We start from the raw sequence: 72,089 nt of genomic DNA on the forward strand, positions 1-72,089 counted from the left end.
CTATATCTAATTTTAATGAAACTCTTTCTACAATTAATAAAAATGAAGAAAGACTTAACGACGCCATAGAAAATCTATCATCTAGCTTAACAAGTATGACAATAAATACTGATTCTCTTCTATTTCGGGCAAAGATACAGGAAGTGTTTAATGTGCTTCAATCAAGTCTCCTAAACTTATCCTATAAATTAGAAGATACTGTTAACTCTATATTATTTGCTAAGACAAATACTCTGCATCCTTCTATTATTACTCCTGTAGATTTATATAATGAACTCGTTTCTAATGTTAAGTATCTTTCTAGATTTACTGAATTTCCTGTACCGTTAGAACTTGAAAACATAAATATTGTATTAAAATTATCTGAAATTATTTCTTGTATTATAGACAATAAGCTATTGTTTACTATTAAGATTCCATTAGTTTTAATTAGTGAATTTAAGTTGTTTAAATGTATTCCAATTCCTTTGCCTCATGATAATAATATACCTAATTCTTTTGCCTTAATTGTTCCATCCGCAAAATATGTAGCGGTTAATAATGATAAAACCAGTTATTGTGTCCTTGATGATCTATACAATTGTAAAATTACCCTCAATGACAATTTTATTTGTAATAATTTAAAAGAATTCAATATTATCGAGAACCCAATCTGTGAAACAGAAATTATGTCTAAAGTTCTATATTCACTTCCTAAAGAGTGTAAAACAAAATTTATTTCGGGAGATGTACACTTTTGGCAATCGTTAGGAAATAATAAATGGATTTTTACTCATTCCTCCCCCACAAAACTACATCTCAATTGTGAAAACGATAACTTTGATGTAACGATACTAGGTACTGGTATTGTCAATTTGAAACCAAAATGTAACGGCTATTGCAAAGATGTAAAACTTATAAGTTCAATTAATCCTAAAATCTATTCAAATTCAATTCATTCTGATTTTAATCTTATTAATGATTCATGTTGCAACTTCAATGCTTTTAAGAAATTTAATGATACGATTAATTATAAATCTGTAAAATTAAATACTAAATTAGATTTAGATAAATTTATTAAATTAAATTCGGAAACTGATAGTCTACTAGATCTTGTAAACAATTTAAATCTAGATGATAATTTTGAATTTACTAATCCACATTCAATAATGTTCTATGTTTCTATATCTCTGTTTTTAGTGTTTATAATTTACTATTTCTGTAAAGAAAGATGTCTGACCTTTCAAAAGAAAATAAAGCTCACTAGATCCGCTACAAAATCCGATGACAGATTAGAAAGTTCACCAGATCCTCAACCTCGTTTGAGGATTGTTTAAAATTATCTTACCCTTTTTCTACTTCCTATGAGAAACTTCACGCTCTGACCGTGTAAGTTTCATCTTAAGCGGGGGGTTGTTATAGCCTAGCACATGCACCCCTTTGCGCTGTGGTGCAAGCCTTAGATGCTGCATCAGCATTTTGTCTCTAAAGAAGCAGTAGGGACGGGACCTCGCAGTCAGTCTGCTCGGATCCCTCATATCGGTCACACATCTTTTTCTATACCAGTTCCGTGTGTTTTATTTTATTATTTTAAAAGTAATATTATTCAATTCAAATAAATAATTTCTGTAATTTTTAAAAATCTTTTTTTTAAAAACTGTTTATTCGGAACCCGTGTAACAGATCGCTATCAAATATGAATAAGGATTTATCCCAAAAACAGCTTTGCAAATAATACATTATTTTAAAAGACACTTGATTTATACCATAACAAACTTTATAATGACTTAATCTTATAAGATAGACATAATTATGCTCAATCGCAACGTACTTTTAATTCAAATAATGAAAAATAATATTTCAATTTTTTTTTATGACACCGCGTAGGCGCAACGGTCACAGCCATGGATTGTGGCTGTTGTTCTGGCGGTTGCGGGTTCGGTCCCCGCACATGACAAACATTTGTATTGGCCAACATGTGTTTGCCGTGGTCTGGGTGTTTGTGCAGTCCTTGTGGGTCTGCCCACCATGCCTCGGAGAGCAAGTTAAGCCGTCGGTCCCGGCTGTTATCATGTACACCTGATAGCGATCGTTACTCATAGTAGGGAATATATCCGCCAACCCGCATTGGAGCAGCGTGGTTGATTAAGCTCTGATCCTTCTCCTACATGATGAAAGAGGCCTATGCCCAATAGTGGGATATTACAAGGCCGAAGCAAGCGAGAATAATTATTTTCTTTATATCTTAAATAGAACTTGAAATTAATATTTTATAATAAGGAACTTCGTTCTTATCTGGTGTCCCACGACACCACACGGTTTTCTTCCTTTTTTTAAAATATTATTCATTTTACAGCAATGTAGGTAGAAAATTTGAAAAGCCAAGGGTGCTGTTGCCCACTCCATACCCCATCGTGTAATAATAATAACCATTCTAAAAATTAGTCAAAAACTCAGAATTGATAGCTGTGTTTTGATGTGATTTTATGGATCTCATTTTTTAGTCCTTCTTTAATAATCTACTTATTAGTAATTTTGTTACTTGTTTGAATTGTCATTATTGTTTTTGCTGATTTTCGTTTTCAAGGTTTTATAAGTCGTTGTATCTCTGAATGCAGCGTTCTGTTATCAGAACAGTTTATACAAATAAATAAAATTGGAGTGTGTGTTTGTAATCTTAAGATAACCGCTTTTTACCAAATCCATATCGATGTGTATATACATATACCAAAATATTTTTTTCAGAATTTTTGTCTATCTGCTTGTCTGTCTGTTTGTTCCGGCTAATCTTTGAAATGGCTGGACCGATTTTCACGGGACTTTCACTGGCAGATAGCTGATGTAGTAAGGAGTAACTGAGGCTACTTATTAACCGATTTTCAAAAAAGGAAGAGGTTCTCGATTCGACTGTATTTTTTTATGTATGTTACTTTAGAACTTTTGACTGGGTGGACCGATTTGGACAAAAAAAAATTGAATTGAAAGACAGAAGAAAGAAAGTGTTTCATTTGGTCCCATTTAAATGTATTTGAGATCTAACGACTGCTTTTCGAGTTATATCTAATAATGCGTTTTTACTTAACTATTTTTTCGTCGACCTACGTTGTATGTATTATACCGTATAGCTTTTTAGTGGCTGTGCCGATTTTGATGATTTTTAATTTAATCAAAAGCTAAGTGTGGTACCATGATAAGGAAACCAGGGTCTGATGATGGGATCCCAGAGAAATCGAAGGAAACCCTCGAAAATCCGCATAACTTTTTACTGGGTGAACCGATTTTGATGATTTTTAATTTAATCGAAAGCTGATATTTATGATGTAGTCATATTTTAATTTCATCGAGATCTGATAACAAGTTTTTGAGTAATCTTTGATAACGCGTATTAACTTGACTATTTTTTCATCTACGTACGTTGTTGTTACTTGTCGCTGTAATTGAAGTCGGTTTTTTTTCGTTTGCGAGCAAATATCGGTCACCAACCCGCCTGCCCAGCGTGGTGACTATGGGCAAAACACATGAGTTCACGTTATTTTTGGCGTAAATTTGTGGAAGCCTACGTCCAGCAGTGGACTGTATAGGCTGTAATGATGATGATAATGAAGAGCAAATATAATTATATTTTAGACATTTATTTATTTTATGACTCTGTGAACTTAACAATAACTTTTTGTTAAACTCCACACGGACAAAGTCACGGGCACACTTATATATAACAATATAATAAAATAATATAATAGAACACGTGAATTTTAAAACTAATAAAATGCTAATTAATAAAATTATTGTCAACCTGCTGGTGTAGTAGCGGAATAAACTCTATCAAGCAGAGCAATCAATATATCAAGGATCAGAGGCTTAGTGCTTATAATTAGACAGAGATATATTATTCCCATTCAAATTAGTACAAACAGTAGTACATGAAGCCCCGTTTTAAACACATTATGCCTGTATTAGTAGACTTCGCTCTTTCAATGATATGTATAGAAAAGAAATGTGAAAAAATAATTATTAAAAAGCGTGTGTGTCAGCTCAATCAGATCGACTGTCTATTCGCATCGTGAGCCAGAGATGACAGACAGATGTTATTAAATAAATATATTGCAAGACGAGTGACCTAGTATTTTATATTAATATTGTCGTCCGAACGTGATGACGATAAATACTCCTTGCTTGTCCTATTTATTTTATCTTATATATAAAATTCTCGTGTCACAATGTTAGTCACCATACTCTTCCGTAACGGCTGGACCGATTTTTATAACATTTTGTATATAATATTGGGTAGGTCTGAGAATCGTCTATTTTTCATACCCCTAAAGGGGCCTACTCAAAGCACTGCCTGCAGGGCCTGCTTGCAGTTACTGCCGCAGAGGATGTTGCTCCACAAAGCACTGCAAATCATTTACGCGGCATACGTTGTCGTGTTCAGTTGTGTTCTCTTTGTCCTTGCCTAAATTCGTCAGTTTTTATAAATGGCTCCTACATTATTCAAACACCAAAAAATAGCATTGGGTTTGACTGTATTGAGTACTTGTAGCGTTCAAAAAAAAAAAAGGAAGCACTGGTGTAAAAAAGTTTAATATTTTTCATGTAAAAGCGACATAGCCTGCGACCGCATATCTTTGTTATGATAATGATCGTGGTTAGTTTTCCAAAGACATGGCAAATCCCTATACAATTAGATTACGTCCCTCCACACCTCTTTTTCTCGCTGGCTCATTTTTCTTGAAGAAAACAGAGCCAAACAAATCTTTAATATAAAAATGAGTCGCTGAATGTGTTGCTAAGCGCAAAACTCGAGAACGGTTGGACCGATTTCGCTAATTCTTTTTTTTTAAATATTCCTTGAAGTACGAGGATGGTTCTTACGGAGAGAAAAATTCAAAAAAAAAAAATTTAAATTTCCTGAAAAAGTCTAAAAACAACACTTTTCTATACTCCCATACAAAAGATTTGTGATAATACTTAAAAGTCAATTTGAACTTTAATACCATACGATAAAGTTTATGTTAGGCGATACGAAGTTCGCCGGGTCAGCTAGTAATATAATAAAACCAAACCAACTAACCACCAACTAACTGATTAATTGCTAAATGACAACCACTGACAAGACAAACCCCAGGTCAAATAGAGTAGACAAACGTCGCAATGTACCGACGTAAACAAAATGGTGGTCTAAATCGGCCCGACCGAGCTACACATGTCCCTGATTGCAGTTTACGGAGTGGGGAGATCGTGTGTCGGGCTGGCAGAACGACACTGCGGCCCTGCGACAGGGTGAACAATTAAAATATCGGCCCTGCATGCATACATACAATACGATCGGCAGTGGCACTGCAAGCAGGGCCCTGCAGGCAGTGCTTTGAGTAGGCCCCTTAAGTCATAAGGGATGGGGTATTAAAGGGGTTTATAAAATATATAGCAAAATAACGTTTGCGGGGTCAGCTACTTAATCTATATTTAAACGCTTATCTAATCAACCTATATATAAATAAAAATGAAAGGCCACAATGGCTCGCAAACAGCAATTCACTAAAAAAATGGTTTTGTGGTGGAGAAAAATAAGATGTATATACCTAGTCACTTCTTCACTTCAGCCTATCGCAGTCCACTGCTGGACATAGGCCTCTTCATGTTCGCGCCAAACATTATGGCGCGAAGTCATGTGTTTTGCCCATAGTGACCACGCTGAGCAGGCGAGTTGTGACCGCAGGCCTAACTTTGTCACACCGAAGACGCTGCTGCCCGTCTTCGGCCTGTGTATTTAAAAGCCAACTGTTACGTATTCTCTTGACTATTTTTTCGTCTACCTACGTTGTATTACTTGTCAATTAAATTGAAGTTGTTTTTTTTTCGTTTGCGAACAAACACAATTATTCCCGTGATTCGTAACATTTATTTCCATTTTACATGAAACTACACAAAATCCAAATTATATGACCACCATGGAATTATTATGTACTACATACAATGACCACAGAAAGCCTAAAATGATTTTGTTGTCACTGTCAGATCAGCTGTCGTTTTCTCTTGTCATTTTAGTTACCAAGGCTGTCAAAAATGGGAAAATTTTATCGAAAAGTCGTCTAAACAAATACACAAACATAATTCTGTTATTACGCCAATAAATCAGTTCTCATTGGCCACGCTTCCTCAATTCATGTAGCGAATATTGAGATTGCGTCTTTGCGTTCAAGTGGGCGACAAAATTTACATCGACCGGCGATCTTGTGTTATGTTCGAGAAACAATTTTAGTTATGGCTTCTGGTTCTAAGAATGATATTTTGAATCGAGTATTGAACGTACGGCTCGATGAGGCAGCGGGTGGGGACGAGCAGCCTCCGCAAAACATGCTGCCGTCAAACCAGCAATCGAGACAAGGCAGTCACGTCGATGAAGAGAACGGTCATGCGAACGAACCTATGCCATCTTCATCAGCCATCGAGAACCTCCAGCCGACGAACAACACAGGATGTCGTTTGCACAACTGGCAGGCGACGAAAACGACAGTAAAAGAACGATTATCATTTCTATTCAACAACGAAATACTTTCCGATGTACATTTCATTGTAGGAAAAGACGCTAATCAACAAGTTATACCCGCGCACAAGTTCGTGCTATCAGTGGGCAGTGCGGTATTCGATGCCATGTTCAACGGAGTGCTGGCTACAAAATCTGAGGAAGTTGAATTACCAGATGTGGAACCGGCGGCGTTTTTACACTTGCTGAAGTTTCTCTACTCGGACGAAGTAAGGATTGGACCAGAAAGTGTCATGACAACTTTGTACACAGCTAAGAAATATGCTGTGGCGGCTTTGGAGGAGCACTGTGTAGATTTCCTTAAAAGCAATCTTGGGACGGACAATGCATTCTTGCTATTGACACAAGCGAGATTGTTCGATGAGCCACAGTTGGCTGCTCTCTGCTTGGAAATGATAGACAAGAACACAACTGATGCTTTGAACGCTGAAGGCTTTACTGATATTGATCAAGACACTTTGAATGCAGTTTTGGAAAGGTAAAATAATGATAATTCATGTTTTTAATTTTTATTGTAACTAGCGATGCACTCCAGCTTCGCACGGTTGCTAAAACTATCAGTGTTCCTCTATTATATTATGCATGTATTAAAAATAAAAACCTTCCTCTTCAATCGCTCTATCTATTATAAAAAAAACTGCATCAAAATCTGTTGCGTAGTTTTAAAGATTTAAGCATACATAGGGACAGATAAAGCAACTTTGTTTTATACTTTTGTAGTGATCAGAATTACGTCAGCTAACTGCTATCAAAACTATAGGCATTAAGTCGCAAGAACTAGAAGCAGACTGTTTGTATGTTAAAGATATTTACTTAATTTGATTGTATTTTTTATTTATTTTTTTATTTATATTACCCCAGAAATGTTTAACAAGAGAGACTGATTTTGATGATTTTTTTTTTTATTGAAAGGTGATGTGTGTCATGTTGTCCCATTTAAATTGAAATGAGATCTAACAAGTACTTTACGAGCCCTTGAATTAAGAGACTAGGAATTTGTAATAAGTGAAATAATATTATAAGAAAGACAAAAGTTATTATTGATAAACATGTTACTGAACTAAAGAGTCATTGCTTAAGTATTGCACTCTGAATATTGTATCAAGCTATTTTATTTTTATAACATTTTCATCGCTTTCTGTCTTATATTTTATTTAGTCAAAAAAAAAATAATACAGAAAATTATTTTACAAAAAACAATTATCGTTAGAACTACTTTTTTCCACTTTATTTTCTTCATAAGCTTTGTCCAAAAGTTCTCTGGAAGAGATTTCTCTTTAGTGATAAGATCCTTTTTTGTTTGTTTATATATTTTTATCATTCCATCCTATTTTTGTTAATTTCTGATATCCAATAACTAATTTTTGATAAGGTGGTGCTTGGAAATTATATGGTATTTTATAATATTGTATTTTAATACTATCTTTACAGGGACACTCTACGTATACGGGAAGCAAAAATATTCGCAGCAGTACTACGCTGGTCAGAAGCTGAATGTATACGAAGACAACTACCCGTCACACCAAACAACCAAAGAATGGTACTCGGAAGAGCGTTCCATGCCATACGTTTCCCATTGATGTCAGTGGAAGAATTCGCTATGGGACCGGCACAGAGTGGCTTACTAGACGACAGAGAAATAGTTCAGCTTTTCCTTTATTTTACCGTTAATCCTAAACCAAATGTAGGTTTCCTAGATACACCTAGATGTTGTATGACTGGAAAGGAATTGACAGTCAATAGGTTTTCCCAAACTGAATCTCGATGGGGTTACAGCGGTACGACTGATAGGATAAGGTTCACCGTTGATCAGAGAATCTTTGTCGTTGGTTTTGGATTGTATGGATCTTACTTTGGACCCACCGAATATGAAGTTCATTTGCAAGTAAGTTGTAAAAAGTTTAATCTTTTCAGTGTCAGTATTTTTAACAGATATTAGACCCTGGGTGTCAAATGAATATCTGCTGATTTTAATGATCTATTTGTAATTTGCTTACCCGTACAGTTACGAGTCAGTCGTACTTAATTCTCATTATATTGATTTTGATTGAATAGTCATAATGAAATATAATTGGTAATGCTTTCCCAGGTCTTGTCATAAATACTATAATAGGGAAATTATCAGCCATCTTAGTGAGACAAGAGGCCTCGAGAGGCTAATTTAAGAAATCTACATAATTATTTCATTCAAGTTAGCTCATTAAATTAATCTAGAAATAATCTCAATTTCCAGATAATTCACTTGGCAACGAAAAAAGTATGCGGTTCGAACACAACAACGTTCTGTTGTGACGGTAGTGACGACACATTCAGAGCAATGTTCAAAGAACCAGTGGAGATCCTGCCGAACACTTCTTATATTGCCAGCGCTAAATTAAAGGTAGGCAGTACTAGGACTGTTCATTGATGTATTATAAAATGCATACAAATAATCAAATATTTATGATATATAAAAAGAGCAGCAATTAACTAACTATGCATGATCTGATATGCTGGACGTCTCTAAAATATTTTTTAAAGAGTTCTCATTCATTGCAAGTATGTTCTTAACAATCTACTTTATTTTACGTCTTTCTTTACAATATTATTTTAACTAATACTGTCCATTTATACATAATTTGAATTGGACTTACAAACGTTCTATTTTTATTATCTACTAAACATTTAATTTAACGTCATAACGTTGATTATGTGTTCCCACAGCAACTGGATTTTGTGCAGGTCTAATAACAACAAATTTTTGTGGAAATGTTGTTTTTTAAGCTGGTCAAATGTTTGTCTAGAAATGGGCAATTGTATTTGTGCTAAGTTCGTTAACATATTGTGGTATGTCAATGATGACACCAGTGATGTTGCCATAAAATAATAAATGAAGCTTTCGATACAGCTTTGTAATTTATTTATTTATTTATTGTAAAGGTAAAAAAAAAATTATTGCAAATCTTTCTCGATTAAAAGAAAATCTCTACATAAAACCTCCTAAGTTGTCCTATTTTTTTTTTAGGGTACAGATTCATACTACGGTACAAGAGGTCTGAGACGCGTCACTGTCGACTGCAACAACGGTGAAAAGGTGGTTTTCCAATTTTCATACGCAGCGGGAAATAATAACGGTACATCCGTTGAGGATGGACAAATTCCCGCCATTATATTTTATATTTAGAATATTTGTGAAACTATTTTAAATGGCAACACTTTTCGATGTTTAAGCAGTTAACAAACTTAGGCGGTTATCTTAATAATTGGTACGGTTATTAAGACGTGAAAATGTATGCAGATATTAATAACGAAACGAAAATGTTAAATTTTTATGAGTAATATTGTGATAAAATTTCAAAATGGCGGCGGGTAAATTTTTTTCAAGTTTATTTTTCTTGTGAATTTTTCATTTACATATACTACATTACATTTACATGACTAATTTCCTTTCAAATTCTGATTTTAGAATCACAACAGATCACAAAATATATTTTTCTTTTTTATTTTTACAAAATTAAATCAATTTTTATTTAAAAAAAGCATATTTTTTTATCAAACTTTTTTATTGAAATTATTTAAAAAGTTCTAACTATAAACTTGAGTTAAAATACAGATTTCTTATTAGGCTCGGATCTCAAACTGTGATAAAAAAGATACGATATGCAAAACCATGAATAAATTAAATATTCCAGAAGATAGATAAAAATGGCATAGAGGTTACATAAAATAATTTAGTTTCTGAATATTTCCAAATAAAATTAAATGATTAAAAATAGATAAATCAGATAATCAGTTAATAACGTTTACTCTGTAGAAGTATAGCCCGACCCCCTAACTCGAGGGTACTCTAGTTCTCAACCCACCCAAAAAAGAGCGTTTTACAAGTTCGGGTGGGTCATAAAACACATTTGTATAAACCTTATATCTTTTTGTCTATGTAAGGAATGATTTGTAAATCTGTCATCTTACTTCTGTAGTTTATGTATATTGGCATGTTACGGTCACAACGTATAGATAAATAATCAACATCTATTAGGTCCTTACATATGAAATTGGCGTTTGTATGGTCGGAACATAAAGTGGATTTTTTATATATATATTTTATTAATCAAAGTATGTACCATTGCTATCACAGATGTGCACTTTTGCCATTTTACAGGTAGTTCATTGATAGTTTTACTAAAAACCATTCGGACGGGAAGCAATAAAATGTTTGAAGGCGGTTTGGACTGCCCCTTCGGAGCTAAATTTTTGACCTTGCAAAAATTTATCCCTGCTGTGTGGTTACGGCAGTAAAGAATATAGCCACCCCCGCCCGACATCCCGTGTGTGTCGTAAGAGACGAATAAGGGATAACACAGTTCCACTACCACCTTGGAACTTAAAAGCCGACCGATGGCGGACTAACCATCCAACGGCTTTGAAATACACAGGCCGAAGACGAGCAGCAGCGTCTTCGGTGCGACAAAGCCAGCCCTGCGGTCACCAACCCGCCTGCCCAGCGTGGTGACTATGGGCAACACACATAAGTTCACGCCATTTTTGGCGCGTTTCGTGGCCTAGTGCCGCTGTCTGCCCGTCTTCGGTTCGACAAAACTCAAACGCATCCGAACACAAATGTATGAGTAAGCTGTATAATTTGAATTTGTAATTCTTAACCAAAGAGGAAATATTTGAGATCAAAGTGGCCAGTACGACAAAATGCCAATTTCTTCTTCTTCTTCTTCTTTAAAGACTATGGCTCCATCAGCTTTTCGCCGATGATTTTGCCAATGACAAGTACCTACTGAAAGTGTATAAGTCCGGAAACGGTCCGTTTAATGCCAATTTCATATGTAAGGACCTAACTTTTTTTTTTGTTTTACCCTCTTCTAAATTTGTATGGAAACAAATTAGCTGACCGTATACTGAGCATATGACAATTAATAGAATTTATTTGTTTAACAAACAAACTATAAGTGTTGATGTAGTTAATTATTGTGACATAACATATATTACATAAATTCGGGACCCTAGTAATCATCAAATCAAAAGTGTATAACTTTTTTTTTACAATATCACTAATTGATGTGAAACCTGACTATGTCATCTAGAAGTCGCTTGTGATTTTAATTGATTTCAGTTTAGACTTGTCAAAATAAATGGGTAAAATATAACCTCTCAAAATTATAGAAATCTGCCATTGTGAGCGTATTACGAAGAAACTGTTAATTTAAAGAGAAAAAGAATAGTGTGGTCTTATGAAACCACGTTGCAAGTGATACTTTAGTGAACAAAAACATTTACATTAATTAATACACAGATCAAAACCATAGATAAAGTAAAAAAAAATAGATAACGCACCTAGAACAGAAAACTGAAACCACTTTTTTAAAGATGTGTGAGTGAGTGAAGTGTTGACACTTTTTAAAAAAAGTCCCTAAATTTTTTATTAAACAATTAATTTAATATAGGTAAAATGGGTATGTGAAAATAAAAACCTGTTTATAGTTTAAAGTATATTTACTCCTTTTTTCGATTCAAATTGTTACATAAATCTATTGTAGCCGTGTTTTGATTTATTTAATTATATAAATCTGTGTCAATGAAAACTTGCGTTTTTAAGTAATTGATGATTCTTCTGAGGGGCAAGTTCCTGCTTTAAAGACGTCTAACTCTTTGCTGTAATAAATTGATTTTATTTTTACATTTTTTTTTAAAATTAAGTTCCTTTTTTTTTTAAACTTTTCTCTTAGTTTATGTTTTCTGGGTGTATCAAAGATTGAATCTTGGTTAACGACTGATTTAGACACATCCGGTAGGTCCTAGAACAAAAAATATAACATTAAAATACGTAGTAGTAAGTAGGAGTATGTACTTGATGGTACTCTGCGAAGTCCACGTTTTGTACCGCACATGTCAGCTTTATCAAAATGGTTTGAATAAACCAACTAGATGAGGATGGCTGTCGTTGTAGTTCATTTCGGCTCAGTCGTAAAACAGCTCAACCCATTCATCTCCTATTAAAATATTCGTTGGAAACCTAAAACCATGATATTTAGTAGTAAAATATGAGTAGTTAATTCACAAATTTAAACAGAAACAAACAAGTTAAAAATTCATATTTAACTTGACTTCAATTTAGGAAAAACTTAAAAATCACACGATAAAAAAAAACACAATAATGATGTCCACTTTCTACTTAATTATTTTTCTATGATTGCCTACAATTTACTTACCCGCATTTTGGGCTAATGGAAATAAAAATTACTGGTAACACTCCCTCGGTACGTCATTTCGGGACATCGAAATTATAAGTTCCGAATAACCTCAATATTATTTTGGAATAACAAGAAATATAAAGTTTTGTATTTACTTACGTGTGAAACGATGTTTCTTCAGACTTTTTATTCACTTTGGTATTGTTTTTGCACCATTTAATTACATAAGAACGGCATTTTGAAGGCAAAGTTACTGTACGAGGCCCCGTGAGATACTAACGAAAATGAGCGTAGTTTGATGCATATGTGTGCGTGAGCGCGTGTGTTTACTTGAAGGAGCCGAGTTTTGTGGCTTCAGTAACAACAAAGGCCGCGCATTATCTACTTTTTTTTACTTGATCTATGATCAAAACACACACCGCGGAACACTTGTGACATGCGACATGCGATAGATGTACGAAAATTTTTGTGTCAATAGAATGTTTCACTTTAAAAAATATTACAAAGATTTTAATTTTTTTATTATTGATGAATTTAATTAACAGTTTCTTTGTCATGCTCGGCTGAATTGTAAGCGATTTAATTTGTCCTTGATGTCAGTTCTGATGTATCAAAGACAATTTTGACTAAATTTTCTTTCATTACTTTTTTCTGTTTTCTACGTTTACAAAAAACAATAAATTCGTTAACAGTTCATAATCAAAACGAATCGTTTTTTGAAATAAAGAAATCGGATATAGATATTTCAACTTATTCTGTGCGCGCGATTATATGTGTGCGTTAAGCATGCAGACGACGCGTTGGCGCAATGGTCACAGCACTGGTTTGCAGTGATCGTTACTCATAGTAGGGAATATATCCGCCAACCCCCATTGGAGCAGTGTGGTGGATTAAACTCTGATCTTTCTCCTATAGGTATAGGAAAAGAGGCCTATGCCCAGCAGTGGGATCTTACAGGCTGAAGCGCGTTAAGCTTGTAGAAATAAATATGTGTGCGTGCCAAGTGGTACAGTAATGTAGACTGAATAACTGCACTTTGTATAAGAAAAAAAAGTTAATTTAATATGGCACTGTTTCATTTTATTTTATTTCACTTTTGTTCTACAATTTTAAACATTAATAATGGCACTAAATTGGCATGCATTTAAATTAAATGTTTGCGCAATATTTAACAAAAATAAACTATAACCTACTTACAAAATAAAAAGAGATAAATACGTTTAAAACTAACCATAGCAAGAGAACCAACCATTTATTTATTAAGTAATAAAAATATTTTTGAAAGCACTAGACGTTTTTATAAATGATTGTATTCACAAAAAAAAACTCGTGTTACTCAGATGACCACTGTCACACTAATAAAAGTTGCATAGCTACAAGAGCACGCACACACATATAATCACGCACGCAACTAAGTCGAACTATCTATATTTTAGTGATATCATTTCGCCTTCCGAGATTTCAATGAAAAGATGCTTAGTTATTCGCTTTCTGACTATGACTTTTATTTTGATTCTGTTGTGTAATCAGAACTAGCATCATTATTGTAAAACGTTTCATAAATTATTTTTATTGTCAAGTAGGTTTTGCATGTTCGGTTTCACTAATTATCCTATCTTTTTTTATTGAAATGTCATTCTCATTGTTTTTTTTTTTATATCACCATCTGCTGATTCGTAAATCGTGATTACTTGTGAGATAAACAATAATATCAATTAAAATAATAATAATAACTATTAATAAACACACGAAGATGCCTTTCACCGGTGCCAAAATATACGGTAATTGAAAAATATAATATCATTTGATTGTAAAAAGTAAATAGTTTTTCTTTTATAACATTAAGATTACACAGATTATGCTTAGTTTTTCACAAGATGTAATGTTGCCCTTACTAAAGACAGGTTATTTTTTTTCTAGTCAAGAAATTATAAAAAAAAACGACTCTTATGCGCTAGTAAAATTTTCAATTGTCTTGGGAACTTAATAGAACCCAATTTTTAGACGTTTCATAATAATTCATCAATTAAAGTTTTAGAAATAATGTTCCTTAAATATTTTAATTTAGCGTTATCATATATTTTTTTACTTTGTAATTAAAATGAAAGTATTAATTAGGAATTGAGGCGAGTAAGGATAGATATTTTTCAAGGTTTTGTATAGAGGATGTGTTGACATAGATATCAATAAATCTAATTAGTAGTAAAAATACAATATTTTGGTTTTATTTCGTCAATGTACCTAAAAAATGTCCAACGAAATGCTTGCTGTTGCTTTGATTTTAATATTGTTGTTTAGTGAGTAAGACAATACTGTTTAAATTACTTGGTCTATGCAAATGGATGAAAACATCGGCGAAAAATTTATAATCTTCAGACACATCTTAATCATTAATATATGTGTTTTTTTTATACTACTGGGTTGGCAAACAACTAACAATTATACACTCCGTCAGGGTAGTGAGCGGATACCGTAGTCCATGGACGCATGTAACGTAGGAAGAACGTTGCAAACTTGTTACCGACACTACCCCTTTTTTGGTATCGCAGGGGAACCCATTTACTGATGATATCCAGGGCGCCCGGTTAGGCAGTTCTAGACCGTATGTCGGCTTCAGCACTTGGGGGTGCAATACCGACCAAACCCCTGCGGGAGCCTTCAGCCGCTTTAATTGGAGGGTCCCGGATCTGCAGGCAACAGGATCCCTCCAGCGACAGGCTGGCCTCGGCGAAAAGACCAGACTTCTCCTCCATGGGGATTGTTCGGGTCACCTCTGAACAATCCCGACGACGCCGTGTCTAGCAGGACCGGGTTCCCATCCCGGCCAGACACGTGCACAGGGGCGTTACTGGAGACGCATTAAGTAGCGCCTCCTACGCACCCCTGTTCGTCGCCTGCGAACGGAGGCCTACCGACCCCATCCCTTCGTAAGGAGCTCTGGTCACCTTACTCACCACAGGAACACAACACTACCTGAAAGTAGTTTTATTCAACTGTCTGATCTTCTGTAAGGTTAAGGTGCTTCCCCAGTCGGGCTGCTTTAGATTTTGAGTGTGATGTTTCCTGCTGTGCCTCTCCTAGAAAGTATGATTAAGTTGCTTTAATGATTTTCAATGATTCCAAATAAGTCCAGTCGTTCGTAACCTATAACACAAGCATTAAGTTGCTTACTTTAGGGACAGTCGACAAAACGAAATAAGTACATAATATAAACGCTCTACACTCAATTTTAGAATCAATTTTTTAAATGTCCCGATTTTTTTACTGTATCTGTGATTGCTTCAATAAACGATAATATTTGTGTATATTTGTAAATATTTATTGTAATTAAAAAACAAACAAAAAAATCTAAGTCGATCCCATTTCCTTCTGCCATTCTTCATGCCTTCTTGTAAGATTTTTAGATATAGGTTTTGTTCTCTCTATCGCTGTGAGTATATCTGAGAGAGACAGCTTGTCTTTACAGTTTGATTGACCTGTGAAATTAAAAAAAAAAACTCTTAGTTTACAAACTAGAACCTCCTCATCTGCTGGACGCTCTAGTTTAGACTCTCATATAAGTAAAGACCAATATCAATAAAGCCCCTAAATCTACCTATAGCCGTGTCAAATCAGTATACGATAACGAATGCTGATAGCAAATCAGTCCATTTTCCGAAAATAAAACGATAGTTACTGACTACGTTGAGCTTTAGCAGCCCTGGGCCTTCATTGTTCTAAGGTTTTCGGTGGCTTCTTAGGATATAAGTTTCCTCTGATCATACCATTGATCACTGCAACTCAACTGAGATAATGCTACTACCGCAAGCAGTAGCCTAATGATGGGTGCATACCAAGTATATGTATGACTAATTTGTACATACTCTTGCCTCCCATATTCGGCAGCATTTTCCTAACATTCGCCATCAGAGCCTCCTTGCAGACGAGTTTAATGTCGCTTCCAGAGTAACCCTCTGTCTTGCAAGACAGCTCCTTGAAATCTACATTGGGGTCAAGTTCTATGTTCTTGCTTTTCAGGAACGTTTCGAACAACTCAGCTCTTGTTTTGAAGTCTGGTAACGGTATAAAGATACGCTTTTCCAGTCTTCTCAACATGGCAGAGTCTATTTCCCTGCAATATAAAATGAAGAGATTTGTCATACGTTCATTTTCACAATTTTATTTTATATAAATCTGTAATGTCGGAAGGAATTTTCAATCTGCCGAAAATGTTTAATAGACATTTTTGAATATCCTAATGTGTGGGTAACACAAAAACAAAATCGTAGATATTAAATGTTTAATATATTAGTTATTGCAATTGGTATTCTGCTTAACAACATAAAACTTAAGGCTTAAATGACCTTTTGTACAGTAACTATCCAGAAAAGTGGATTTATGTTAAAATTATTAATAAGGTATATTAGTCGAGATCTAAGCGTCTGTATCTGTGTACCTATCCATAAAGACGGTTTATTTATTTTAAAGGTTCGGTAAGTTACGAGTGTACGACATTGCAAGCGCAGGTGAGGGTTAGACATACATTTTTACACACAAACCCAATAGTAACGAAACCTTGTACAACCCACCATGGCATGTTAGAATTCACAAGCAGGAACACAATCCCATCTCGTTGGACAATCCCATCGATCTCAGTGAGGAGTTGCGACTTGAGGCGGCGGGAGGCTTCGTGTTCACCAGTAGCGCGCGCCCCCGCAAGGGTCTCCGCCTCGTCTATGAAGATGATAGACGGGGCGTAGTAGGACGCCATGTCGAATAACACCTGAAAATTGACAACTTTTCAATATTGTGGCTTACTATCCAAGATTCTATCCAAGACTCAAGATGACTGTACAAAATACGACCTTACGGATTGTAGCTTATTGAATCAAAAGTAAACATAAGAGAGAGATAAAGGATAAATAACTGTATGGGAATACCTTATAAAACACCTTACAGCATTGACTTGATTCAGTGACAAAACTTGCAGATAATATTGACCTTCTCTTTGGTAAATGATACTTTTTCTAATAGTGAAAGACGAATAGGACATATACTTACATATATATAACAATAGAGAAGATGATGAGAGTTTCAAGAAAATACATTTTAACAAATAACGTTTTACTAGGCAGTCAAAGGACTGTTGATCTAACACAATTAACCACCGCACCGGTAGAATTAGCGTAATGCATGACGTTCGAAATAAGACAATGAGAGACAATTTAGAGAACGTGGATGTCCCTTATTGAAATAAATAAAAATTGGTTGTCTGTAAAGTTGGTTCACGGACGATAGTTTAACGAGACAACGTCATAACAAAACATCTCCTCGAACGCATACGCAAATCGAGTGGAAGAGATAAACGTAACGTAACGAGACAATAAGCGTAACGGGTCAATGAGGCATTATTTTTCGTGCATTTAGCCAGCGTTCATCGATTAATTAGACGTTTTCACGTCAGAAATATGTAGTTGATTGAACCAGAAGCGTAAAGGATAAATATTTTGTTTTACGAATTAAATGAAAAAATACTTACTTTAACAATCTTCTCAGATTCCCCACGCCATTTGTTGACCACAGTGCTGCAGGTTATGTTAAAGAAGGTGCAGCCGCTCTCGCTAGCGACGGCGCGGGCCAGCATCGTTTTGCCGGTACCTGGCGGGCCGTGTAATAGAACTCCTCGCCAAGGTTCAAGAAGACCAGTAAATACTTCTGGATACCTTAAAAAAAACGAGTGCGTTAGACAACACGACTGAAGTAAAACTTACGAAACGTAACTCTCTTTCTATCTCCACTAACTTATATCTCTCTCAACTTCCATTCGCCTCGCCGGATAACTCTTTACGTAAGGCTCTAGTCACCCATCCACCAGCTACTCCCCAAGTCAAGCGTGCGTAAAGTAGTTGTAGTTTACTCCTTAAAAACGATTACCATTTGAAAATATATCCGTCTCTTTCTCGCAAGAGATGTTGCGCTATAAAACGTCACTCACAATCAACGTCACTTCTTAGCGTTACTGTTTCTCACGATTTCACTCGTTTTATTTTATTTAAACCACCAACTTTATTTCGCTTCTTAAGGAGTAAATAACTCTTCAATATATATATTTTTTTAAATAATAATTTAGACACCATATATTATGTTCGAAACGAGCGTATAATAAAAAGACAGTACAATATTGACAATCGTCTAAAAGTGAACAATAAAATAAAACAATCACAATTGATGGCGATTAACTTTGCTTTAAATGTCCATGTACAAAATTATAATTATTGCTTAGATACAATATATCAGTACATGATAATAAGGAAAGCCTTTAGGTAATGCAAATTTATTTTAAAAAATTATTAAAATGAAACACTTCTATAGCAGTTCTATGGGACTTAAGACAGAGAATACAAAAATCTCGAACTTTTTATATACGTGTATATGTTTTTGACGGTATAATAAATCGAAATGAAGAAAAAAGAAAAAAGTTACCTCAAACAAAGATCACATTCAACAAATAATATTCACCTCACTGGATAAACAACAGACTCCAACAAAATATTCTTAGCCGTTGTCAAGCCCTTGATATCATCCCAAGATGATCCTGAGGGTCTGATGATGTCTTGATACAGTATTTCTACGATAGCCTTTTTCTCTGGTGATATGGTTGATAGGTAACCAGCTATAGGTTTTCTTTCTAGTGCTGAAATTGGCGCTTCTGTGTTACCTAAAAGATTTTCCTGAAATTGTAATAAACATTTAGATAGGAAAAAAGTATGTTTCAGAGTTATTAGAAAATATTAAAATTATTCATCTATCGAAACCCAATAGGAATCCGATTGATTGCGTAACGACGTTTTCTAATAGCGCCATCTTAGATAGATAGATAGATGGCGTTATTTGATTAGTTTATTTACCATTTGATATGGTATTCTTTTTCTTAGACCAGTAAGCCTTTATGTGCCCATTTAGAGAGTCGATCTGAAGGAGTAAACTACAGTCGTGCGTCGGAGCTGACACACACTTTATTTTTATTTTATATAGATTTGAACAGTACTTTTAATCGTCTTCTTTTCAGTATTCGTACTTTTTAATAAAATAAAATAGATAAATAAATTTCAAAATGTTTTTAGCATACGCACGTTTGACTGTTCCCAAAGTAAACAAATGCATGCTTGTATTTATAGATCACAATCGACTGATAAAGCTACATATTTAAACGATAAACATTCATATAATTAACGATCAATACGTATAAATCAACATATAAAACGTATTTATATATACAACACACAGTTATAGACATATATTTTCAAAAATAGAATATGGATGAGGTGAATTATAAGCGCAAACAATTTTAAGGTTTGTTTGTCACCTTCAGCAACTTGGTGACTGTGAAAGTCGCTGGGAGATCAGGCCCCGAATCCACCTTCTCTACCACGTGCTCCGACCGGCTCCTCCTCGTCTGCGGCCGCTTGATCGGCTGCTCGTCCACTTTACGACAGAATTGGGGTTGTTTGTTGAATCTGATTAGGTAGTAACTGCAATAGTCCTGCAGAAATAGAATTATGCATTTTATATGAAAAACATAATTTATAGTTATGTGTATATATATATTAACATGTGATATATAGGTACGGTATGTATATAATTTTTTTATGTATGTTCCGGGATAACTTCGTTGTTTATGAATCGATTTTGATAATTCTTTTTTGTTAGAAAGGAGATATCCCAAGTGTGGTACCATGATAAGGAAACCTGGATCTGATGATGGAATCCCAGAGAAATCGTGGGAAAACCCCCGAAAATCGTAGTGACGACTAGTGCGTTTGTTAATTTTTTTCGTCTACTTACGTTGTATTACTTGTCGATGTAATTGAAGTCGGTTTTTTTCGTTTGCGAACAAATACAATTTTTGTGTACTTCACTTGATGCAGTAAAATGAACCCTAAAACTTAGTTTAAAATTAGGCCTACAGTAGTACAGCAGGCTTTTCTTCATTCCAAAACAAACATATAAACAGAGAGAAAAGCAGATTAACGAAAATTTTAATATGATTCCTTCGAAAGATTTATTTGAGTCATTGTAATAAAAAAATTTTTTTGATAAATTTCAAATTATTAGAATTTATTAGAATAGTAGTTCTAGTAGAAGAAGTTATTAGAATATTATTTCTTTACCAATAAAGTTCACAATAAATACAGTACAACAAAAACTACAGAGAATTACAGTGTATCTACACTATTTTATAATATCATACGATTGCTGCCTTATTATTATTTCTTGCCTAAAACAATTATACAAAACAATCATATATATTATAATTGTAAAACGATATTTCTAAATAATCTAAAACAAACACACAAATCATTTTAATTACGCGCGTTAAGTTATTTTGTTCCGGATAAATACTCGTAGTAAACGTCGCATATCGCACAGATGAACTTTTGCATTGACGTCATCGTTATTGGCAAGATATCGTACAACTCTACTAACATTATAAACAAAGTATATTATGAGTACTTACGGCTTTACCTGCATCGATCACGAGCTTACAATAACTTTTTATTTATATATGGACTAGCTGACCCCACAAAACCATTAACCCCCTTAATCCCCTCCCTCATAACTTAAGGGTATGAAAAATAGATGTTGGCCGATTCTCAGACCTACCCGATATGCACACAAAATTTCATAAAAATCGGTCCAGCCGTTTCGGAGTAGTATGGTAACTAACATTGTGAAACGAGAATTTTATATAAAATACTAGGGTTTAGGGTTAGCCTGCAACACCATAAGCGCCACACGTTGTCGACCCTACCCCCGATACTCTTTAGGTGATCTGGTCATCTCACTCACCACAGGTATACACAAATACTAAAGAGCAGTATGATTTGGCTATGCTTTTCTGTACGGTTCGCCAGACGGGCTGCTCCAGATTTTGAGCTGCTATGGCCTAAATCAAATTTGTAAGAATATTAAACAATATCATCAGTCATTTTTGAAATAGGAATAAAACAGCTTATGACTATTTTATTTGTTTTTAAAATTAAATTAAGATTCCGAGTGTCAAGCACACCGAACAAAACCACCTTCGTATCTTCTCTATTCTACGTGACATTGGCAGAATCAACCGCCCTACACTAGCACAAGTGATAGTCATTAAACCTATAAATAAAAATAGGATATGTATTACTTCAGCATAATGACTGTTCGCTATTAAACTGGGGTCACTAGCGACTTACCGATCTCCGTTGCAACACGTGAGCTGGCTCGGTCCGGGCAGATCAGCGACTCGGCAGTTCACTAATAGTTCCAATTCATATGGCGAACACCACCATAGGGACACACCAGTTCGGATCTCCAGCGAAAGATATATGTTTTTGTCCTCGATCGAGTTAAACGGTAGGTAACAGTATCGTATGCGCTTGCGGCAACGGTTCTCTCGGGACTGTTCATGCGCCCTTACTTAGAGGGCGCGCAACACGGTGCGTTCGGATACAGTAATATATCGCTAAGCAACCCATTAACAATTAAAGAAAAAATAATAATATGAAATTGAAATTGTCCAATTTATGTTATCCTGTAAATGTACGTAAATACGAAGATCTTGTTCCGGTACGGAACAATGACTATATGCCTAGTTTCTTAGCAGATTATTCGATAACTACATTATTAAAAAATTTCGCACCAATATTTGCTATGCGAAGACGGTAAATAACTAGTAAGTGAAATAAATTTCGCATAATGCTAGTCAGTTTTATTTTTATAGATTAATCACAAAATAAAAAAAAAATAAGATAAGTTAGAAGTTACTAAAAAACTACAGCCACTCACGAAACGTAAGGGTTTCAGATCATTCATCTGCATCAACGTGTCTGTACCAACGTAATGGATAGGTATGTTACTTCAAGTAAGGCGGTGTTCATTCTAGCGAAATAAATTATAATTTAATTCAGTCAGAATTATTTTCAATAATTTCTTTGTAAGTTTATTCAGGAGAGATTCCTCGAGCAGAACCTCGAAGATCAACGAAAGCGGATCCACGGGCACGGTGGACATGCCCACAACCTTCAGCCGAAGCATTTACTTATTATTTTCCTTTGACTCGAATATTTTATGAAATTAAATAAAAAAATTGTTTTTTTTTTTAATTATACTTAGATATGAAATAATAGCGTTGATAAAGGACTTCCAATAATAGTTTTTCTCACAAAAGAAGGGACTTAAAAAAGGGAAAAAAATATTCAGACTGGAGACATCTGGACTCAAACCGGGGTATATATCTAATATATAAAATTTTCGTGTCGCGGTGTTTGTAGTTAAACTCCTCCGAAACGGCTTGACCGATTGTCATGAAATCTTGTGTGCATATTGGTTAGGTCTGAGAATCGAACAACATCTATTTTTCATCGCCCTAAGTTATAAGGGGGGGGGGGATTAATGGGGTTAATAACATATATGGCAAAACATCGTTTGCGGGGTCAGCTAGTATATATATATATATACTAGTTAACCCCGCAAACCCTCGTTTAAATGTATTAGATAATATATTAAAATAAACAATGAAACTTTTGGGTCCAAAAGAGTAAACTGACAAATAATATTTACTCTATTTTTTAGTCGTTATGAAGTCAGTCCTACACCGTCAGCGCCGGCGCGGCGTCCACGAGTCTCAACGTGTTCCGTGGCAGCGTTCCAACGTTTCGGATGCACATTATATTTCAACTTCGATTCCAAATAAACAAGTACCTATGTCTCTGTTCGCTGATATTATCGTTACGTAATCGACGACGCTTTTAAGACATTTCAAAAAGATTTTTATCTTTGACCTTGTAATAATGTGCAAGCCTTGTGGGTCTCCTCACCGTGCCTCGGAGAGCACGTTAAGCCGTCGGTCCCGGTTGTTATCATGTACACCTGATAGCGATCGTTACTCATAGTAGGGAATATATCCGCCAACCCGCATTGGAGCAGCGTGGTGGATTAAGCTCTGATCCTTCTCCTACATGGAGAAAGAGGCCTATGTCCAGTAGTGGGATATTACAGGCTGAAGCGTTGTTATAATAGTGTTATTAAATAACATTAATAATGTAGTTGGATCGCTAGTAGGTTTGTGTTCAAGTCTATTTGATACAAAACTGACAGTTATTTTTTGTAAAATTTAAAATGAAATGTACGTATTATACCTACGTACATTTACATTTACTTACTAACTTATCACAATCACGATTTAGCCTGTAACTTTCGACTACTGGGCTTAGGCCTCTTTCCCCATGTAGGAAAAAGATCAAAGTTTACATCAATCCACTACGCTGCTCCACAGCGGGTTAGTCGGATATATTCCGCACTCCGCATACAATAACGACCACGACCGACTCGAGGTACGATGGAGAGACCCACAAGTACGATCCAAACAAAACAGATATTTGTAGAAATACATCGAACCAGCAAACGCTGGTGTTTATGCGCTTACACGGCGCACGTGACTAAAACGCGGCATAATTATATTTGTCCATATGCAAATAATGGTTTTTGAGTGTATTATAATAAATTGTAACCGGCTGTCTGTACATAAGAGTTATTTCGAAAAAATGACATATGAAGAGTATTTATGGGAGCAATTGTAAACAAAATAGTATTTATTTTATTTTTACTTATATTTATAATTTTGTACGTCGAATCATATTTGTTTTAATCATTACCATTCCTTAAAACTTTAATATTGGTAACCGAAATAATTCGAAGTAATTTAATAAACGGATACTAACCAGTAACTGAACCCCATAAATTATAATTAAAATATACGTAGCTGCATTCAAAACTTCTTGTCCATAACATCCACAAAACACTTAAAGTGTCTTTTTAATCACACACTATATTCACTCACTGCTACAAGCGCTCCAAGAGTTACGTCGCTGAAAGCCTAAGGTATAGAGCTTCGTAATTTCCGCTCTGTATGTGGGTCACCGTACTACATGGACCGTTTCAACACATCGTTTGAGATTTGTCATTATTTTCAAAAAAATTGCTACCCTTTTTTGTTACTTTGAACCGCGCGGTTTCAAAATCATTGCCTATGCTTAACGAACTAAAGTTACGAAAATCAGAACAATGAAAATTGTACGTGTATGTGTTTTAAATAAAAATAAATTTTACTGGATTACACTACTGCAATTACTGGAGTAATTCAATGTTATCAATTTCATTATTTTTATAACTGTTACTTTATAACTTTTTACAGGGTGTAGGTACGGATTATATAATTCTTTTTTATTTTCCCTAATAATACGTGTTGTACACTACTTGTCATTTTGTCTACATAATTACTCGTATTAAATGAAGAACAATAAAAAATGAATAAACGTCATATTTTTCAGCCTTTGGTACTTTTTACAATACGAAACTAAAAAAGTCTAAAAACAAAACATTAACAAAGTAATGAGTTATTAATTATTGAACCCAAAAAACATTTAAAAGTAAATTTGGGAATCTCTTTTTATATTTATTTATTTGTTTATTTATTTGTACAAAAATCCAATAATAATATAACAATAATATAATCGGACTTCGTAATTATAGCAACAATTCTTCATAATCATAAACAATGTTATATAATAAGCACATATCTATTAAACAAGGTAACCAAAAACAAGAACAAAATACAAAAAAAAATCACAACTGCAAAAAATAACTACAAAAAAAATTGGCTTGTTTCCGTACGTAGTATTTAGAAGACGTTTCATCCGTGCTGATAAACATAGCCTTAGTATTTATAACAGTGAATAGCTTTTGAAACGAGAGACTGCGCTTTCTTATTTGCGACTACAATGTAGGTCACCGGTGTTACGGCTAAGACACGAAATTCAAAAAAACAAAAACAAAAAACTAACGAAGAAGAAGTTAACTTTAAAAGACCAATATCTGAGAATATACCAGCATTTCAATATTTTTCGAATGGAGATAGGAGTAACTAGGTAATAAGACAAAAGCCTTCAATTAATAATTATTTTGATAAAGCCTTAAAACACTTCAGCCTGTAATGTCTCACTGCTGCGCATAGGCCTCTTTTCCCATGTAGGAGAAGGATCAGAGCTTAATCCACCACGCTGCTCCAATGCGGGTTGGCGGATGTATTCCCTACTATGAATAACGATCGCTATCAGGTGTACATGATAACAATCGGGACCGATAGATTAGCTTGCTCTCCGAGGCACGGTGGGGAGACCCACAAGGACCACCAGACCGGAAATAAATATTTGTATAAGCAAAAATGTTCAGTCCAAGCGGGAATCGAATCGAGCCGCCGACACGGCACACGCACCAATACACCAGAGCAGTCGTCATGCAGCCTTAAACCTAATAAATACAAAAGTTTGGACGAATGCTAAAGCCGACTACGTAAAAACTAAAAAAATGTATTTTTTAAAATAGTAAATAGTATATATTATAGAGTCATGACACATAAAAAGATCATAAAATCTTTGTAAAATAAAAGGATTAAGCCGGACCAATTTCAATTTTACAGGTCTACATGGGAAGATTTGATTGATTGAAGAAGGGGTCTTAATAAGGGCCGTATTTAGGGGAGGGCAACGGAGCCCCGGGGCCTCCACAAAAAACGGTGGCTCCCACAAAAAAAAATCGGAAAAAATATTTAAATTCAAACTAGTGAACACTAGTAAACAACTTTTGCTTTCATATTTTTTTTTCGCATTTTACCTTTAAAAAATGTCCATTTTATTTGAAAAATAATTTGGGTCCAAGGGGCCTCCGTTCCTTTGTAACCCCGAGGCCTCTAGATCTCTAAATCTGGCCCTGGTATGTACAGTACTGATAAGTCAACAGAACAGGTTAGTAAGTTATTGCAATCCTGACCTGCAGAATAATATCCAAGTCGATGTTATCGCAGAGTGTGTACTCATCGGTGAGGGCGGCCTCTGATATGAAGGTGTCAGCTGTATGTACGAACCCCTCCTGCTTCAAGAACCCCAGTACTAGGTACTTTAAGATGCGCTTTCTAGTCCGGAATAGAGCTTCTTTCTGTTGAAAAATTAAATTAAATAGGGAGATTTAATAATGAATATATGAATATTCAGCTGTGTGGCTACAGCAGTAAAGAATATAACCATTTGTTTGAATCATCGTAATAAAAATATTACTTTGATAAATTTCAAATATAAAAGCGACAAAGGCAGCCCTGCGGTCACCAACCCGCCTGCCCAGCGTGGTGCCACGAGGCCACGGGCAACACACATGAGTTCACGCAACTTGTGGAGGCCTATGTCCAGCAGAAGTGTGATAGCGATAGGGTGATGTGATGTGAAGATATGAATATTTCCTCAAGGTAAGGAAACTTCTTTAAGTTATCCCTACTAATATGATAAATGTGAATGTAAGTCTGTTTGTTTCGCTTTCACGCGAAATTTACTAAACCGATCATCGCGAAACTTTGTACACATATTTTTAGATCTATTAGAAGTAATATAGGATACCTTTTATGACAAAAAATTCAATGCGAGCGAAGCCGTGGGTAAAAGCTAGTCTGTAATGATCTTATTGTTATAAGACAATCAAAATTGTTCATAACGATGGCAACAATATAAAAAAATTAAACATATCGAATATATGTTAAATAAATAAAAGAATCGGATAACTAGTACCTATCAATAAAAAATGTTGGTAGAAAAAAAACAGAAATAGAATTAAAATCATGTATTTTAACATGTATACACATTTTAGAATTCGGTTTACATACTTAGTAATTGTCCAGGCCGATTCGATTTGAAGTAATAAGTCGGTAGTTAATCCATTTAAATAAATAAATATAAAAATTATCAGAATTTTTTTAAGGTTTGTGATGTAAAATAAATAATTAAATAAAATTAGTTAAAAATAACATACCGTCTCTAGTTTCCTCATATGACTCATGGGACGACTCACTGCACTCATAGCGTAAATAAAAATTTATAATATTTATAATAATAAATAATTTACAAATGATTGAAATCAGTTTTGTCAATCGTAGCTGGCGACTGCTTTGTTACTAGGGGTCGTTAATTGTTGCTATGCGACAGGGTGACGGAAGTTATCTTAGGGTGAGGCCAAACGAGCGTAATTTTGTGAGTTGTCAGACGCGTCATTTCTGTCGCTTAATTTCTGCTGCATTCGGTTTCATACTAAAGTCTAGTTCGTGCCACACGGCAACGCAAAATGAGTTGTGTGCCGAATCACACTTTTCAACATATTTCAGATTAATTTTGTGTGTTCGTAGTTCAGACTCATATATTACGTTTTATTCTTATGTTATATTCTTTACTGCCGTAACCACAATTATTATATAACAAAACTAGCTGACCCCGCAAACGTTGTTTAGCCATATATGCTATTAAACCCCTAAATCCTCCACCCTTATAACTAAGGGGTATGAAAAATAAAAGTTAGCCGATTCTCAGACCTACCCGATATGCACACAAAACTTCATAAAAATCGGTCCAGCTGTTGTGGAGGAGTATTTTAACTAACACTGTGACACGAGAATTTTATATATAAGATATACGCGCGAACGCTATTTCACATTGTGCTTCGATACTTTATTTAAGAGCCATTTCACAATTTTACGCTCTGCAAGTTTAGGTAAATTTGGTCGCATCGCGCGAGTCGTACGAGCCGCGCGATCTTTGTGCTAGTACGTATAGTGTGACAACCAAAAGACCATCGTGATCATTTTCTGATGTATAATAAAAATTATAACTATGGTATAAAATGTTTTTTACATAATGAATTTGTTAAAAATTTCAAGTATGTTATATAACAACAGTCAATAAATTTAAAATAAAATTAAAAAAATCAATTTTATGAAACAATTTTTTTAAATTGATTTAGTTTTTTCAGTTTACGAATGAATCTAATATTTACGATATGAATAAAAAAGCATTTAATGACATCGACACCGACAAACATATTAATTAACAAATAACAAGACAAACAGATTGAAATGCCTATTTGTATTGATAGTGTGAGAAAAGAAAATTAAATTATACATTGTTTACAGAAATTATCATTATATTATTTTACAGTCATTTTCGTAATATGTTTATTTTATTATGAAAGTATCAAATGCGTTTTATCCGCTATAACAACAGGCGCTTGGCGCGTGTGAGCGAAAGAGACGGCTGCGCAGAATTTGGCGTGGACCTTACCTCTAAGAGCGCTAGCGCTCGACTGATTTACCGGGCTTGATGCGTGGCAATATATACTATCTTTTTATTATTTAATATAAAATGTATTAAAAATAATTACATCTTTTAATTATTTTTTTTGTATTCCTTAATGATGTAAGTTTACTTTGATGAAGATAGTTCGTTAAAATTTCTTAGTTTTCTAAGAGAAATATCGCTTTTAAAATTGTACTTATTTGGAAAATATTCGTAACTTTAAATTTTTTTTATCGTTTAATAGAGATACAAATGGAATAAAAATCTATGATAGTGGACAACAAAATTATATTCCACATATTATGATATTTTTTAAAATGGTTTCAACGTAGAGGTTATTGAAAAGTAGGACTTCAAAGTATACATTGCGACCGTTTACCCAGGGAGGAGGCTGATGAAAAGGTTAATAATTTTATACACATAATATAAATCAAAATTCTGATCTGACTATGGATTACAACAAATGTTGCTCTATTATATTTCAAGAATATAAATTACATTATTGCATCCAACACTGAGATTAACGACGTCAAAATATTACAATTTCGCGGATTGTTACCGATTTTTGTGAAATGGCTCTTAATAAGCGTATCAACAATCAAGAAGTAATTACCGAAGTTCCGACTAGCCACTAAAGACCAATTTGTGTTCAACTTCATAATTAAGTTTGGAAGTAACAAAATAAATAACAAAAATTTATTGTTTGAAGTAGGCTTCAAAAGCACTATTGAATCGTTACTTTACAAATTATAATTATATCAATGGTAAATAAATGTGTAATATTGTAAAAAAAAAAAAAAATAATAATAAATACCCTAAAAATTAATTATGATTAACGTAAAGTCGTTTCGACATGAAGATTTAGCAAGAAACTCCATAATTACTCATTTAAAAAAATGTCAGTAGTCTATATCTATACAAATAAATAAAATTGGATTGTCTGTTTGCAATATTGAAATAACCACTCTTTACTAAATTCATATAGATACATAAACAAAAATAACATTTTTTACAATTTTTGTCTGTCGGTCTGTCTGTCCGTCTATTTGTTCCGGCTAATCTGTGAAACGGCTGGACCGATTTTGACGGAACTTTCACTATTGGCCGATAGCTGATGTAACTCTGCGAACTGGACAGTAAATTTTAGTTAAATTCCACGCAGACAAAGTCGCGGGCACGGTCTATAATAAAAATTAATTAATGTTCGTTTATCCACTACAACTCAAAAAATGGCTGGACCGATTTGGCTAATTTTGATTTTGAAATATTTGTGGACGTTCAGGAAAGTTTAAAATAATAAGTGACGGAAAATTCTAAAAACGACAATTTAATTTTCCAATAAAAAAAGTTCCTAGCTGTGAAACATTTGATGTCTTTTGTCAAAAAAATTGTCACTTGGTTGTCAAATATTTATAGGTGCGTTCAGAAAGTCTTGTCTATAACTTTCGCAAAGGTCATCTAGTTAGCTATAAATTTATTCATAATTTTCATGAAATAAAGCGCCACTAAATCTTTATCATTAAGATAGTCTTGAACCGAATAACTTGACTTGATGACTTATCGTTAGATCGTAAATGGACATAATTATAAACTTCGTTTATCGTAAATGGACATAATTATAAACTTCGTTTTTTTTCTTAATTTTGTAAATTATTTTTGTTTCGATACCATAACTTCTAATGAAATGAAATCCGACCCTAGTTTATAACATCATGCACCCTTAACGCGACTTTAGAGAGTGATTTCAACCCTAAGTAACTTCTAAGCGAAGGATTAGCTCTTATGACGGGAGAGTACTTAAGGTAGTGGAATAGTACTCAACACACTTTAGTTCTTTCAGGGACACTATGAATAAAATCAATAACAATAGTCATGACTAGATAATCTTACAAAAAAAATGCGTAGTTGCACCTTTACCTACACACGCGGCAACGTCTCCAGAGCAAAATAGGTACTAAAAACACGTGTATATATGCCATAAATATTATATATATATATATATATATATATATATATATATATATATATATATATATATATATATATATATATATATATATAAAGAGACGGAGTGGAGACTGCGTGTTGGCAAACACAGTGTGGGATAGCCTCCGGCTCGCTGAACCGACGATTTAAATAAGATTGGCGGTGTAGGCTGGATGAGAATTGTGGGCAACCGGGATGTCTGGCGTGAACTTGGGAAGGCCTATGTCCAGCAGTGGACTGCAATTGGCTGAATTTTTGAGTTGGCCTAAATAATATATATTATCTATACTACACTTATCGATGTAAATTGATTTAGATTTATGTTTGTTGAAGATCAAACAATATTGATATCCGTTAAGAGTGTATAATCATCTCATGTCCAAATTAATAGGTTCATTTTATTTTATATATTTGTACTGATAACTTGAACATAAAAAAATACCAAAACATCGTAAGGAAACGCTTGAGATAAATGTAAAAGATTTCTCACGTGATATTCGTTCTGCGCATTTCCGGGAAAGATCTGCAGTGACTTCTAAAAAGTCGATATTTGTAACCGCGACGCATACCACACTATTCCAAGTTCATGAATTAAATTAAAGTAGAAAATTAATTATAATAGAAAAATAAAAATTTCAAAATCAAAATCATAAATTTCTCTATTCACATAGCCTTCAAAAGCACCTTTGAATCGTCATTTTACAAATTGTAATAAAATTCAAAATGTAGATTCTGCTTAATAACCGCTCTGGTGTAGAGGTGCGAATAGTCGCCTAAAATACTGACCGTCAGCGCGTTCGATTTCCGCTTGGGATGGATAGTTATATATGTACAAATATTTCTTCCCAGTTCGGATGTCTGTCCTTGTGAGTCTACACACCGTGCCTCGGAGAGCACGTTAAGCCCTCGGTCCCGATTCTTATCATAAATACCCGATATCGGTCGTTACTCATAGTAGAGAACATATCCGCCAACCCGCAGTGGAACAGCATGGTGGATTAAGTTCCAATCCTTCTCCTATATGGAAAAAGAGACCTATGCCCAGCAGTGGGATGTCACAGATTGAATGCAAGATTCTGCAGAAAGGAACCGGCGAGAAACTTCGCAGCTAAAAGGGCTATAGAAAATTTTAATAAGCTTACTAGCGCGTTGAAAATGTTTCAAGTTCGAACTAGTTAGCTTCGTCGACTCGAACACTCAATGACGGTTCACTTTTCAAACGCAAAGCGAAGTATAACCGAGTCCCATTAGTTAATCGTTTTGTATAATGACGGTATAAGTGAACGAATTACGTCAATAAGAAATCTAATATATAAAATTCTCGTAGCGCGGTGTTTGTAGTTAAACTCCTCTGAAACTGCTTGACCGATTCTCATGAAATTTTGTGTGCATATCGGGTAGGTCTGAGAATCGAAGAACATCTATTTTCATACCCCTAAGTTATGAGAGCGATTGAAAAGGTTAATAAAATATATGGCAAAACAACGTTTCCGGGGTCAGCTAGTAATATATAGTGCTTAAATTGCTAGCTGACAAATATAATAGATAGGCATTACAGATCCTTATATCCTTATGTGAGCATTTGTCGGATATCTGGAAACCCAGAATTCATATCCCAATGAAAACCGATGAATAAGAGTTAATTAATAATTATAAATATTTTGTCACACACACACACACACACACACACACACACACACACACACATACACACACACAGACACACATCAGCCTATCGCCTGGCCTCCACAAGTTCGCGCCAAAAATAGCGTGAACTCATGTGGTTTGCCCATATTCACCACGCTGAGCAGACGGGTTGGTGACCGCAGGGCTGGCTTTGTCGTACCGAAGACGCTGCTGCCCGTCTTCGGCCTGTGTATTTCAAAACTAGCAGTTAGATGGTTATTTCGCCATCGGTCAGCTTTTTAATTTCCAAGATGGTAGTGGAACTGTGTTATCCCTTAGACGCCTATATCCCTTATACGCCGGGTGGCTATATTCTTTAAAAAAAAAATTAAAAAATATAATAAATTTTATTGGTAACAAAACACTGCTTACGTAAGATAAAATTCAACAAAATTCAATCCTTATACTAAACTACAAAGCTTTACACAAAAATATAAATTAAAAAAAATGAATTTGTGATGTCACCAATCGGCCTTTTACTGACGTAACCACACAGCAGAAGAATATTTTGTGATTAATTACAATTTGATGGCTTTTAAACAATGCCAAAATATCTCAAGAGTGGCAAGTAGAATGGAATCGAGAAAGAATCAAATGATTATAACCTAAACGGAAACTTCAAGGACGTTGATTTAGCATGTCACATCCCACTGCTTGGCATAAGCCTCTTCCACCAGCTTACTCTCCAAGTCAAGCGTGCGTTAAGAAGTTTTACTTCAATAGGTAAACGAACATTTATGAATGTTAACTCAAACTTTATTTTAAGGCCACGTCCCATTTCCTATCATATCAAGTTACGCTACTAAAGTTTAGTTGGCGCCACCGGAGCGTGACACCCGAGAGGCGGGATAGAGTTCATAGTTTACCAAACAGTTATTTTATCATCAATAACAATATTTTCCTACGAATTTTTAACAATATTTACGTTGAAAGTATTATTTTAGTTTTTAATAGTCCCAGTTTCATATTCTGTTAGCGTATCGAGTCAAAGAGTCACTTGAGGTACGACATTAGTAGCACTAACATTAAATGATTTTATTTATTTTATTTTATTTACACTTTCGCACACTAATACAAGGTTTAAACAGCATAACAAATGAAATATAAAAATAAAATTTGCATCAGCTGCAACAGGCGGCCTTATCCCTAATACAGCGATCTCTTCCAAGCAACCTTTGGGCAGAGGACTAAATAAGAAGTGTGGGATGGGGCGCAAAAATGTTATGTAACATACATATGAACATGTTATAGTCACAAACGTACATGTACACCAAATACATTTACTTACATATACATACATTCAGATATGTACATATACATATATACATACATACATACACATACATAGATTTTTTTTTAATTGTTAATCGATATTTTCTTTCTGAAATTTTATATTCGTTTTTTATTTTATTTTCGTTTTTTAGACCCCCGGTATAAAAAAAATATGAGGAGAAAATCTACTGAACGAATGACCTCGTTACGTTTATCCTAACGCCATCTGTCGGAAACATAAACTACTAAAAAAACGTTTTCGTCTATCGGAACCCTATTGGGTTCCGACGTTTTCTAATAACGCCATCGATCGATCGATAGATGGATATTAATCTTTTTCTTAGATTAGTAAGCCTTTTTGTGCCTATTTAGAAAGTCGATCTGAAGGAGTAAACTCCAGTCGTGCGTCGGAGCTGACACACACACTTTATTTTGTTTAGGTAACGTAGCGTCACAAAGTATCCGTTAGGGTTTGCCACAAGTAACCCAAATTAAAAGCAACATGTAATCTCATTTCAAATATCAATCCACTTATAATGGCTAAACATAATTTTTTGAATCGTACCCATATAGGTTCAAATCTTTTACAAGATTTAATTTACATTAACTTTTAAACAACACACTGACACTGTAGGGTCGCACTTGTTACAATGCCAAGTTCCGTTGATGGAAGCAAGTAGTTCTGCCAATATAATTTATATTCTTAGAAATTTCTATTATTGACGGCACTTTTATGTAATTTGTAATGAAATAAATCAATCGATATTAATCTTTATTGAATGAGATGCATTCCTAATTCAATGATTCATCCTCTGAGATGGTCAAGTGAACAGAACATACGTGGGTTTAATAACGTTAGTTAGTACGCTTAAAATCTTATAAAAAAGAAAAGCAACAATTACAGACCAATCTTAGCTAGTTGACAACCAGTCCGACGTAGTGTTGCGTGCCTGACAATTTGTACAAATATTTGTTTTACTTCCTATCTAAATATTTTAAGTAGCCTGTTGGCGCAGTTTGTAGTGACCCTGCTTTCTGCTCCGAGGGTTGCGGATTCGATTCCCGCCTGAACCTCCTGCCCGCCGCCGCTCTGGTTGTAATATTTGTGCCGTAACCACATATCCTGTTCAATATCTGGAGCAGGCTGACCGGGGAAGTACATCGACCTTACAGAAGATCACACCTAAATAATATTGCTTTCAAGCAGTGTTGTGTTCCTGTGTGTGAAAGGTGAACAGAGCTTGGTCGGAAACGCGTTACCGATGCTTGTAATGCTGCAGGCGTCTATAAACTACGAGTACGGTAACCGCTTACCATCAGGTAAGCCGTACGCTTGTTTGCCGCCCTAGTTATATATATACAAAAACACCTGACACCTATCTTAATATATATAAATCTCGTGTCACAATGTTTGTCCTCAATGGACTCCTAAACTACTTAACCGATTTTAGTCAAATTTGCACACCGTGTGCAGTTTGATCCAACTTAAAAGATAGGCTATATTTTATTTTGATATATTATGTTATTATTATATTTCAGAAAAAAAATAAGGTGATACGAAGTTCGCCAGGTCAGCTAGTAAACTATATGATACTATATAAACACCTGACAGCAGTCGTTACGATAGTAGGGAATATATCCATCAATACGGATAATATTCCTGTATTGTAATACAGTGTACCTGTAAGGCCTTTGCTAATCAAATAGTTTAATACTTTTTTTACATCTACCCTGTGGAAAAAATCTCAAAGTCTACGAGATCTCTTATGCTCTCATAACTCGGTATGAGAATTTGGTGTGCATTTTGTCAATGTTTTGTGAGATTTTTTCCATAGGGTACGACTAACTCATACTTATGTTTTATTAGTAAATAGATAGTAAATAAGAGTTTTGTTTTTGAAGTAAAACTTCTTTGCGTAGGCTTGACTTGGGGAGGAAGCTGGTGAAGGCGCGACGAGAGCGTTGCGAAAAGTGTGTTCGAGCGATACGAATGGAAGTTGAGAGGGAGATATAAGTTAGTGAAGATAGAAAGAGAGAGTTACGTTTTGTAAGTTTCACTTCCGTCGTGTGGTGTAAAGCACACTCGTTTTTTATATTTATTGACAAAGATGTGCACCTGTATGAGTGTAGATTCATGGAGTGCGTGCGTGCGTATTAAGTGCACTTCAAGAAAAGAATAAAAATAGATTTAAAATTAAAAAAAATTAGAAATGAAAACGCCCACATTTTTTTCTAAGATCTCCTAAGGATGTTATAAAATAAGTATTTATATTTATCTGTAGGTTGCAACATATATAAAGTCGATTAAAAATATCGATTACTGCTACATTAATAAAAAGAAAAAACGTGAAATTCAGTCGGCATACTAGAAAAGATTACTCATTTAATTTGATTGGTGTGTGTTTTGTGTTTGAGTCAATTTGGACATTGCCACAAATCCGAAACTATGATAATATACAATAACAGATGCTGTTAATTGGCTGTGGTTACACAAATCTATTACCTATAAATAATAAAATGATTTAACGGGATATACGTATCTGGGGGTAACTATTTAAAAACCAGTCTTGGGTCTCCATAAACAAAGTATGTGGGCATTTTTTGAAGCCTAAAATTCCTTTGCCGCGTTGGGCACTTTTTTATATGATTGAATTTATATGATTTTTGTTACATTACGTATTTTTAACTTTGACATTTAATAGGTCAAGACTACACGAAATGAAAATTTTTTTTTTTAAATATTCTCAATAAGATATAATAAAATTCTAATTTACGTGTATAATTTAAATACATTTTTTTAATAATGACGATAATGACTGGTAATGAGATGATGATAATGACTTTTTTATTATTTTATAGGTACTTTACTGTGACGAACGATGAATCAAATCAATCAAAGTTATAATAAATAATGGAATGATCGCTACAACGACACCTTATATAAAAAGAAGTACTTCTAGAAGAACATCGTGAAGACATCGCTCTGGTGTAGTACACCGTGTGGGCGCTCACACACTGGCGATTGCGGGTTCGATTTCTACTTTGGACGGATATTTGTATTTGTACAAATATTTCTTTCCGGACTGGTTGTCTCACCATGCTGAGCAGTCGGTCCCGGTTGTTATCACAGACACTTGATAACGATGGTTACTCGTAGTAGAGAATATATCCGCCAATCCGTATCCAGCGTAATGGATGAAACTCCGACCCTTCGCCTACATGGAGAAAAAGGTTATGCCCAGCAGTGTGATGTTACAGGCTCGTTATTATTATTATTACTATTATTATTATTAATAATGTATGTTTCGTTGCATTGATTGTTGCTTGTATTTTATTGATTGTTGTTTGAAGAGTTGGAGAAAATGAAAGATTGAAGAGAATAGATTGCTGTATAACAAATTACATTATTATGCAAACACTTCGTACGACGAGAAGAAATATGGGAAAGAGAGCGTTTAAATGTCAAATCACTGTCTTATATAGCTAACGTTCTGTCACACCACTGATTGTCTATTGCACTCACAGTTTATAAACACTTCACACCGATGACCGATAAATTAAGTGCGGACCACACGATGTGAACCGTTGCAGAGTTGCAACGCAAGATGTGAGACGTTCCTTAACAATGTACTTCTTGTTATTAACTATACTTCTCTGCAAGAAATGCTAAGATTACATTTAAGACATTTAAGTAATTACACATGCTTTTAATACTGTCAAGTCTCTAGTTTCATCATCACTATCACAGCAGCCTTTCGCAGTCAACTACTGGACATAGGCCTTCACAACTTCACGCCAAAAATGGCGTGAACACATGTGTTTAGCCCATAGTCACCACGCTGGGCAGGCGGGATGGTGACCGCAGGGCTGGCTTTGTCGCACCAAAGATGCTGCTGCCCGTCTTCGGCCTGTGTATTTCAAGGCCAGCAGTTGGATGGTTATCACGCCATCGGTCGGCTTTTTAAGTTCCAAGGTAGTAGTGGAACTGTGTTATCCCTTAGTCGCCTCTTACGACACCCACGGGAGGACTGGGGGTGGCTATATTCTTTGATGCCGAACCACACAGCATTACATTACACACATTACACAAGTCTCTAGTTTGAGTATAATTTATTAAGTTAGTAAAAACATATTAAGATTTTAGACAAGAATTATAGCAGTAAATATACAAGTCTCAAACCCTAAATGCCTAAACCACTAAATTAAGTTTCCCAGCCTCAAAGTCTGGATTACAAAGTCCTAAGTACAAAATTAAGTTTACAGACCTCAAAGCCAAAATGTCTTAAGTGACATATAATACGTGAAGCAAAAACTTTGTATCCATTTTTTACGAAAATTGCTCGGACGGAGGAGTATGAAATTTCGCACACTTACGGTCTTACTTATAAAAATCTCGCTAAGCAATACTTAGCCACCGCTTAGTTAAACCGCTCATAAGCTACAAATCCATGTTTAACTTTTGTTTACTTATAAACGTTGATTAGCTGTTACTTAGTTAAGAAACGAACAGAGAATGATAATTTTTTTTTTCTAACAAACACACGCAAGTAGTAGATCAAACGTCACAATAGAACAGCTGATTTATGTGAAATCCGCCATCTTGCCGCTTAGCAGGAGTTAAATAGTGTTTAAATTTGACGGCTATTTAAACACTACTTAACGACTTCTTAACGCTAAATAGTGTTTATAAGTGAGGTTTTTGCTAATCCGTTGCTAAGCAATTGATTAAAAATTAAGAAACGTTTATAAGTAAGACCGTTAAAGTTTATATACAGAATCAGTGCTGAATGCTAATACATTAAACCAATAAAAAATATTACAAATGCTACCATATAATTGACACATACACGCATATATACTCTTTTGTTTATTATTATTATAGAAGTATAGTATATGACAATGGAACATCAATAATGTTCAAGCTTATAATTTAAATTAATTATGGTCGAATTTCGGCCACTGGGCGACACTAGTAACAATAAACAAATAACTATGTAGAACATAGACACATAATTGTCTATCTCTGAGGTGAGAAACATCAAATATTTAAAAAGTCGGGTAAAGCCAGTTCATGTATTTTATTATAATTATTTTTTTTTTTATGTACGGCTCACCTAAAGTAAACGATTACCGTAGCTTATAGACGCCCGCAACATCAGAAGTATCGCTAGCGCGCTCCTGACTCTACCTACACCCAATCCTCCATCTCTGGTCACCTTACTCATCAAAGGAACACAACACTACTTAAAAGCCGTATTATTTAGCTGTGTATCTTCTGTAAGCTTGAGGTAATATATATCCTGCCAGTGCCCTACCTTAATAACATACAAATAAATGTATATTACAACTACACACGAATGATTATTTAGGTTTATACGCTTTACTAAAACCATAGACTTTATTAAAACCCTACAGTGTAGATGCAGCTTAAGTGATGTTAGGTGTAAACATTGCGCGATCGGTCGTACAATCGTACAAATTGACGCGATATAGCGCGGCCGGACGCGAATTGGCGCGGTTCTCCACTTCCCAATAACTCGCGAGTTATAAAGATGATTAACTTCGTTGTTGTCCATAGTGCATCTTCGATTGCATTCCATATTTGAGCTGTATGTTTTTTTCTTATAAATGAAAAACACTCAAATTATCTAACAATAACTATTGTTAGATATTAGATATTGATATTGTTTATATTATTATAAGTACAGCTTTATATTTTTACTTATTCTCTCTACAGATTGTGACTTATTCTAGTAACAGTTTTTTTTTGGTTCACAAATTAAAATTAGCAAGCGATTGCATAATTGCATTACAAAATCTGAGGACGTACTTACGTTTCCATTTTACTAGTGAGTAGAAGAAGAAGAAATATACTTTATTGTACATACAAGTTAACATACAATAGATATCTTACAAAATGATATAATGCACATGGGACAGTTAAAACCACATGCAAAAATAGGATTATAGACAGCAATTATGTTGTATCTGTTACATAAAAGATGAATAAAGCCTAATTAATTCCTATTTATTATTATTTCATTATAAAACATTGCATATAATGTCGGTAGGTAATGTTCAACTATTATTTTGTATTAGTTACATATTTAGACGAAAATACGATTGTCCTTTAGACCTCTCGACTGAAGTAACTCTTCTTTTACTCCATCTAACTTACAATATATCTCTCTCTCCAACTCCTGTTCGCCTCACCCGAGCACATTTTTTGTAACCTTCTCGTCTTGCATTCATTACCTTACTCCCCAAGTCATGCGTGCTTATAGAACTTTTACTTTAATAAAAAATATGAATTAGGTAATTATATTTCATATAAAACGTTGCATATAATGTCGGTAGCTATGGTAAACACAGCTACAACCATGTAAACGGCACGAAGCGCAGTGCCGCATTCGGGGGCGCGGGGTCGGCCAGTCCGCTGCGGCCGGTGAGCTACGCACCATGTCTCGCGCGCTCGCCCTCTTGCTACTACTCGCCACGATCGCCGGTGAGTAACTGACATAACTATTAACTAACACGAATTATAAGTTCAAATATATTTTAAATTCGAACGCGATTTTTCTAAATGGCATAAGCTTTTTTTACGGTCAATGTGTTTTTTTTTTTGTTTTTCGTTTCCGACCAGTGTTTTTGTTTGTTTTACATTGTTGAAGTGTTGAAAGTTTGTTGTAATTATAATTGATGTTACTGTTATTATAGTGTTGTATTAAATTAACTAAATTATATTCATATTTTCTGTCAATTTAAAAGTTGATTTGTATAAATGTTTTTAAAAATGTAAATAAAATAATATTTTATCTGTGTAAAATATTATAATATAATGAGAATAGAAAGGGGTAAGTATGTGCCTATATGGCAGACAAGCGGATGACACCTCTTCAAATGAATGGACGTTGAAGTGTTACTCCACGCGATGCGGGTTAACGCATACTCGCCGCAGTGAGGGTTGGAAAAAAAAGTTTAAAATAATAGAGCGCTAACACAAAGAAAGTTTTGTATATAGTTTTAAATTTCCTTCGTTCTAGTTATAGGATACTGCTGTACTTTTTTTTTAATTGTGCCTCACTATGATAATAATTTAATAAAATAATAATAATAGAGAACTGCCTAAGGAACTGAATAAGTGAGGAAAGAATTTGAAATTTGCTTCCTGAAGTAGGTAGGATATAATCTTTATAGTGTAAAAAATACTATAACAGGCTTTAAATCACAGATTATATTGTTTACAGATTATACTGTACATCAAAACTCTTTGACTAGAGCTTTTAACTAAGAGCTTTTTTGAATAAAGAAATGTACAACATTCCTACAGACGAATACTTTTTGACACGCAGCCATAGCTCATAAATAACTTTTACTAATTAGCCGTATAATATTTTTACTTTATGGCGTATAATGTCATTCTCGGCAATACACCTATTCGAGATTGTATCTCCCACCATTATAAAGTGAATTTAGCGAGATTACGAGATAAGGGATATCTCGATAAGTTATGCTTCTTCTACTTGATTTAGTATTACGAAAACATTATTTGTAAGAGTCAAATTAAGATATTATATTGAAATTAAAAGTATAATTCGGTTATATAATTATTTTTTAATATGTACGATTTTTTTTTTGTGTTACCCACACATTAGGAATTCTAAACATTTTTGAATATCATATCAAAAATTGACCGCTCCAGCGGGATTCGAACCCGCGTCTCCGACTGACCGTGTCGGTGTTATTATTTTTTGTAATGGACTATAGTCTTTTGTTCTTATAAGCTTTTGCGAATTTATGGACTGTGTTTATTTCTTAACTTTTTTAATAATCTATAAAAGATATTTTTCTATATTTAAATAAAAAAAATATTTCAGTAATGTTGACGTGATCTATCAATCTCTAACATTGCGTGACAATTATCTTGTTGTTTGTTAAGCCTTTTGAAATACCATTGCTAACTAAGCTTAATTAAGCGAACTAAACGCTGAAAAAATATTTCTGTATTTATTTATTTATTTATAAAATACCAACAAAATATACACCATATTTCTAGTACATCATACAATAACAGTAAAGTCTGAGTGTAACTTTAATTACTGGTGATAACTATATAGTGTGCATATACTTTTAGAACAGTCAGTTAAAAACGTCCTAAGCAGATCTCTTCTAGTGTTCATTTTCTTGTTCTGACGGTCATGAAATTAATTATTTCTGGAAGCATTTGCAGTTATATAAATATTTATTTCTGGTCTAAATTTCTCACGGTTGATCTCTTTTTCTTGTCATAACCTGATAACGGGCACTCTTGGTACAGAAACACCAACTTGCTGTTATAGCTAATATTTCTATGTAGAGATGGTATTTCCTATAGATGGTATTTCCTGTGGGACAGAACATTTTATGAGTAACTAAACAGCAAGACAAGTTTTAACCGTTTAGTATAGAGTAGGACTTTATTAACCGACATAAAAGAGGAGGTTCTCGATTCGACTGTATTTTTCATGTGTGCTAAATCATAACTTTTTAGTGGGTGTACGTACGATTTTAATTTTTTAATTAAATTCGAAAGCTGGTACTGGTGGTCCTGCTTAAATTTCATTGAAATCTGACGAGTGGTAGGTACTATTTGATTGACTATTTTTGAAGTGAAAACTTTTTTATTTTTTCTGACTTACGTTTTAGTACTTATCGATAAAAATCAAAAGTATTATATCAAAAAAATTATTATTTTTTTTTCGTTTGTGAGCAAACACAATTATTAAGCCCAGCAGTGGAGTATTTACACATATTTCGATCCAGTCAAGTCTATATCCCAAGTCATCCTAACTACCTTAGTCAGTTTCAAGTCATTAGCCGACCTTTGTGCATAATGTATGGCTCGTGAACCTTTTCAATTGGAAGTCCCTCATGTCGTCGAGTGCACTCACTTGCTTGCATATTTGATGAGAATCTGCGGAGTGACACGGTTGTTACGCAAGTGATATTATGGTCAGGTTCGCTAGATGAATCACGTGGTTTTATCTGCTTTTTTTACCGCGCGAGTTTCGACTCTATACGACAATAAAGGATTCAATGTTTTAAATATGGGAAAAGAAGTAATCACATTTTCTTTAAAATTTAAAAATGGCGCTTGATAATGAATGATTTGTGAAGTTATTCTCGCGTTTGCTACAACTTAATGTAACAATATAATTTAATGTAACATTAGTAAAGGAAAATAGTTTAATTCGAAACATTATAAATATAAAATCGAAACATCTAGAAACAAATGCAGATGAACAAAGAGAGAACAGAATTATGAAATAAATAATAAAACCATAAAATATAAAATTGTGCTATGATAAAAAGCGTAAACCGCAATATTCTAGAACAGGAATGACTTTCAATAGTCTTAGCTAATATGGATGATAAATTTTATTTTATTTAATTTTATTATATAAGAAGCCAACACAGTGTTTGTTATTTTTTTTAAATCATCAAAAAAATAAATTGTTTCCGAGCTTATAGGTAACAAAAGAGTTATCTTTGTAAATGTCACAAATTAACACTCAGTAATACAAACATACAAACAATACATACACAAACATTTGAATGTCTGCGGAATCCCGCGGTTGTTATGCAAATGAAAATTCGGTCAAATAATTTACAGCCTCAGCGGACTCAATTGAGTTTACTGTGTTAAAATATATTGTTATTCGTGTAAGATAATATCTAATTAATACAAAATAAACAGAATAGGTACTTTTTGTTGAAACACAAGTTGCAGAATCTATTTAGTTATTAATGTAATTGATTTTTTTTTTCTTGTACTAGCCGTTTCGACGGACTTCCTGTATTGTGAACGACACATAGTAAATGTGTAAACAAATGTATATACTGCAATCGTCTCTAGGAACCACACGAACACAAAATTACTTGAGAGTGTGTAGTTCAGTGTTGTGTTGATCTTCTGCAATGTTTTGGTATTTTCCCAGTAAGGCTACTTTAAATTTAAAGCAAGATATTTCCTGCTATGTCCTCAATATATATTTTTAAGATTTATACATGAAATTAAAAAAGAAAAATAATAATAGAAAAAAAAATCGATGAAAATTTGCGAAAAAAGAAAGAAAAAAAAAACTAAATATTAAAAAAAGAAATCAACATTATTTAGGATTTTTTACAATAGATTACATTAGACACTAAGCGAAATGTTAATGCTAAAAATGAAACTGTATTTCAGAACATAAATATATTACAGTATATAAGGGGTTATTCTTTTGAGGAGGCTTGTACCCAAGGGGGTCCACATTAGGAGATTAAATTGCATTTAACTATAGTAGATTTACTATTCTGAAAGGAATTAAATAAAGCTATAAGCTATTATTGTTATTATTAACATTTATTCAAAGAGTCTTATCGCAATGATTCTATCAATAGTACATAGCATAAATCGTTAATGCGTTCAGTCACTATGACAACTGCGTAACTATTTTAGTAACACAGGGATGAATGTATAGCAGAAACCCCAGTACATAAACGCAGAAGACATGTACATCATTTGTAGACAAACATAGTTTTCCGTTGTATCCACATTATTTATAAAAAAGATCAAAGTACAACAGGAACTATCTTATATAAATCCAACCGACTAGGGAAGTACCTGGACTTAACAGAAGACCAAATCCAAGCGATACTGCTGTCGAGTAACGTTGTCTTCCTGTGGTGAGTTAGGTTGTTTTAAAGCCTACTTGAATAAAGTAGAAGTTGGATTATGATTTTTTTCACTTCGTCGTAAAACGTATACATACTTTAACTTCCGCTGTAAGCAATTAAAAACGCAAATTGAATTCAAACGAACATTACTATGAATATTTAATAGTAACCGTCCCAGGCTTAGCGCGCACAGCGGAATAAATACTGCGGTTATTTTACGCACCGTTACGTACGCTTAATACTTTTTTTTTAATAATATACGCTCAACGGCCCGCAGCAGGATTTTGTCGTGTGTTGGGAGTTCGGAAATACACACAATAACCACAAACACCCAAACCACGACAAACATCTATATTGCCAATACAAATAATTGTCATGTGCAGAGATCGAACCCGCGGTCGTTAGTGCAACAGCCAATACTGTAACTGCTGTACCAACACTTCGTCAAAATATGATACTTATATAAATCATACTAAGCTTCACAGCCATGCTAGGAGCCAGAATCTTTCATTAAAATATTAATCATTTTATGTAATGAATAGAGGTACAAAATGTCTGCGTTAGGTGGCGTATTGAAATTGTAGTAAGTGCGTATGCGTTTTTGGTAAACCGCAAATTGCAGTGCGCGTTGGCTCCGAATTGTTCTTTTTATCGGTATTTTACGTCAATACCACGTTGCATGACTGAAGGCCGACCCTGATTATTAAACATTATTAAATGTTTAAACTGACCGTCGCGTACAAACCTTTATAGTTAATCTATTAACAGTTTATACTAATTACTTCTTGAAAAAATATGACAAAAAATTGTATAAATAAAGTTGTTAATGTCTCCTCGTTGAGAAGAAATGAAATGGTGTGTTTGTGTGTGTGTGTGTGTGTGTGTGTGTGTGTCAGCTCCGACACGCGACTTAAGTTTACACTTTAACTACCGTTATATTTAATATTAATTGAGATAGAACACAGCAGGACATATGCTCCTCAAAATATGAAGCAGCCCGACTGGGGTAGTACCTCGACTTTACAGAAGATCACAGCAAAATAATACTGTTTTCAAGCAGTATCGTGTTCCTGTTGGTGAGTAAGGTGACCAGAGCTCCTGGGGGGATTGGGGATTGGGTCGGCAACGCGCTTGAGATGCTTCTGGTGTTGCAGGTGTCTATAAGCTATATTTATCTCTTTCTCGCAATAGACATTGCACGATAAAACGTCACTCTCGAGGCAGGTCTCAGCGTTACTGTTTTTGTATTTTTACTTGTCATATTTTTTTTTTCATAGCACAGGCATAATTTTTTTTTATATATTATTTATTTTATAATTCTAGATCCAGAATGACAGTATTTCGTGTCCAAATAAAATATTATTCATATAAATGTATTGTAATATTTTTAATGTGCAATTTTTTTTATAATTTTTCAAATCGATATAACTATAAAAAGCAGATATATTTACCAATTATATCTAAAAAAAGCATTGAACAAAAAGCTTTTTATCTAGACGCCTCAATGTCGAAATTATGCTTCGTAATCATGATATATGCGCGTGATCGTGCTACGTTGCTACGGGACTACGACGCTACGAGCCGATTCTACGAATATTTCCAAAGTTATGAACGGATTACGCCTTTTGGCATGTAGCGAGCATGCGTTCAGTTATGTGTACATTGAAACGCGTTATTCGTACGTACTTAGTGCGTGACTAACATTGCTAAATTACTTGTAGTAGAACGCGCCGACTATATTTACATCTTATGTATAAAAGTTTTCTTCTAGAACTGGTCGATAGATTTTTTTTATAAATACTGAAAGGCAATACTTTTTCAATCGTTTGATTAGTTTTAAAACCATTCAATTTTATAATACGAAGTAGGATAACTTGCATTTTTTTTCTCTACGTTCACTGGGCTAGTCCTAACTTGCCAGTCGGTCGACGCAAAATATTAAGCAACATATTTCCCACTATGTCCTATCTAAACAAAAATGATTTTTAAAGGAGTTAAATTCATTTAAAGAATTTTAATTAAAGGCATGGTTCATTAGTGTAACAATGATTTGCTATTATTTGCGTGACTCATCTTAGCAACACAGAATAATGAATATTTAGGAGAAACCCTAATATATAACATTCAAAAAATGGGTCTTCAGATATTTTTTATTATATTTATTAACAGCTATATTGCTAGAGCAGCCCGTCTGGGAATGTACCTAAACTTTACAGAAGATCACAGCTAAATAATACTGCTTTCAAACAGTGTTGTCTTCCTGTGGTGACTAAGGTAGCCAAAGCTCCTGGAGAAGGTCAGGGGTAGGGTCGGAAACGCGCTTGCGATGTTTCTGGTGTTGCGAGCATCTATAAGCCTAACTAGTTGTATAAAAAATATTAAAAGTAGAGAACTCCGTTCACTCTACTCTATGTAAACAATAGCGTGACACTTGTAACTTGTAGCCCGCTCAATGTCACGCACTAACATGTTTCCGATTGAAGCCGTTTAAGGTAAGATCGTTTACGATTTATCTTAATTTATTTATTTATTTTATTTATTTATTAATAGATTTGTTTCACCCTTTTGCACACCACAAGTAATTGTTATGTATAACTGATGCGTAACAAAGTTAATTATTCAAGTTTATTAAGTAATGAATATTACAGCGTTTAAATAAATAATTATACTTTACGATGACGTGTGTGTCACAAGGTTGTTTCTAAGCTAGGTAACATAATGCTTGATAGAGAATACGTAGGTGCATAGTTACAATACAATCGTTTGTTAATTTTGTTCGTCTACGTTGTATTACTTGTCGATGAAGTCGAAGTCGGTTTTTTTCGTTTGCCAGTAAACACAATTGTAATTAAATATTTTTATACTCTTCTGAATATGAAACACACGAAAGAAATATAAAAAGAACTGTCTAGGTAAATAAAGTTTATGAAAAGCAAGTCCTCAAATCTGATTTTCCTCATTAAAACGTCTCACTCTAACAGCACTTAGAACATTTAAAAGTGTAACATCATAAATCCTTTCCTGTGACTTTATTTGTCAGGTCGTTACGTTTCAAAACCATTTCGTGCACCTTCCCACAATTATATATTGCATTTATTTATGTTTTTAGCCGACTTCAAGAAAGAAGGAGATTCTCAAGTCGACCGTATTTTTTTATCTCATAACTTTTACAGTTTATAATAATTGTTTTATATATATATCCCCCATTTAAATTTGATTATTTTTTCGACTACCTGCGTTGTATAACTTGTCAATAATAGTAATTAACGTCAGTTTTATTTCGTATGCGAGCGAACACGATTATTCACATATTTCTATTTGTCTTGCGCTACTGATTTTTTCTTATTTTAATTAATATTTTTAAACAAGAGCTTTATTCTGATAAACATCATAGTGGGCGCTCTTAAGGATGCTAGTCGCGTGTCGCAGCTGCCACGCACACTTTTTTATGTATATCTTATGTCATATAGTTTGTACAGTTGTCTGGCCTATATAAGCATTTGCCATATTGCAGGGTCGAACTCGTGACCAGTAAGAGTATTAATATATTGCCCGATTTTGTAATCACAGCGTCAATCCCCTCTCTACTATATTTTTTTTGTAAATTAATTTGGAAATGTATTCAACACTGGCCGAAGCGAACTTCAAGTCGACATTTTTTTTTTCATTAATTCGTCGTATTTTTTTTTCAAACATTGTCCTGAAAATAACGAACACAAATTTAGAGAATTATTCCATTTGATGTGGTCGTTCAAAAGTTATACGCGTATTACACATTAAGGCTATTTATTCTTTTCATATAAAGATTATATGCTTAATGATTAAAGACAAGATGTGCCACTTTACATAAAATTTTAAATTTTGTTAGCTAAGATACTTTTTATAATTAAAGTAAGGGTAAGGGATTTTTAGGTGATATATTATCCATGAAAAGCCGTTAATCACGCTCTTGAACATGAGTTGTCAGTGTCAAAAAGCCATGCGTCACTCTCGGTATTAAATTAAAAACTTATCTAACTAACACAAAAAAATAATGTGTCTTCTATAATTCTACCGTACTGTGGTTTTATATGTTTTTTTTTTTTTTTTTTTGTTTTCTATCCATTTGAAATACTTTAAATTAGTTTCAAAAAATTAAAGTTTCTGATACATAATTGATATTTATATAATTGATACATCTCTGTATACTGTTTCCATACAAGCAATATCTGATTTAAAGTTAAAGTCAAATATGTATCTACGATTTTATTTTTCTGTTACCCACACATTGGGAATTCTAAACACCGACACGGTCAGTCGGAGACGCGGGTTCGAACCCCGCTGGAGCGGTCAATTTTTGATATGATGTTCAAAAATGTTCAAATATGTATGCTATGCTATAATAACATCATATATTATACATCCAATAATTCCCCCCCCCCCCTCTCCTGCTATAATGTAAAATAAATAAATCAACATTAAAATAGTGCTGCACTATTTCTAGAATTACAGTTAAAATTGATGGTACCAAAATTTTACCAAATATATGACCAAAGGGGTTCATAATTTTAAACGATTTATTATATATTTTTTAATTTATTTGTTTATCATCACTACCATCTACATTTCACGGCCTTGACATGATTTATATTATACACAGAGAACGATTTTTAATTCATCCTATTCGGAATTGGCAAGAGAAACAGATATTCGGTCCAGTTTTTGGCTTAAATTCGAATTTCATTTAAATTTATGAATTAAAATACTGTAATGGAAGTTTTTGAACGGTCGAATATTGATTTTAGCTTTGATATGACATATAAGATAAAATTACGTTTATTAACTACGCCACTTCTGGTTTTTATCCATATCTATAAAAATAAATCACCATTTTACCATTACCATAGTAGGCGCATAATTTTTTTTCTTTGTAAATATGTCAATTCTTTTTGTTATTTTCTTTTAAAAAACCTTGTCCTGATTATAAAAAATGGTAATTAAATGAATTCCACAATGTTAACTGAGGTAGGAGGAGGGAGGCACAGCTGGAAATTTCCAGCTCAAAATCTGGATCAGCCCGACTGGAGAACTACCTCGACCTTTTACAGAAGATCACAGCTAAATAATACCGCTTTTAAGCAGTGTTGTGCTCCTGTTGGTGAATAATTTAGCCAGAATTCCTGGAGTAGGGTCGGCAACGCGCTTGCGATGCTTCTGATGTTGCAAGTGTCTATAAGCTACGGTAATCGCTTACCATCAGGTGAGCCGTAGGCGTTTGTTTATCGATCTAGTTTTTAAAAATTTGGGGCTTTTTGAATTTGAAAAATTTGGGGCCTTCGTTGGAAAATTATGCTCATACATACATTTTGGTGATGCATATTTGGGTTTTATTCTTACTTTTATATACAAAGATTTAAGAAAATCAGAACTTGTTTTTAATGTTTATTCTTGCGCTACTTAACGTCCTTAAAAATACCTCCTGAAGCATTTATCAAAACTAAAACCAGTTACAATTTGAACCCTGGTCGCATAACATACAAAACTAAAATAATAGCTATTCATATAAAACGCCGGTAAAATTTCAAGAGCAATCAAAACAACAACACAAAGCAATTTTTAATACCGTAATTTTCATATCGCTTTTGATATTTTGGCAAAATTTTGTCGAAATTCTTATAAAAGAATCTGGCTCCACCGACTTGGCAAACTTACTATTATCTGAAGTATGAATTAATAACAACCTAATTTCAAAGGACATGTTTCACTACCAGACAAAGAAGTTTTATGACATGGAAAATGTCCCATAATACATATATGAAAACTTTTGTTAGCTTGTTACTTCAATAATAGGACAGGAACAGGCGTTCCTGTTTTTATATTGTTTTAGTAGCTGTACCTACGTCTTCATCCGTGAAATAGTGATTTTGGATAGCATTTTTTGGAACATCTTATGGTTTATTTTGGGTTATAAGCACCGTTATGTTATGTTCAACGTGATTCTTTAAATTGGAATAATTTTTTTATTTATGAACTGATTGACATGAAATAAGCACTAAATTTTAAGTGTGACTTACTACAATATATTACTGAACGGCATCTAAATCAGATTAGCTCTTTCTGAGATTAGCGTGCACAAACATATTAAATTTACATTTTTATTATATATATTGATTATAAAATATCCTGCTAATACTAGGAATGCGATAGTTTGTGATGACTTATGGATATTTTTTACTCTAATGAAACTTGATCTTTCTTATCTATACATATAATAAAATGGTAGGAAAGTCAAAACTGTACATTGAATATTTTTTTAAAAGAATACTTGGGGTGTGATCTGCAATCGATACCGAAGCCAAAAATATAGTTTTTAGAATTTTTGTCTGTTTCTCTGTTTGTATGTATGTCCGAGATAAACTCAAAAAGTACCGCATGGATTTACTTCTTTGGCACGAATATTATTAAAAAGTCGGGTCAACATATAGGCTACATATTATCATGCTATCATCACCTACCGGGAACGAGCAGTGAACCTTTATTTCCTCAACGCATTCTGTAACAACGTGTAATCTAACGATGCATATTTGAATGTTGTTGTTATTATGTTAATAACCATGCTATATAAGCTAGCTTCACACTATAAAAATCACGCAATATAAGTAACTAAGCAGTAACATGATCTAATGAATATAAGTAGACAAGACAATTTTAAAGCAGCGCCACTTATGAGATTTTTCTGTAGATATGAAATATAAAGAAGAAACGGGTACTAAACATTTTTGAATATCATATCAAAAATTGACCGCTCCAGCGGGATTCGAACCCGCGTCTCCGACTGACCGTGTCGGCGCTCTAGCCAATTAAGCTATGGAACGATGTACCCGCTCGAGCGAAATTTTTGATATGATGATTTTTATTTTCGGTTTAAGCGAACCGTGGCGCCGTCTATAGTGAGTTCTTTACAGAGACCCGTAACTATTCAAAGTTTCATATTACAATGAAAATCTTTGACACGGTTCGCTTAAACCGAAAATAAAAATCACATAGGTTAACATGGCAGCTTTCGTTTTTTATATCCTTTTTATGTATATATATATATATATATATATATATATATATATATATATATATATGTATATGTATATGTATATATATATATATATATATGTGTGTGTGTGTGTGTGTGCGCGCGCGCGTTTGTATAAGACGCATTATTAGAGATAACTAAATATTTCATTATAATAATAATATTCTTTATTGCACACCATTAAAAGATACAAACAAAAGTAGTATAATTAGAGGAAGATGTACAAATGCGGTCTTATCGCTAAAAGAGCGAGAGACAACCTTTGGGCACCATTTACTGATCAGATTTTGATCAAATTTAAAAGGGACCACATGACAAGTACCAGCAGGTTGGCGAAAGTTTTGTCAAGTAAATGCGCGTTATTAAAGATAACTCAAAAACGTATTTGTTAGAAATCGATTAAATTTAAATGGGACCTCATGATAAGCACCACATTTCGATTAAAAAAGAATCATCGAAATCGGTCCACCCAGCAAAAAGTTATGAGGTAACGAACCTCAACAAAATATAGTAGAGTTCAGAACGTTCTCCTTTTGAGAAGTCTGTTAAAAATGCAATTTTGTCGCTAAAACATTGATCTCTTCAGACAACCTTTAGCAAAGAACGTGATCAAAGTATAAAGCAACGTACATTTACAAAAAAAAAACACAGTAACATCTGCATACACTCAATATGTTCACGTAAAGAAGAAGATACGCAAATTTTCTCAAATTTCAGTCCATAAGGATTCTTCTACAGTGTCGTAAGAAAACTTAAGAAAATAGATGAACGATTCTGGTAAAATGAATTTCAAGTTACGGCGTGGACGAGTTAAATAGCGATTTATATATAATGAAATAATTTTTGCCATTATAAATAATAGTCGACGCCAAGTAGTCGTAATTCGAGCTTAGTTAATTTAAATTATAAGTTTAAACATCATCAAGGTTCTGTTATCAAAGACTATGCTTTTATAATTATAAACACAAGAGTAGGTATATATGCGTGTGTGTTTCAAATACATGGTAGTGTGTGTTGTGTTTTTTATTGATTAAATTTATTTTATATGCATAATTAAAAAAATATTAGCATTCTACACTCCTTATCTATATAAACTATAAGTGTGCGAAGTTTCGTACTCCTCCGTCCACGCAATTTTCGTAAAAAGGGATATAAAGGTTTTGCTTCACGTAATAATATAACTATAAGCTACTATATATAAGCTTTATAATGAAGATAGTAAATGAGCAATTGAGCGTACGTCTGTCTATTCATATTATTTTTAGTTGTTAACAAAGAAAGCTCGCCAGTCACCCAGTCTACAGCGCAGTTCAAGTAGCTAGCGAGAATCTCTGCTTTTAAGGTCGCGCGTTGAAAGCGTCATAAACAACTACAAAAAAGACTAGTATTCTATATTTATTTGATACTTAACGTATATACTTCACAGTTTCGTTTGCATGTGTTTGATTCTAGTTAGATTTTTAGTGCTTTAATTTTCACTGGAGCAACGCTATGAGCAGAATTTAATTCAAAGCAAAATCGAAAATTTCTTCATTCAAGTTTTAGTCATTTTAGTCATTAGTCATTTTACAAAATACATGTAAAATATTCTAAATAAACTGTACATAAAGTGAAGCTTGCAACGCTCCTGGTGTTGCAGGCTTCCATGCACAACGGTATCCACTTGTAAATCAGGCGAACCGCACCGTTTGCCACCCTAAGGGAAAATACAATAAGAGAAATTATCGCGCCACTGCACCAAATCGGATGTCTAATATTTTCCATAATATGAATAAGTTTTCAGACCGTGAATAATTCAAGTATAATCTGATAATATATTAAGCTGATTATATTGTGTCCGTACAGAATTAATAGCTGCCTATTGACACCAGTATCAGTCAGGCTTCGAAAGAAATGCGTTGAGCAAGTTCCTCGTGCTGTTTCATCTGAATCTGACGCTTTTGTGGATTTCTGGCTATAACTCGTTTTTTTAAACTATTTATTTTTTTTAATAGCAGGCAGATATTATAGTTTATATACACCTGACCAATAGACAGTCACAAGCGCGCTGCTACCACCATTGTCAACTTAACGTACTTGCATGCCATTCTCTATGACACTAGCGACAACTGTCCGTTCATATTTTTTTACACGATAATTAATCACCAACATATCATATACTAAAACGTTCTCCAAAACATGCTGCATCTTATGGTATTAGTATTATCCCGATTAGTTTAGTAATTTTCACAGTATAACCGAACAAAAAACCCGCCTTTCCATTTTTTTGTATAGATTAGCGAAATTCTGTATTATATTTTGTCAAAGTTAATAATTAGTACTATTGTACCATGACAGTATTGAAAGTCGTTAATTTAAATGAATGAACAATAAATAACGCACTGTAGGACGTCCTCCGGCCCGCTGGACCGACGATCTACGTAAGATTACCGGTGTAGGCTGGATGAGGATTGCGGAAAACCGGGATGTCGGGCGCGAACTTGGGGAGGCTTATGTCCAGCTGTGGACTGCAATAGACTGAACTGACTGACTGAACAATGAATCTAAAATGGAGGCCAAATCCTTCTCTTTAATAAAAGACAGACAAAAACTAGAAAATAAAATCCAAGTAGACAAATAAAAAAGGATAGTATGAAATAGCACACAAATGTTCAAATGTTTGTAAATCTCGAATCAGCAAGATATGTGAGAGGACGTTTTGTAAGCAACAACCTCTTTGAAGGAAATAAAGGCATGTCGGTGTCTAGGACATGGAATGGGAGGGTACACATACTCGTAAGTACTAAGCATAGTCTAGGTATTACCCGAAGTTAACCTTCAGGATTCAGTTACTGAGACACGTGTAAGCTATGCCTTAAATATTTTATGAGTGTGTTTTTATGTAATTGTTTCCTTATAAATATTTTAAGCAGTGTCACAAGGTCACATTCGTGTTATAAATTTGAGTCAACATTCTATAACTTTTCGCTCACGGCTTCGCTTGCGTGAATTTATTTTTTGGCTGTTCCGTTTTCTTCTGTTAAAATTTAGCCTATGTCACACAGTGGCAATACGAGTATAACGTTTTCCTGGTAAAAGGACTTTTTAAAAATAGGTACCGTGGTTTCTGAATTAAGTGAAAGATAAAAATTCAAATAATTCTTCTTTATAATATTTATTTTATATTAATTTCAAACAAACTATTAAAGGCTTCCAGAGGTTTCTGTGAAATCATTTCTTCTCTATAATATTAATTTTATATTAAATTCAAGTAAATTATTAAAGGTTTATGTGAAACCATTCCAATTTAACTATCACTACATTTAGTATATTTTAAGTATGTATCGTTGACAGACAGTATAGCGATCGACTTTTTAGAAGCTTTTCTTTAATTTTCATTATTAAATGTATGTTTATTTGGGTGGATTATTTTGAAAAATGTGTCTTTAACCGATTGAGCGGAATTTTGGTTTCCGCATTTAGTTTAGACTAAAATGCATGTTTAGCTATGTGACGTCATTCTAAATCTAAAGCAAAAACAAACACAAAAAAAAACCTATTTGGTATCGCCGTTCAAAAGTTTTACACGTTCATCTATTTCGGAGGTAAGATATACTCGTTAATTCTGAATCAAAAGTTCAGATGGTCGTGGTCTAGGCGTTTGTGCTTGTAGAGTTCACACACACTACAAGAACAAACGCTCACCACGACCAACGTATGTATGATATATAGATACATTTGTCATGTCACAAGAAAAGACCTCGAATCTATTAAAATAATATATATTAACACGCTAATATAAATTATATATCATTTAATAGATAATTGCTTGCTCTACCGGCATCCACAATTAAAAAAAAATTTAAGCTTATGTTTTTGTAAATTTACTAATTATTAATATTATATATATGACGGCTTTAATTGAAATAACGTCAACATGATTGACGGTCGGTAAATTTTCACTTATTTAGTGCGAATTATTCGCACGGATATTTCACCACAGCTTAAACAAAATTTTACTTTAAAAAACCGTATTCAAAGTTATATAAAAGAGTTAACACGCTGGAGTTGAGTGCATTTGGATAGCTTATTTTGCGAGCAATTTTACAGCTCAAGAGTTAGTTATGGCGGACAAATTTCACGGACTTTTTACTCGTAACAATATGGACCGAATTTGTGATTTTAATGAGGTCAATTGCTTTTTTAAGCTATTATGTTTTTTTTATGTTTTATAAAGAATGAAAACACTGATTAGTAAATACCTAAATATAGCTATATTGTTATATAGCTATATTTAGGTATATTTAAGTTGTACTTTCGACTATAATAAGCCATACTATTATTATGTTGAAAGTTAATTTATTTGTAAAATAAAAAATATGCAACTATTTTTCTCATTACGAAATCATTTAATTAAGAATTTGTTAAAATAACATTTACTGTTACTTTAAAACAATAATTTTATGATAAATGAAGATTTAGCAAAATATGTTATTCAGATGCGAAATATTTATTAAAAAACGAATGTGCTTTAGAACACACGACTGAAGTAAAAGTTCTTTAGCTCCATCTATATGTCTATATATAAATAATTAAAATTTAACAGTAATTGTATTTAATTCTGCTGCCATACTAGGAAAACCTGTGTTGCGGCATGCAGCGTCAATCCCCCAGACAATGACAATGAGTATAGCTACTTGAACAACACAAGATATAGGTACACATATGTGATTATACAAATGATACAAATGATATAATTTGTACTTTTTTAGAATGTATTAGTATTATTATCTTTTCTTTTACTAATTTACATAATCTATTACGGAAACTAAAATAAGATGTTTATTTTTTGGTTTATATTTACGAAGTTTGATTAAGTTTATAAGCGAAGTGTGAGTAAGTGCTCGCATGCTGTCTATACAATACAAATAATTTATCTATAGAAACAATATATTAATGTCTACACGGTATACATACTAAAATAACATTTTATACAATTTTTTCTGTCTGTTTGTTCCGGCTAATCTCTGAAACGGCTGGACCGATTTTGATTGGATTTTCACTGGCCGATAGCTGATGTATGATAAGGAGTAGCTTAGGTTACTTTTATTTTAGATATTTATTTATTTCATAACTCTGCGAATTGAACAATAGCTTTTTTGTTAAATTCCACGCGGACGAATTCGCGGGCACAGCTAGTATTAGTGTAGAAGTACCGATGTAGTAATCGATCACAAGAATTAATGTAATATAAAAACAATATATTAAAAAGAAACCTGTACAGTAAAGAACCCATACGATGCAACCGATTGCAATTAAAAGTAAAGTGCGCAGATGTTCAGACGTAGAATGTTGACGTCACAACTGAAGCGCAACTTCGTTTTTTTATTCGAATTTCAGATCCCAAATTCATAATACGAATTTTCATCTTGACATCATTATTTTTGGCCGATTTATACAGCTACAATACTGGTAGGCAACATATGGCTGAATTTATAACAGTATACAAATGTATTAAATTATGTAAGTACTATTTGAATATGTATATGTAATGTGTTTCTATTGAGTATGTTTTCTTTTTTTTGTTTATATTATGTAGTTTATATGTGTAAGTTTTATTTACAAATTGTACAGATAATTACGCTGCCGCACCTACCTTTTCAATACATATTTTCCTATTTCTAAAGATTGTCTGGAAGAGATCGCTATTAAGCGATTAGACCGCCTTTGTACATTACTATCTCTATGTGTAAATAAGTGTTTTTTGTAAATCTTTTCTGAGTGGTGTGCAATAAAACTTATTTTATCTTAATTATTCAGTAATTTAATGAAGATTTTTAAATGAATAGCCGTTGAGTTTCTGACGGGATCTCTTCAACAAGATCTACATTTCAAATCGGCGGTAACATCATATTCATTATAATTAATTACATAGAACTCTTAAGTAGTTTGTGAAGTGAAAATTTAAAACTTTTTTGCAACCCTACTTACTCGTAAGACTAAATTAAAACATTTTTGATTTAGAGGCAACTAAGGGATAACACAGTTCCGCTACCACCTTGGAACTTAAAAAGCCGAGCGGTGGCGGGATAACCATCCAACTGCTGGCTTTGAAATACACAGGCCGAAGACGGGCAGCAGCGTCTTCGGTGAGACAAAGCCAACCCTGCGGTCACCAACCCGCCTGCCCATCGTGGTGACTTTGGGCAAAACACATGAGTTCACGTTATTTTTGGCGTAAACTTGTGGAGGCCTATGTCCAGCTGTGGACTGTATAGGCTGTAATGATGATTCTAAATGAATGATTTCTAAAGTTACATTCTGGAAATAACGTAATCATTTAGTAATTAATGTAAGTGCAAAAAAACGTAAGATTCTGCTCACACGCTCCAATTAACTAATGACTGAAGCTACTTTAGAGCGTTATTTTGAATAATTTTAGTACAAAGTCGTTGTAAGTCTTTTAAGAAATTACAGCCCAGCTTTGCGTCTCGTTCTAAAGACTTTTTACATCGACGTCGAAATGAGAAGATTTCTATTTAAAATGTGTTTCTATGAGATATCTCCACTACTTTATGACTGTTTTTGTTCAGATAGTTTATCATGACGTATGGAGACATTTCAAACATTTTTGTTGACATAAAAAATTCTCCCAAGTGTTTATATTGGTCCATTGCACCAATAAGGTAATAATGTAATAAGGTTTTAGGGCGACAATAATGTACTATATTTTAAAAGTACTTTTTCCAAAAAGATCTATTAAGCAACATACATATAATTGATACTAAACGAAAAAAAATGATATAAGCATTATCATTACTTGAGAATGTACTCTCAATAACCAGATGACGCCTTACGACCTTACATGGCTGTCTAATGAACTCCCGTATCCTGAATTACGCCTTGACAGTAATGACGGTGGCGTTATTAAAAGATTCGTAAAATTATTGAAGCTGTAAAAGTAAGTGCTGCTGTCGTTTTAACCGACTTCAAAAAAGGGGGAGGTTTCTCAATTCGACCGTATATATATATATATATGTATATGAACATTTTGTATTTGTGCTCGCGGATAACTTCGTCGTTTATGAACCGATATTGATAATTCTTTTTTTGTTAGAAAGAAGATATCTCAAGGGTAGCACCATAATAAGAAAACCAAGATCTGATCATGGCATCCCAGACAAATCGAGAGGAACCTTCGAAAATCGTAGTAGCGATTAGTGCGTTTGTTAATTTTTTTCGTCTACTTACGTTGTATTACTAGTCGATTTAATTGAAGTCGGCTTTTTCTCGTTTTCTGGCAAACAGAATTATAAGAAAACTAACCGGTTTGACCGTTTTTTTCTTTTGTTTTTCATTATTAAGGTCTTGTCATATCTGTCATGCATAGATTTTGATGTATGACATACCTGTATAGCTTTTATATTATTTTTTGTCTTTGACTCATAGATTGGTCCTTTGAGAGAAACACTATGTACACAAAGAATAGTTTATAATTCTAGCATCTGATTTATATATTTAGAAGTTCACTGATATTTTTAATATACAAATATTTGACCCACCACTGACATGTATACTAGGCTAGACAACAAAATATAACGCATCAAGGTAAATTGATGGCAATGGATGTAATTAATATATAATGATGATTGTTAGAATATTAATTTATAAACGATAAAAAAGAGATTTTAAAAAAGTTTTAGCATATTTATTTTATTTTATTTTATTTATTTTGTTTTATTTATTTTATACTTTATTGTACACCACAAATATATTATTACAAAAAAAGCATAAAGATAGTTACAGACCGTGAAGTACAATGGGTGGACTTATGGCTCATTAGCCATTTCTTCCAGATAACCCAGACATAAAAAGGAAATTTATTATAATACTAGCTGACCCGGCGAACTTCGTATCGCCTAACAGTGACTTTTAAGTATTATCACAAATATTTTGTATGGGAGTATAGAAAAGTGTTGTTTTTAGACTTTTTCAGAAATTTTTTTTTTTTTTTTTAGAATTTTTCTCTCCGTAATCCTCGTACTTCAAGGAATATTTAAAAAAAAGAATTAGCGAAATCGGTCCAACCGTTCTCGAGTTTTGCGCTTAGCAACACATTCAGCGATTCATTTTTATATTATAATATAATATAATAAATATATAATATATAAAAACTATAATAAACTTACATACAAATGTCTACATTCTAATACTTATAATAAAATAAATAATTATATTTATGACGGTTAAACGAAACTAAATAATGTACTTTACAAGTACCTTCATTAAGAGCTCTATATTTCATTAAATCAAATTGTCAAAATCAAAAATATACTATTTAATATAATAAATTAAAACTAAATTATTTTAAATTTCTTGTTTTTTAACGATAATAGCGTACTATTCCTTGACGATGTCAACCCTAGCTCAAGCTCAATGAGTTTCAACTTACAATTACGCTGTCATAAGCAAGCTTTGTCATGCTGATTCCATAGTAAGCGTTCACCATTGAATATGGATGGCATTTAATTTCAAGTAAGACAGAAAGAGAATGGGCCCACTTTATGTGATTTAAAATAAAACAAAGTATATATTAGTCTAGGAAACCTTGACAAGGTGTGTTGAATCTTTAGAACAGAAATGTTTCTTATTGAAATTTGGAGCTGGCAAAATTATTTAAACTTTAAAAAAAACATAAAATATTCTTCAAAATACATTTAGTACACAGCAACAGAAAAATCTGCTGTGTGGTTACGGCAGTACAGAATATAGCCACCCCCTCTCTTCCCGTGGGTGTCGTAAGAGGCGACTAAGGGATATCACACTTCCACTACCACCTTGTAACTTAAAAAGCCGATCGATGGCAGAATAACCATCCAACGGCTGACTTCGAAATACACAAGTCGAAGACGGGCAGCAGCGTCTTCGGTGCGACAAAGCTAGCGATCACCAACCCGCCTGCCCAGCGTGGTGACTATGGGCAACACACGTGAGTTCATGCCATTTTTGGCGCGAACTTGAAGTGAACAGAAAACTAATAATGACAAAAGCCAAGCTCGTTTAGATCCATCTTACAATCCTAAGCTCTTGAAGCTCATATATATAATAACAAACAAATAATAATAATAAAAAAATATTATTAATCCTTTGCAAGGTTTCGCAAATAAAAGAAAGTAACAAAGTGTAAAATTACAACCGAATTTTTCCGACCAGACGGTGAGCATTACAGCTAGGTATGGCTTCCTGCGTCTAGTCAACCTTAAAAACTTGCGCCGGGATGCACTTCGCGAGCAGTAGGGTTTCTGTGATGCGTTTAAATCGATAAAAATATTATCTTCATTTGTTTTAGGTAATCAAAGACGTTACAGAAAAATATATTTATGACATTATTATTTTATATTTAAGTAGCTGAGTAAACTTAGCGGTGACCCAGCGCTATGCTCTAGATTGTGAAATTTGATTCCTGTCCTTAGTCCGGTATTATAGCATATTTATTTATTTATGCACTTTTATTAATAAAAAAATGTATCTATATCAGCCGGCTTTTATATTATCCATTGATTGCCTTAGAAACAGAAAATATAGTATGATATTAATATTTTTATTATATTTATACGAGCTGCCCGCGACTTCGTCGGCGTAGAATTTAACAGTAGCAAGTTTTAAAATAACCTCCAATTTAACCAATGACTTAAAATGTTACGTGTAACATGGTTTCATATTTTTCTTGCTTCAGGCAAACAATATTTAAAAAAAAAGCGAGTGTGCTTAAACCACACGACTGAATTAAAACTTCTTTATCTTATTATAGGCTACATAACACCACGCTACGACCAATAGGAGCTGAGAATTTATAACAAATTTTACGAAAACGGTAAAAAACATTCTTTTTCAAGAGCTTCCGTTGCGTACTACGTAAACGGTTAAACTGTAAGTAACGATCGCTATCAGGTATTTATGATAACGACCGGGACCGACGGCTTAACGTGCTCTCCGAGGCACGGTGATGAGACCAACAATGACAGATATACAAACCGGAAAGATATATTTGTAAAAATACAAATATCCATACCGAGCAGGAATCGAAGCCGCAAACCGTCGATGTTTTAGGAGACCACTTGCACCATTACACCAGAGTAGCTGTAACATCACATTATACCTATATATTTACAACTTCAATTTATTACGCTTAATGTATTTACATAAAATGTGTAATTAATCCTTAGCTGACGTAATTAGTAACATGGCGTTTTAGAATTAATCAATATTACTGTATTTGTGACACGAATATACAATTAAAACATTCCTAAAATAAAATTGAGGTTAGTGTGTTCAGAGCTTTTTTATGTGTTTTAACCGACTTCAAAAAAAGGAGGATATTCTCAATTCGATTGTATTTTTTATGTGTGTGTCAGGTACTTCAAAACTTTTAACTTATTAGTGGACCGTTTTCGATGATTATTTTTTGGTACTTGTCATGACTGTGGTCCCATTTAAATTTGATTGAGATCTGAGAAGAAATTTTTGAGTTATTTTTAATAATGCGTATTTTCCTGACTATTTTTTCTACCTTTGTTGTATTACTGGTCGATGTAATTGAAGTCGTTTTTTTTCGTTTCCAAGCAAACGCAATTATATTTTTTTCTGCGTAAAAACTGTTTCCGGAAACGAATAAAACTTGGTGTAGATGGCTAGCTGATCCAAAATAATTTATAGGGTACTTTCAACCCGAAATCCCCACGAGATTGGAGTAACCCAATTAAAACCACAAGGCAGTTTGTGTGGATATTTAATTCTTCATTTTGTGTAGTTTTAAATTATAAAGTATTATATTTTTTATCAGATTATTTAATATTAAGTATGAATGGTATATTACCTGATACCCAAGTATATATTTATGAATGTCTAAATCTATGTATATGTATGTATTTAGTTATTTAACACTTTATAGCATACTTTGAATATTAGGAAAAACAAAATATTATAACTAAACTAATAGAATCATTTCTACCATTTATGCTTGCGTTTTTGATTTTCCCTTTTTGATCTTTTAAAGGTGACGTTTTGTTTTTTTTAAGTTACTATGTTTCGCATACCTGCAAACGTTCGTCCTCGTACATCCTAAGCTAGAGAATACTTTTAATCCATTAAAGCCGGTTTTTTTTTACATTGCAATAATATATGATGCACTCAAGTATTAAAATAAAATAAAAATAAAGTTGCATGAGTGATAATGCACTTTTCATATGAGTATTATTTCCTTTGTCATGGATATTGCATTACTCTCTTCGACTTGTCTGTACTTACAATTTTATTGTACCTACTAGCTAACCCTTCGTCCTCCCTGTTTCTACTTCGTTCTTCATATATATTTTTTTCGTAATATATCGTTTTTTTATGAGAACTGTCAAATGACGAACATAAAAAACGAGTGTGCTTTAGACCACACGACGGAAGTAAAACTTACAAAACTTCACTAACTTATATCTCCCTCTTAACTTGAGTTCGCCTCGCCAAATCACACTTTTCGTAACGCTCTCGTCACGCATTCATCAGCTGACACCCCAAGTCAAGCGTATGTAAAAAAGTTTTACTTCAAAAACAAAACTCTTATTTACTATCTATTTATTGATAAAACTAAGTATGAGTTAGTCGTAGATGTAAACAAAGTATTAAACTGTATTATACGTACTTAACCTTGTAATTATTATAATACCATTAGATGAAAAGTAACGGCTACATGCACGAGTTATTACATAACTACTTTTTCATTAATTGAGTCAGCCTGTAACATTACTTTGAGTAGCAAAGGCCTTATAGGTACACTATTATAATACAGGAGGACGGGGAGGCGTAAAGAAGTTATAACTTCAACAATTATCTAATCCGTTACTATCCGTTCGGAATTTATGCGCTTCCATCCATTTCAATGATTCATTTATTTACATGTGGGATTGAGGATACCAGCAATGAAACCAAGTATCACCTTAACACATTTATTTTAATAAAATTACATCTAAATCAACGTGCACTCGCTCGCTCGTTAACCCTTTCTTAAATCACACTATCACACTATCCCTTTCACTCATTCTTCCTTTCATTCAAACTTCACAGATTAACTATTTATATTTAAATCATTCACATTCATTAATCATTCCACGTTCGGCTCTTCCTGATAACATGCCTGTCCTCGGTCATCCAATGTAATTAAAAAAAAAATCTTACAGTTCAAGTAAACAAGAGGTAAACAATAATAATAAAAAATATATTACTTGTATTGTATGCTGTCTTGTATCTCAAGGTGGAGGACGCAGCTTTATCTAATATTTTAACTTGAGGACTGAGAAATACTAAAAAACTACATTTTTTCTATTAAATAATTTTAATAGACTGCAAAACAAAGAAGAGATTCTCAATTCGATTGTATTTTTATGTATGGTATTACATCATAACTTTTTATTAGGTTAAGCGATTTTGATGATCGAAAGCTAGTGCTTGTCACGTGGTCTCACTTAAATTTGATCGATATTTGATAAGTACTTTTTGAGTTATCCGTAATGATTCGGATTTAATTATGTTCTCGAGTCGGAATTGGAGTCGGTTTTTTTTTCAAGTAAATATTTATTGTACCACAGTCATTCAGGCAGGATATAGTATGATTTAATATGTATAAATAATAATTGATCATTATGTTGACGATTTTTTTAAATATTTACTTTAATTTTTTTGCCTGTTTTGATTAAAAATTATTTAGATTAAAAAATTTACATACTTTGTAAAATCACGACTTAAAAGTGATTTTAAAATATGTTCGAATAAATAAATTTTGTTTTAAATCTTCATATAAATTTAAGTATTTATTTTACTAATATAAATCAAAAGAATAATTATTTTACTAACATTTAAGCCCTTCACGTATGTGTCGAAAGTGTAACGCTGTGTACATTTTAAATGATATTAAAAATACACTTAGGAACCGACTTCAATGAGAGATGAGTTGTCATACTTGAATAATGAATCATGTATACCAACGTAGGCGACGAAAAGGCTGGTTCATTTTTTTTTTATATAATCAGAAATTTAATTAAAAAAGTAAATGATGCCAACATAATACTACTTCAAGCGAACGTGATTTATACTAAAATAAATTATCTGGGGGCACGGTAGTGCCCCCGCCAAGACGAACCAAAAAAAGAAAAAAAAAAAAACGAAAAGCACTACCTATCTTTTCTCGAAGTGCTTCGTCGTTTTTTTGGACCCTCATAACTTGGGTGTGGATTATACCAGATAAACAAAATTCTCAGGATATGATGTCAATAGTGGACTTATTAATCATATAAAGTTTCAATTGCATAGCTCTTATACTTTAGATTTTATTGGTATCTAAAAAACGCCGATTTCGTCACTCACTGATGATCATCAAAATTCTTAGAGTACTTCCTGAAGTCCCAGAAAGCTGTAATTTGGTATGTAAGCTAGTATTAGTACACAAACAACAAAAAAATTCTAAATCTTTGAACTTTTACCCCCTAACCCCTTAAAATAGGGGATGGAAGTTTGTATGAGACTTCCGCAAATTTTGATGCTAGAAGTCTGAAAATTGATATAGGGACTCCTTGTTACTTCTTGTTATAAATAATAATAATAAAAAATACATAAAAAATAAAAATCGACAAATATTTTTGACATTCCATCTTAAAAATTTATTTATTGATTTAGTGTGAAAGCTTAATTACAATAGTTTTTGGTGTGAATATTTGGTGATTTATAAAAGATAATATAGAGTCTGTGTATTTAAGGAGATAAACCAGTTGGTTTTTTCTATATTTGTATTTCTTCGTTTGACATAGTTATTAAGTTCTCTTATAGTGGTTTTTTTTTTCAAGACAGCAAAGTAATTTTCTGATATATTTATTGCTGTGGACTTCGTGTTATTTAACGTTCTTCTATAATTATATGTATAAACTATTAAGTTTTCGTCCACTTTGCAGTTTTCTTACGTTTCGTGTTTGTTCGGTTTTTTTATACACATATTACTTTTATTGAGAGTATTGTCCGTATTCGTCGTTTGCGGTCAATTTAGTGTTATTAATGTTCTTTATCTGGGGGCACGGTAGTGCCCCCGCCAAGACGAGCCAAAAAAAAAAAAAAAACGAAAAGCACTACCTATCTTTTCTCGAAGCGCTTCGTTGTTTTTTTGAACCCTCATAACTTGGGTTCGCATTATACTAGATAAACAAAATTCTCGGGATATGATGTCAATAGTGGACTTATTAACTATATAAAGTTTCAATTGCATAGCTCGTATACTTTAGATTTTATTGATATCTAAAAAAGCCCGATTTCGTCACTCACTGATGATCATCAAAATTCTTAGAGTACTTGCTGAAGTCCCAGAAAGCTGAAATTTGGTATGTAAGCTAATATTAGTACATAAACAATAAAAACTTCTAAAACTTGAAACTTTTACCCCCCAACCCCTTAAACTAGGGGATGGAAGTTTGTATGAGACTTCCGCAAATTTTGATGCTAGAGGTCTGAAAATTGATATAGGGACTCCTTATTGCTCCTTGTTATAAATAATAATAATAAAGTACATAAAAAACAAAAATCGGTTATTAGATAAATATTGACTTTAGTAGTATTAAAGCACAACAGGCAGCTATAGTCGAATATAATCGCCTAAAAGCCAAGTATCGCCTCGATCTATCGCTAATTATAAACAGTAAACCAACAAAGAAAAAAGGCAAAGATAGAGAGTGATCTATGAAAAAAGGCACCTCTGATTTGCAAGAAATACACCCCAAAACAAAGAAAGAAAAAATGAACAAAATACCAAAATATTGTCATAAGCAACTTACAAAAAGAAGTGAAATCCCAACAAAAACATTTTCATGTAAAATGTTGCCAAGACGAGATCATATGGCTCGCACTCTCAAAAAGTTATCAGATCTCATGTAGAGCCAAGCTTCTAACTCTACACGCCCTAACTCTACAAGCCCTAACTTCACAAACTCTACACCTTAGTCAAAATATGTGGCTTGGCCGTTTCGTTACTACCGGCTGCCGATGTTGTAGATGAAGACTTTCCTGTCTCATATATATATATATTCTCTTTTTATTTTTATTTGTATTATATGTATATCAATTATTCTTCTTCTTTTTATTTTTTCTTTAGTAGAACTATTGTATAACAGAAAAGTAATAAACAGTGAATAAATTTTTCACCTTACGCCCACGTGACGGTAGCGAAACGGCCAAGCCACATATTTTGACTAAGGTGTAGAGTTTGTGAAGTTAGGGCTTGTAGAGTTAGGGCGTGTAGAGTTAGAAGCTTGGCTCTACATGAGATCTGATAACTTTTTGAGAGTGCGAGCCATATGATCTCGTCTTGGCAACATTTTACATGAAAATGTTTTTGTTGGGATGTATTTTTAAATATTTTTAACATTATTTTTACAACAAAATAAGTCTGTATGTGTAAGTGTGTATTCTGATATTATGAATAGGGTTTGGCACGGTTGAAAGCCATTAATCTGAATGAATGAATGAATGAATGAATGAATGAATAGGTACTATAATAAGTTAAGCATGTTTGTTTGAATGCTCTTGTATGTAAATATGACTATGTAATATATGACTATGCATATATATGTAAATGTAACTTACTAGACCGATTTAGTAGTATTCCTTTCGAATGTTTAAGTATGCAACTACTTACTTTTGGTTTAGGGTTTTGTTCTTATCAATGTCTACACCGCGCCTCGCAGAGTACGCAAAGCTTGACGGTAATTTTCATAAATACCTGCCAATCGCTATTCTAAGGAGAATAACAAGTCTTCAAAATCAGTAAAGCAGCGTAGCGAATTAAGTTCCAAACATTTTGAAGTAACGTGTGATCGGGCGAGGTGAACGGAGTAAGAGAGAGAGGTGCGAGCACACATTTTCTTTCTCTCTATCTCTTATAGACAGTTACGTTTCGTATATCTAAAACACAGTGCAGGTCTATTGCTAAAGAAGTTTTACTTCAGTCATGCGGTCTAAAGCACATTCGTTTTTTTTCTATTTTTTTTTTTTTTTTTTTTTTTTATGTCACTAGGTCGGCAAACAAGCGTACGGCTCACCTGATGGTAAGCGATTACCGTAGCTTATAGACGCCTGCAACACCAGAAGCATCGCAAGCGCGTTGCCGACCCAATCCCCAATCCCCCCAGGAGCTCTGGTCACCTTACTCACCAACAGGAACACAATACTGCTTGAAAACAGTATTATTTAGCTTAGCGGGAAATTCCTGCTGTGCCCTACCTCAGTTAAATTTCTATTTGATGACTAATCCTTAATCTAATAGTTATATTTATAAAATGTTGCAGTTCAATTCAGAAGTATAACTTACAGTGCTTTCATAATCAAAAATGTTTGAACGTAAACTCAACTCATGACGTTTCACGTTAATTTAAGCTTCAAAAAGTAACATGACGAAATTTCTGAAAGCTTTTACGTACATAGGTGTAATATGTATGTATACGGTAAGTTGCACCGAGGCGTGGTAAATATTCAGATTTTTTTCCCCCTAACGCGGAAAAGGGTCTTTACCCTGCGAATTTCGGATAGTTTTGGAGCTCACGAGTGAAATGAAATGAGTGTAGTGCTACACTAAGGTGCATATAGACGGAATATGTACAGACGAAAAAGTATTACTTAGACCGAATAAATTATTAAAGTAACTAATTGATATGATAACCAATGCAGGACAACGTCATGGATTCCTACACATAACGTTAATTGATTTGTATTTTTCCCAATGCAATATTATACTCATAGTCAAAATAAAAATAAAACGAGTCGTCTTGACGTGTCGGTCTCTGTATGAACTTGGACTGGCAAAATAAAATCTATGTTGTTTTGTATTAAATATCAATGAAATCGTTTAAACACGAACAAATTTATTTAAATGAAACAACTTTTTCGGATTTTATCGCGGTTTATTAACTTTTTTGATTCCCGACGTTTCGGATACTTTACAGCAACCATGGTCACGGGAGGACTGAGGTGTCAGACGTCCAACGTTACAAAGTTATTCGAAACTACCCGACATACATCAATATTTTATTTAGTCCTATCTACGCAGAATGTGCTAATTGAGTCTTCAATCTGTGGTAAATTATGCTTGCTTTTTGATTTAATTATATTAATAATGAACACATTAACATAACATTAGAAAACAATACGAACAAATTTACTTCGCCTATAGTAGTCCAGTTATTTTGGCTATGTGGCTACGGTAGTAAAGAATATAGCCACCCCCTCTTTTCCCGTGAGTGTCGTAAGAGGCGACTAAGGGATAACACAGTTCTACTACCACCTTGGAACTTAAAAAGCCGACCGATGGTGAAATAATCATCCAACTGGTGGCTTTGAAATACACAGGCCGAAGACGGGCAGCAGTGTCTTCGGTGCGACAAAGCCAGCCCTGCGGTCACCAACCCGCCTGTCCAGCGTGGTGACTATGGGCAAAACACATGAGTTCACGCCATCTTTGGCGTGAGCTTGTGGAACCCTATGTCCAGCAGTGGACTGTGATAGATTGAAATGATGATAGTCCAGTCATTTTAAGTTCTATCTGCGGAAAAATTCTTAGCAAGCTGAATTTTTGTATACACCTTCATTACGGCGTTGTAATTAGGATGTGAAAAATCGACACTGATATCGTGCTGGCTAAAAAGTTATAAAGGTAAAAAGGTCACGAAAATCAGTTTTTCGCAAATATCTCGCGACCTTATCACTCGGAAGTCCAATAGAGGTTATTATAAAAATTGTTTTTCATGAAATTTTCTACAAAAAATGCTTGATACATTTTTCTCTAAAATTAACCGTTTTCGGAGTAGAGCGCTGAGTAAGCGACTAGATGCACTCTCATACGGTATTGTATGCCGTAGACCAAGGCGTTTACGTTTTAAGTATTTTTTTTTTATAATTTAGTTTATTTGAATATATCAAAATTGTGAAATAGATATATATCGCAGATCTACGTATCTTAGACAGAGTATTTTATCAACCAGCGTCACATTTACAGCTTTATAATTACATCTATTAAAGACAAAGTTACTTGAACCTAAATAATCTATCAAATTTAAAAACTAAAACGTCAAATTGACAGTTCTGTAAAATACTCGTAATTTCGAAAGTGACTGTACGTCCATCATGTCCTCGAGACAGTGCTCGAGACACGCGCACACTAGGCACCTGTTTGTACCTGTATAAGTATGTATGTGTATGTGAGCCCTTTGAAATATGCACGCCGAATTTTTTTTGCAGTCATTGAACTTGTCTTTGATGTGACGCCTATGCATCAGGCGTCGCCATTTTTGACAGTATGTGGTATCCCTTTACTTTTTGTTTGCCATCATGACTGATGTTTGCCAATGTTAGTTACAATGCTTAAAAGAAAATTTACCATACAAAACCTGCTGACTTCAATTCAAGTGCTATCCACTGAAACCTCTTTGGTATATTGTGAAAGTACAAGCACTAGCAAACTAACTCCACTGTCTAAATTAATTTTCTTAAAAACTTAAAATCTACGATTCTTCTTAAGAAAAAGAAGAAAACTTACAAAATAATTGGTTGTCTGTAAAGTTGGTTTACGGACGATGGTTTAACGTGAAAACATCATAACAAAACATCCTCGGACGCATAAGCCAATCGAGTGGAAGAGCAGCTCAATGAGCGTAACGGGACAATGAGCGCAACGCTACAATAAGCGTAACGCTACAGTATGTCATCCTTTTTCGTGAATGCAGCCAGCGTTCGTCAATTTATTAGACGTTGTCGCGTCAAAAACGTACTTTTACAACACTCTTATTAGAATGATAAGTGTATTTATTATGATGTAAATTTCAGATTTAAAGTCTATGAATAAAAATCCTACACAAATAAAAATATAATAACTATTGTTTTCCTTTCATACTGACTGATTTATGCGCTAATAAAGTCGGTCTAAGCGCATATTGTGTTTAATTTATGAGTATTTTGTATTCGTTCTAATAATAATAGCTCTAATCTCTTCACACCTCCAAAGATCACACGCGTTAGAAATATCCAGTAGTTGACACAAAACAGACTTGAAAAAAACTATATTCATATAAATTATTGAAGTCGTCTGTTTGTGATAATCAAATTTGTAGATTTTTAAATTCAAATTAAAAAAAAACATATGTTTCAGAAATCATGCATATACTCGTAATGTCTACTTACATGTTTACTTTTACAATGCATGCAACGATCACAGCACTGGTTTGTGGCTGTTGCGCTAGGGTTCGATCCCCGCACATGACAAACATTTGTATCGGCAATGCAGATGTTTGCCGTGGTCTGGGTGTTTCTGCAGTCCTTGTAGGTCTCCCCACCTTACCTCGGAAAGCACTTTAAGCAGTCTGTTCCGGTTATCATGTACACCTGATAGCGATCGTTACTCATTGTAGGGAATATATCCGCCAACCCGCATCGGAGCAGCGTGGTTGATTAAGCTCTGATCCTTGACCTACGAGTACATGGGGAAAGAGGCCTATGCCCAGCAATAGGATATTACAGGCTGAAGCTTAAAATTAAACTGTTATAAAAAGTCCCTAAATAATAATGTCTTTATTTAAAAACTGATAAAATAATAAACGTCATTAAAACTTTTATTTTATTTTTCTTGTGAATTTTATCTGTATGTTCTGGCTAGTTTACAATATGGTGGAAGTTTGACATCGCTGTTTTTTTTAAACTGTCACTTTAAATTATTTATGAAATATATTATTTACATAATTTATAACTCAAACATATATAAATAATTAGTTCTTAAGTTTTTCGTCGTAAATATGAATAATATTTAAAAACTTTCGAAATAAAATAAAATGTATATTTGTGAAATAATTTATAGTACTTTTAGATAGACCAAGACGTTGCAAATGTCGCTTTTAAAGTATCTCTACAAAAATTAAATTTCGCAGACAAAATTGCGGGATCCAACTAGTCTTGGATATAAAAGAACTGCGCCCAATCCGCTCTCGCATTGGTAAATTATTTAGCTTCTCTCGCTTCACGCCGTTATAAAATATTGTATCAATTAAAGTTCTCAAGGCCAGTTGCACTATTTGTAAAATGCTGTAAATAGAACTGTGATAAAACTATACAGAACTCTGTCACTTTGCGAAGTAAGAAAATTATCCTTATATATGTTTCAATTTTTCATAGTCGTCTTAGGACTAATAATCGAATAATAGATAATTAGAAGATTATGAAATAGTCGGAACTAGTACAAGTAAGTCGTAACTAGTCAAATTAGTCTAATATATAGCTTCTGTTTCGCAACCAAGTTGTAATAAAAAACAATTGTGTTTGCTCGCAAACGAAAAAAAAACCGACTTCAATTACATCGACGAGTAATATACAACGTAGATCGACGAAAAAATATCCAAGTAACTACGCGTTATCAAAGATTACTCAAAAAATAGTTATCAGATCTCAAT

At 33.6% G+C, this 72,089-nt stretch overlaps 3 protein-coding genes and 1 long non-coding RNA gene across 4 annotated transcripts in view; 3 read left to right on the plus strand and 1 right to left on the minus strand.

The window, feature by feature from the left end:
- The first annotated feature begins 6,240 nt into the window (after positions 1–6,240).
- LOC123659126 (BTB/POZ domain-containing protein 2-like) lies at positions 6,241–10,041 on the plus strand. Its single transcript, XM_045594385.1, has 4 exons — positions 6,241–7,001; positions 7,955–8,408; positions 8,757–8,903; positions 9,528–10,041. Exons 1-4 carry the CDS (start codon positions 6,241–6,243, stop codon positions 9,684–9,686), a joined length of 1,521 nt encoding a protein of 506 aa, XP_045450341.1. The 3' UTR covers positions 9,687–10,041.
- A 5,958-nt stretch (positions 10,042–15,999) lies between these two features.
- On the minus strand, positions 16,000–27,624 carry LOC123658986 (katanin p60 ATPase-containing subunit A-like 2). Its single transcript, XM_045594272.1, has 8 exons — positions 27,577–27,624; positions 26,551–26,715; positions 20,048–20,224; positions 19,201–19,412; positions 18,221–18,404; positions 17,271–17,464; positions 16,566–16,813; positions 16,000–16,178 (listed from the first exon to the last, which is right to left on the minus strand). The coding sequence occupies exons 1-8, from the start codon at positions 27,622–27,624 to the stop codon at positions 16,051–16,053; spliced, it is 1,356 nt and encodes a 451-aa protein (XP_045450228.1). The 3' UTR covers positions 16,000–16,050.
- LOC123658987 lies at positions 22,881–23,461 on the plus strand. Its single transcript, XR_006743951.1, has 2 exons — positions 22,881–22,950; positions 23,296–23,461. It is a non-coding gene; the product is annotated as an uncharacterized LOC123658987 (long non-coding RNA).
- Positions 27,625–40,268: 12,644 nt separating the features above from the next.
- LOC123659154 (integral membrane protein DGCR2/IDD-like) overlaps positions 40,269–72,089 on the plus strand; it is a 42,228-nt gene continuing 10,407 nt past the window's right edge. Inside the window, exon 1 of the mRNA XM_045594407.1 lies at positions 40,269–40,338. Coding sequence (XP_045450363.1) covers positions 40,293–40,338 — 46 coding nt within the window. The 5' untranslated portion in view covers positions 40,269–40,292. The remainder of the gene's footprint in view (positions 40,339–72,089) is intronic.

The sequence above is a fragment of the Melitaea cinxia genome, chromosome 13, assembly GCF_905220565.1.
Source record: "Melitaea cinxia chromosome 13, ilMelCinx1.1, whole genome shotgun sequence".
Taxonomy (NCBI): Eukaryota; Metazoa; Arthropoda; class Insecta; order Lepidoptera; family Nymphalidae; genus Melitaea; species Melitaea cinxia.

What these genes read in the sequence shown, in the direction of transcription:
- LOC123659126 (XM_045594385.1), top strand. Translation starts at nt 6,241, where the DNA reads ATGGCTTCTGGTTCTAAGAATGATATTTTGAATCGAGTATTGAACGTA. An exon ending in TTGAATGCAGTTTTGGAAAG is followed by an intron (nt 7,002 to 7,954) that starts GTAAAATAATGA and finishes CTATCTTTACAG; the next exon opens with GGACACTCTACGTATACGGG. An exon ending in TTGCCAGCGCTAAATTAAAG is followed by an intron (nt 8,904 to 9,527) that starts GTAGGCAGTACT and finishes TTTTTTTTTTAG; the next exon opens with GGTACAGATTCATACTACGG.
- LOC123658986 (XM_045594272.1), bottom strand. Translation starts at nt 27,624, where the DNA reads ATGAGTGCAGTGAGTCGTCCCATGAGTCATATGAGGAAACTAGAGACG. An exon ending in ATATGAGGAAACTAGAGACG is followed by an intron (nt 26,716 to 27,576) that starts GTATGTTATTTT and finishes ATTTTTCAACAG; the next exon opens with AAAGAAGCTCTATTCCGGAC. An exon ending in TCTGTTGTTTATCCAGTGAG is followed by an intron (nt 18,405 to 19,200) that starts GTGAATATTATT and finishes GTTTTTTTTAAG; the next exon opens with GTATCCAGAAGTATTTACTG.